At 45.1% G+C, this 60,948-nt stretch overlaps 1 protein-coding gene across 2 annotated transcripts; it reads right to left on the bottom strand.

Annotated features, from left to right (window-relative positions):
• Positions 1–40,465: 40,465 nt before the first annotated feature.
• Positions 40,466–60,414, bottom strand: TAF8 (TATA-box binding protein associated factor 8). Of its 2 annotated transcripts, none has more exons than XM_073666706.1 (8): positions 60,294–60,414; positions 59,666–59,819; positions 58,920–59,018; positions 58,777–58,839; positions 57,061–57,185; positions 56,695–56,842; positions 54,049–54,191; positions 40,466–40,948 (listed from the first exon to the last, which is right to left on the bottom strand). In XM_073666706.1, exons 1-8 carry the CDS (start codon positions 60,339–60,341, stop codon positions 40,820–40,822), a joined length of 909 nt encoding a protein of 302 aa, XP_073522807.1. In that variant the 5' UTR covers positions 60,342–60,414; the 3' UTR covers positions 40,466–40,819. The 2 variants fall into 2 exon arrangements, with proteins under 2 accessions (XP_073522807.1, XP_073522806.1); XM_073666705.1 differs by lacking the exon at positions 60,294–60,414 and adding an exon at positions 60,009–60,148.
• Positions 60,415–60,948: the final 534 nt, after the last annotated feature.

Below are 60,948 nucleotides of genomic sequence, written 5' to 3' on the forward strand. Positions count from 1 at the left end.
GGATCACTTATGATGGGCACACTTTTAGACAGTGACCTGGGAGTCAGAGATGCTTCCAGGGGTCTTCTCCATGCTGTTCCCTTGTCTTTTCAGCACTTTATGCATGTGTCACACAGCACATGGCCAGATAAGGTTGTAAAATGTTAAAATGACATTTCACGGTGAATGCATTTGTCATAGTTGAAAGCAATACAAAAGTGCAAAAACGCATAAAAAATGCTACTTGTGAACATAGCCGAAGGTGTGGAGGAGTATTTTTGTTTTTGGTCATTTATTTTAACTTATACACAAGTCTTTACCCTGGAAAGGATGTTCCTTAACATATTTCACAGGAAAAAAGTTTCACTTTTGTTTTTGAACGTTTTATTGTGAGCCTGTAAAAGTGGCCTAATACCTCTGACCACGTTGTTGACAGCAGTGACCTGGGGGTCATAAATGCTTCCTGGGGCGATCCCCATGCTGTCCCCATGTCATTTGAGCACTGTCACTATCGTTTTGGGCACTTGTTAGGCTTTTAAAAGACTGCCGGGGGTGCCACTGCAAAAATGCTCGAGTCTCCCATAGACTAACATTGGGCTCGTTGCTCGGGTCGAGCACCCGAGTATCACGGTGAGCTCCGCCCGAGCTTCGAGCACCCGAGCATTTTAGTGCTCGCTCAACACTATTTATTATGTAAACATGGGGTTATATAGTATTCTACTCCTAGGTGGGATTCATTGCTCTTTCTGATAACTTGGCACGCTGCAATTTGCTCATCCATGTATCTCTTGGCCTCAGTAATGCCTTAGGAATTCTGATGGGAGGGGTGAAGTCGTCTCTCAGTGCCATCTTTGCCAACTCGACATGAATTTCTCTGTTATCAGCCATGCACATGCATACGTCATTCCCAGGAAATCATTTAGCTGTTCACGCCTACAATAAGAACAGAACTGTTAGCTATATATTCATTAACTATTAACATAATCCATGTGCATATACACATTTTCATACATACACATAGATTATTCCATCATCTCTATATTAATTCACACTGATTAGGTAATCTATTAAAAGAAACTAACTGATTTTCTATAATATATATATTTTACCTTGACAATGGGACTCACCACCAGCATGCTCAGGCACATGACAGCAAAGCACCTGACTAGCTGGGCTGAAAACCAAGGTCCAGAAACAGTGTCTGCGGGAGACACCACTGCCTCTTCTGCTGTTGTGCGTGCACGCCAATCCCCTGTCCATGGCGCATGTGTTGCCTCCCGCTCTGCACCTGTCATTGCAGACTTGTAACCATCACCGTATACATTCTTGTCCCTTTGCAGCATCCAGTTGTCCCTAACACAGTCCTTGGAATGCAAGTGCAAGTATGCAGCCAGCCATACAGGCCGCTATTCTAAACTGTCACATTTCTGGACTGCTTGCACTTGAAATGTTGCCTTTTAGGTACATGGAGGCGGAAGCTTTCCAAAACCTCATGGTGGCGGTGGCCAGATGTCCATACTCGGTCCCCAGCCGCCACTATTTCTCCTGGTTTCATCTCTGCCTTCCACAAGCGGGGGTACCACAACATTAACCGTGCCCTCCCCAGTGCACTTTCTGGGAAGGACCGCCAAACCACAAACACGTGGACAGGTGAATGTGGCCAGGGACGGTACGGAGCCAGTCCACAGTAAAACAACAGCCATAGAGTATCCGGGAACCTTCCCACACACTTTTCTTAGCCAGGGCTGCTTCTCGGCAGGGTTGGACGGGCCCACCAGAGAACCGGAGACTCCTCTAGTTGGCCCAGGCTTCTCCATCAGGAGAGTTTATAGTGCCGAGGTGAGGTTGTGATGATGATAGAGGCCACCATCTCCTTAGCTTGCTGCTGGTACTTTTCTATGGGAATCAGCTTGGCTCTAAACAGCCTTGAATATTTCCATTGAACTATGGCACGATGCCATGGTATTAGTAGTGCCCCCAGTACCAGTAGCGAAGCCATCCACAATTTCCTTGTCAGGAATTTTTTTGGTAGACTGAGTGGTTGCTCAAATACATTAGTTTCTCACAAAGGAGCTGAATATACTGAGTGGCGGTAGGTGCAAGTTTCTCCAGTTTGTTAGATATCAGAGGGAGAACAGAGGGCAGCAAAGTAGCTCAGTGATTAGCACTGAAGCCTTGCAGCACTGGGGTCCTGGGTTCAAATCCCACCAAAGACAACATCTGCAAGGATTTTGTATGGTCTCCCCGTGTTTGCGTGGGTTTCCCCCTTAGTAAAAAAGCAGCCACAGAGTGTCCGGGAACCTTCCCACAGACTTTTCTTAGCCAGGGCTGCTTCTCGGCAGGGTTGGACGGGCCCACCAGAGAATCCTCGGGTGGGTGCTAACTACTCCAATGGGAGAGTTCATGAGAGCACAAACTTTACAGCTGCTATGGGGCTCTTGAGTGGGAGAGACAGGTGGGCCCTCAGAATCAAATCCTCTGGTGGGCCCAATGTTTTTCAGTCTGACACTTCTTCTCGGTGAGAGTTGTATTTCACCAGCACCATATTCTTCAGCTCAGTGAAAGGACTGGCATAGAGGGAAACCGTATCTACTCCAACTGTCATTTCTCCGCCACCAGGTTCCATCCATTATCATACACTACCATGCCTGGCTGTATGTTCAGTGGTGAGAGCCACAGATCTGCCTGCTGTGTTACAGCTTTGAACAACTCTGCAGCGGTGGGTGGTTTCTCACCTAACCATTAAGCATATTATCTTCAGCACAGCCTGTTGCCGCTTGGCCAAGGCAGTGCTGCAGTGCTTCCAGCGTGTGACTGATGTGGTCATTTTGGAGATGGAGGCCGAACAGGAGGAGGAGGTGCAGGAGCATGAACAATGTGATTACATTGAGGTCACATTGGCGAGTCTCGTTTTTATCCTAAAAAGATCCTATTGTGTTTTTATTTACTTTTTCTTTTTTTTTTACGCCTCTTCAAATGTGTATTGGAGTTCGTCCTAATTTTTGGCAGCCCTTGAAATTGCAGCATATGCAATAACAGTTTATGAGACACACTCCTTAATAACAGGAAGGACAATCCAAATAGATTCTTTATTCTAGAATATTAACTGTCTTATCTGAAATTCTTTTGTGGGTGAGGTATTGCAGTATGCATAGCATATTACATCAATCCAGCCAGGTATTATTGCCTTATACTGTGTGCTGCTGGTTCTGCCCAAAAAAATGTAAAATCTATTCTATTCCCTATCGATAACGCTGTTAAATGGATTTACAGTAGGGACAGGTGCTGCTAGGTGGTATCATCACCAGCTACAGATGAGTGTTCATTCTGATCGCATAAATGTCTTCCACAGTCCATAACTTTATTTTTTTTTTATTTCTTTGGCCTTATATACAAGTAATTACCCTGGAAAGAATGTTTCTTAACATGTTTTCCATTTTAGCTTGTTTTTTATATGTTTTTTTTTTTGTCAGTCTGTAAAAGTGACGTAATACCTTGACAACATTGTTCACAGATATGCTATTTGTCAGCAGCCAACTGTGAATAGGCTTGAACCCACAACTGCAATACTTTAAATGAAGTGTAATATTTGACACGCTCACAATAGTAACTGGATTATTAGGGCAGTCATATGGGATAACGTCTGATAGCCACGGTTTCAGGCAGTCAAATAGTAGTATGGTATTTGTCAGAGACCAAGTGTCAATTGTTTCAACAAAACACAAATGGCTGACTTTAAACCACGGTTTTAAATAGCGAGCCTGTAGTTTAATAATACTTTTCTTCACAGAGACCTAGTGTGAATAGCTTGAAAGACACACTGCAACGAAATGGAAATGGAAGGCAGAAATGGCTGATTATGGAATGCTGTTATACGTGATACGTCTGACAGAGAACAACGGTTTTAAATAGCAAGCTTGTAGTTTACTAATACTATTCTTCACAGAGATCTAGTGTGAATAGCTTGATCGACACACTGCAACGAAATGGAAATGGAAGGCAGAAATGGCAGAATTTGGAACGCTGTTATATGTGATACATCTGAGAGAACAACGGTTTTAAATGGCGGGCCTGTAGTTTACTCATACTATTTTTCACAGAGACCTAGTGTGAATAGCATGACTGACACACTGCAACGAAATGGAAATGGAAGGCAGAAATGGCTGATTATGGAACACTGTTATACGTGATACGTCTGACAGAGAACAACGGTTTTAAATAACAAGCCTGTAGTTTACTAATACTATTCTACACAGAGATCTAGTGTGAATAGCTTGATCGACACACTGCAACGAAATGGAAATGGAAAGCAGAAATGGCTGATTTTGGAAAGCTGTTATATGTGATACGTCTGACAGAGAACCACGGTTTTAAATAGCGGGCATGTAGTTTACTAATACTATTCTTCACAGAGACCTAGTGTGATAACGTGACCGACAAACTGCAACAAATGAGAAAAGGAGGCCAATATTTTCCACGTTCAGTTCAAATTTCTGTTTTTTTATCGCTGTAATATGGAAAAGATCTGCAGTGCTAACAAGCAAATGGAGCAGAAAAATGGTGCACTTTGGATTGCTTTTCAAGCAAATAACCAGGATTAAAATGAAAAAAAAAATTGCCCTGGCCCCTGATACCAGGGGCTATGTCTAAAAATATTTGTCACAGAAGGATCACTCAGAAGTTGAACATGCAATGGACCCTTTTGTGCTGTATCATGCACTGCAGTCTGTCACATACCCTGCCTTGGTTTTAAGCAAATAACCAGGATTAACATAAAAAAAAAATTCCCATGGCCCCTGATATATAGGGCTATGTTTACAAATATATGCAATAACAGCAGCAGACAGAACGTTCAATGGACCCTCTTGTGCTGTATCATTCACTGCAGTCTGCCACATACACTGCCTGTCTGCCTAACTTCTGCTCTCACCAATGAATATATGCAGCTGGATTAGTTTTCAGAAGGACACTCCGTTACATGATGACACAGAATAGTGACCGCAGCTCTGGAGGTGTCTGTCTCTTTGTACCCCAGCGCCTGTCTGTCTGTCTCTTGTGCCCCTCTCTCCCCCAGCGTCTGTGCCCCTCTCTCACCCTCCCCCCACCCATCTCTATAGCTCAATCATACAGCCGCTCAGCTCTCACACTACCTATCTCCTGCTCGGAGTCGGCAGCATGCTCACAAGGCAGCTTCCTGGTGGAGGAAAAGGCCCCGCCCACTGCTGTGACATCATCCAGGGGGAAACTGGAGCTCACAGCTAGAGATGAGCTGTGTTCGACTCGAACTGTTCGCCAATCTCAAATTCGAGCTGTTTTGGGCGGTGTTCAAGCCGTTCGGCGAACGCGAACGATTTGCAAAAAATTCGGCTGTTCGAAGATATGTTCGATAACTATTCGTGCACCAAAATTATAACTGGATTTTTTCTCAGTAATGCTGAAAATTAATGTTAATACGCAGTTTGAGTGTACAGCAGGGCGGGGGGAGGGGCAGGGGATGGATCTATGCAGAAATAATGAAGAACTCCATTTTTTTTTCTCTTCCCCGCATTTACAGTGGGGCGGTGCAGTCTGTCAGCCTATCAACAGCGCACACACGGAGCGAACTGCTATTTTTCACAAAAGCAAGGGCATGTGTCATTGGCAGTGTATGTCACATGTCCTTGCCCTATAAGACCCAGCCATTTTCCCAGTCGCCACCATTTTCTCACTGCTGCAGCTGCGTGTTAGACGGCACCGCTGTTGCTGTGTGCCCTACACTTTGTTAATTTCAAGCCAATTTTTGCACAAATCTACAGATAGCTTGGGAGTAGGGAAGAGTTGTGATTGCAGTCCTTTTAAGGACTAGGTTACATCATTTCCTACGACTTTTATCAGGCAGTTCTGTGCTCTTAAATAGATAGGTTGGGAGTAAAGACTAATTGTAATTGCAGTCCTTTTCAGGGCTAGGTTACATCAGTTCCTATCACTTTTTGCCAGGCAGGTATGTGCCAGTGCTGTGCAAGTTTTTTTCACAGCATTTGGCTAAATCTAGCAAAGCAAATCCTTTTTGGCCTATTGCAGAGTGTGTTAGTCAGTGGAGAAGCCTATCTGTGTTGCAAGCTATACCACCTGTGTATAGAATACAATTTTTTTTACTGCACCTAGTGAAGTAAAACCTTTTGGGCATAGCATCATTCTATTAGTCCATCTATACTAACCTCCACCAGGTTGCAAATTCAATATAATTTTTTTCTCCATCGAGCTCTGAAAAAATATTTAGGCTTCTAGCAGTGTGTGAGACTTGTTCTATTAGTCCATCTATACTGACCTCCATCAGGTTACAAATTTAATATAATTTTTTTCTGCATCGAGCTCTGAAAAAATATTTAGGCTTCTAGCAGTGTGTGGGACTTGTTCTATTAGTCCATCTATACTGATCTCCATCAGGTTGCAAATTCAATATAATTTTTTTCTGCATCTAGCTCTGAAAAAATATTTCAGCTTGTAGCAGTGTGTGGGACTTGTTCTATTAGTCCATCTATACTAACCCCCACCAGGTTGCAAATTCAATATAATTTTTTTCTGCGTCGAGCTCTGAAAAAATATTTAGGCTTCTAGCAGTGTGTGGGACTTGTTCTATTAGTCCATCTATACTGACCTCCATCAGGTTGCAAATTCAATATAATTTTTTTCTGCATCTAGCTCTGAAAAAATATTTTGGCTTCTAGCAGTGTGTGGGACTTGTTCTATTAGTCCATCTATACTGACCTCTATCAGGTTGCAAATTCAATATAATTTTTTTCTGCATCTAGCTCTGAAAAATTATTTCGGCTTCTAGCAGTGTGTGGGACTTGTTCTATTAGTCCATCTATACTGACCTCCATCAGGTTGCAAGTTCAATATAATTTTTTTCTGCATCTAGCTCAGCCAATACTTTTGGGCTAATACCACAGTTTGGCCACTCAGCTCTGCTCGGTTCCCATCCATTGTTTTTTGTGCAAACAACTCCAGAGTTGTGAATTAGTTAACCACCGAAATGAGTGGAAAAAGGCCTGCTGCTGGTGGAGAGGGGAATAGGCATGTTGGGAAGGGAAAAAAAGGTTTTGTCCGTGGGGTAGGTGTTAAAGTAACAGTAACATCTGCAGAAGAAAGACCATCTTCCAGCCAAACTAAGATGTCTACTTCTTTTAGCGGACAATGTGATAAGATCCCTTTCTTACGGCCACGCCAATCGCTACAAATTCCAGATGAGGCACAATAACAGCAGGTGCTTCAACGGATATCAAGTGCTCCTTTAAGTGGGCTCTCCTCCACCTCAACTTCAACATCACAAATACTCCAGTCCTCAGAGGTGTCACACCAATCGCACTTGCTTCCTCACAGCTCCCAAGTCTCCAGCTGCCCGTCTGAGTATGGGGTAGAACAGATGGTTGAGTCTGCAGAGCTGTTTACTCATACTATAGCCTGGGAATCAGAGGTCGGCTCCAGAGCTTCTGTGAATCCAGACGAGGAAATAATCTGCACTGATGCCCAGAATCTTTATGAGTCGGATCCAGGACCAGACACAGAAGGTTCTGGCCATAATGTAGACCCTCATTCCCAAACTGTAACTCCTGTTGGTGGAGACAATGAGGAAGACATTGATGAGACTCAAATACCTGATTGGAGCGACAACTTTAGTTTTTTGTCAGGGCAGGAACAGGTTGGCTCTGAGGACGACGGGTGTGATAACACACAGGGTGATGATGATGAGGTTGGAGATCCCACTTACTGTCAACCCACAGTCAGCCAAGAGATGAGGTCAGCAGAGGAGGTGGAGGAGGATGCTAGTGACGACGAGGTCAGGTTGCGCCTTCTTGGACAGAGACGTAGCACTGGAAGCACGTCAACAACTGCATCCTCAAACACAACTCTGCCTCTGACCACAAGTCGTGGTGGCTCTTCAGGTCGCATGGGTGCTAAGCCTTTCATAGCCTGGGCATTTTTTCAGATCGATAAAGATGACCCAACTCGTGTTATCTGTAACATTTGTCAGCAAAAGCAAAGTAGAGGCCAAAAAATACATAGTTTGAGTACTTCATGCATGAACCGGCACATGGACATGAAGCATAAGTTGCAGTGGGAAGCTCACTGTGTTACAATGCGGCCTAGCCGGCCGGGCCAACAACTGTCTGCCACATCTTGTGCATCCACGGCCTCTTCATCCTTTGTGACTGGGGGGACAGCAGTCACACCAGTTTTGGGACGCAGACCTGCCACCTCTTTACCCGCAACAGCCAGCGTGATTGGCAGGTCATCATTTTCTTTGGAGGTGGAAACACCAGCTGGTGTTCAGCGCTGTCCGACATCGATAGCACCACCTTTGGATCAAGGCAACCTAACATGTCCGCCTGCATCTTCCTCACAGACTGGCAGCTTGCAGGGGACACCCTTCTCAACCCCGTCTAAGCACAACAGCCAGCCCTCGGTCCCTCAGATGTGGACAAGTAAAAGACCATTTCCTCCTAGCCATGAGAAAGCTAAGAGGTTGAATTTCACCCTCTGCAAGCTCTTGGCTACATAAATGCTTCCTTTCCGCCTAGTGGACACAGAGGATTTTCGAGACCTTATGTCCGTCGCAGTGCCCCAGTACCAGATGCCCAGTCGGCACTACTTCTCAAAGAAAGGTGTGCCTGCGCTCCACCAGCATGTCGCACACAACATCACCGCTTCTTTGAGAAACTCTGTGTGTGACAGGGTGCATTTCACCACAGACACTTGGACGAGTAGGCATGGACAGGGGCGTTACATGTCGCTGACTGGGCACTGGGTAACTATGGTGACAGCAGGACAAGGGGCTGCTGTCCAAGTCTTGCCGTCCCCACGAGTTGTGCGTCAATCCTCTTTATCTCAAAGTTCCTCCACTGCTTCTGCCTCCTCAACCACCTCTCGGTCCTCCACCTGCACCCAAAGCCTGTCTGGTCATGCCACAAGCTTTCTAACTGCGCAGAAGGGATCCTGCACACCTCCTTACTATGCTGGCAGCAGGGCTCAACGTCATCAGGGGGTTTTTACTTTGAAATGTCTGGGAAATGTGAGTCACACAGCTGAGGAGTTGTGGTCAGCTCTGGAGAACCAGTTTCATGAATGGTTGTCTCCACTGGACCTGAAACCAGGGATGGCCGTGTACGACAATGCTGCAAACCTGGGTGCGGCCCTTTGTCGGGGCAATGTCACACATGTGCCTTGTATGGCTCACGTGTTGAACCTGGTTGTCCAGCAATTTTTAGCCCACTATCCCGGACTAGATGGCCTTCTGCAGAGGGCACGGTCGCTGTGTGCTCACTTCCGCCGTTCGCATCAAGCAGCTCAGCGACTTACATCTCTACAGAAGTCGTTGGGCCTGCAACTTCACCGGCTAAAATGCGATGTGCCTACCCGGTGGAATTCAACTCTGCACATGTTGCAGGGACTGTGGCAGCACCGACAAGCCCTGGTGCAATACGTTCTGACGTATAGCCTGGGCCAACGAGATCCAGAGGTGGGGCAAATCATGCTGGAGGAGTGGTCTCAGATCAGGGAGGCCACTGCACGGGTCCCACAGACGCTCTGCTTCATCTGCGAGCATGGCACAAGGTAATTCCCTCACTCTGTACCCTTTTTAGTTGGTCACTTATATGTATAGGGATCCAACATGACTGCACATTATGAGCTTGACTTATTGCCGGCATTTAATCCAGCTGTCATTTAAATTCTTAGTATACATAGGGTCTTGCCTTATTACCTTTCTTTATGCCTTGCTCTCGCTGGATGGGACCTTTCTGTGTCTCTAAAACCTCTTTAGTGTGATAGACCCTCTATCACCTTTTTCTACATCACCATAGCAGCACCTTTCTCTACTTCATACTTTTTAGATGAATTGTATTTATGTCATATATTGATATTATCTTGAATAAAGTTCACTTCTTTATAAAACTGACTCCACAGTTTGTTTGGATTCCCATTAGATTTTAATCTTTCTATGGTGCACTATTAGTGGATCATCTAGATCTGGGAATATTTTTCTTGGGTTTTTTTTGACTATTTTGGACGGATTTCACCTCTGAGTGATTTCCCTATAGGTTTATACGTTCTGATGTATAGCCTGGGCCAACGAGATCCAGAGGTGGGGCAAATAATGCTGGATGAGTGGTCTCAGATCAGGGACCTATGCACCCTTCTGCACAGTTTTGAAATGGCGACGAAGATGTTTAGTGCTGACGATGCCATTATCTGCATGACTATTCCGGTGATTTACATGCTGGAGCACATGTAAAACAGAATTAGGAGTCAGGTGGTGGCACAAGAGGAGGTGGAGGAAGCAGAGGAGGAGGAGTTGTATGCCGAAGGGCTAACATCTGCAAGGTCCAGACGGTCGGCAGCACCAAGGCGGCAGGCATGTGAGGGTGGGGGAGATGGTTTTACCAGGGTGCATGGTAGCAGCCAAACTAGTGAGGAAGGTGCAGGAGCCCAGGAAGAAGTGGAAGACGAACTGATGGAAGACTCATCAGATGAGGGAGACCTTGATCACATTTCTGTTGTGCGAGGTTGGGGGGAGAGGACAGAGGAAGGAAACATGGTTGTTACCTCGCCACCAACACAACAGGGACTTGGTGCTCCTGGATGCACAAGACACATGAGTGCCTTCTTGCTGCACTACCTGCAACATGACCCTCGAATTGTGAGAATTAGAAATAATCCTGACTACTGGGTTGCCAGATCCCCAGTACAAAAGTAAATTTGCAGAAATTATTCCTGCCATAGAAAGGGATGCACGCATGCAGGAATATCAGCAGAGACTGTTGCAGAATCTTACATGTGCTTTTCCACAAAACACCAGTGGTGCACGTAGTGAATCTCACAGTTTCAACTTGCCAACCGTGGGACCGTCGAGTGTTCAGCACTCAAACCGTAACAGAAACACAGTATCTGCTGGTAACATCAATTTTGCAGAATAATTTCACCACTTTTTTAGCCCATCCGTTGCAAGGCCACAGGAGACAAGAAGTCTGACACATAGTCAACGCCTAGAGACGATGGTACAGGAGTATCTCCAAGTAAACATTGAAGACATGACTGTGTCACTGGACCCTTGCTCTTTTTGGGCTTCCAATCTGGATAAATGGCCGGAGCTCGCCACTTACGCCTTGGAGATCTTGTCATGCCCTGCAGCCAGCGTTCTGTATGAACGTGTGTTCAGCGCTGCTGGTGGTGTGCTGACAGATAAGCGCACGCGGCTCTCCACTGATAATGTAGACAGACTCACGTTCATAAAGATGAACAAATCATGGATCCGAAACGACTTTTCTACCCCTGTGTCATCCTGGGGAGAGTAAAAGCTTGATGATTGGTTAAAATCACCCTACCAACCGTTTTAAGCTTTCAAATTACTAATCATGTTTATCTGTATCTTGGCTGGAAAATAATTTGGGCCTTGTAGCAGTGTGCAGTACTGATTCTATTAGGCCATCTATACTAAGCTCCACCAGATTTAAAATTACTAATCATGTTTATCTGTATCTTGGCTGGAAAATAATTTGGGCCTTGTAGCAGTGTGCAGTACTGATTCTATTAGGCCATCTATACTAAACTCCACCAGATTTAAAATTACTAATCATGTTTATCTGTATCTTGGCTGGAAAATAATTTGGGCTTTGCAGCAGTTTGCAGTACTGATTCTATTAGGCCATCTATACTAAGCTCCACCAGATTTAAAATTACTAATCAAGTTTATCTGTATCTTGGCTGGAAAATAAATTGGGCAATGTAGCAGTTTGCAGTACTGATTATTTTAGGCCATCTATACTAAGCTCCACCAGCTTTCAAATTAATAATAATTTTTAGCTGCATCTAGCCCGGAAAATAATTTTGGTTCTCCTAGATGCGCAAGACACATGAGTGCCTTCTTGCTGCACTACCTGCAACATGACCCTCAGATTGTCAGAATTCGAAGTAATCCTGACTACCGGGTTGCCACACTCTTAGATCCCCCACACTCTTCGATCAACCTTTTCATTTTAATAAAGAACAAAAAAATGGTAATTTTTGAAATTATAAGCATTAGCAGGTTATTAGAAACTGAAATCAAACAGTTTTCAACTCAAAACTTTATTCTAGGTGATGTTACATTTGCACATAGGACCCCTTGTTCGAAAGGAGCTTCTGAACTCTCTCGTCCATTGAATTTGTCAGGTTTTGGATGGTTTCTGCTTCAATTGTTTTGCATGAGGACAGAATACCCTCCCAGAGCTGTTGCTTAGATGTGAGCTGCCTCCCGCCATCATACACACTCCTTTTGATGATGCTCCAGAGGTTCTGAATGGGGTTGAGGTCAGGGGAGCATGGGGGTCACACCATAAGTTTGTCCTCTTTTATGCCCATATCAGCCAGAGATGCAGATGTGTTATGTGCAGCATGAGACGGTGCATTATCATGCATGAAAATGATCTTGCTGCGGAATACACGGTTCTTCTTCTTGAACCATGGCAGGAAGTGCTGTTTGAGAAACTCCACATACATTATGGAGTTCATCTTTACAATCTCTCTCCCCATGATTCCAGCCCAAAACATTACTCCATCTCCTCCTTGTTGGCGCTGTAGCCATGTTTGCGTGGGGTGTCCATCAACCAGTCATCCTCCACTCCATCCATCTGGACCATCGAGCATTGCACGGCACTCATCGGTGAACAAAACAGTTTTGAAGTCAGTCTTCATGTATTGTTTGGCCCACTGGAGCCGTTTCTGCTTGTGTGCAGTGGATAGAGGAGGTCGACAGGATGGCTTACGCACAGCTGCAAACCTCTGAAAGACTCTGCATCTTGTTGTTTGGGGGACATTGGAGGCACCAGCAGCTTCAAAAACTTGTCTGCTGCTATGACAAGGCTTTTTTGCCGCTGCTCTTTTAACCTGACGTAATTGCCTGTAGGAAAGAGTCCTCAATTTTCCCTTATCAGCACGCACACGTGTGTACTGTGAATCAGCTACATACTTCTTGATTGTGCGATGATCAGGATGAAGTGTCTTGGCAATGTTGATTGTAGTCATGCCTTGACCTAAACACTCCACAATTTGTTGCTTCTCAGCAGCCGACACATCCTTTTTCTTTCCCATTTTGGCAGAAAATGTAGGCTGCTTAATAATGTGGGACAGCCTTCTTAAGTAGTTTTGCCTTTCATTGGACACACCTGCCAAACTAATTAGCACAGGTGTCTGCATTTGCTTACAGTGATATAAAGAGCCCTGACACACATCACCATCAATGAGTTTAACTGACAAACAAACAAATTCTTCCCTTATCACTCCTAAACACTTTTTGCATAATAATTTGGAACACAGTGTACATGTGCTTTTCCACAAAACACCAGTGGTTCACGTAGTGAATCTTACAGTTCTAACTTGCCAAATGTGGTCTGTATGGAGTTGTTCAATAAAGGGCCCAAAATTAAGATAACATAGACGGGAGAAGTCTCTATGAATAGGAATTTCTAAGTATTTGATACCCTGTAAGGGCCAGGCAAAGGGAAAGTTGGACTGGATGGAATCCTGTATGGATTTGGGGAGGGAGACATCGAGGGCCTCAGACTTCGCTGCATTGATTTTAAAATTTGACCATGTAACAAAGTGATCTATTTCAGCCATAACAGCAGGGATGGATATATGTGATTGAGTGATATATACTAGGACATCATCAGCAAATGCAGAGCACTTGTACTCGGTGCCTCCCACCTCAATCCACCTAATATTGGGGTTATGGCGAATTGATGAGAGCAGGTGCTCCGTCACTAGGATGTATAAGAGAGGGGACAGAGGACCTCCCTGCTTTGTCCCATTGGTGATTATGAAAGGTGATGAAAATGTTCCATTTATCTTCAGCCTAGGTGACGTATTGCGATACAGGGCCGTGATTTTGCCTATAAAAGGGTCCCCTAGACCCCTACGCCAAGCTTTTTAAGGGAATAATATATGGCGTGCCAGGAGACTCCATGGGGTGCTTTCTCAGCATCCAACGAGAGAATCTAATTACAAATTTTTAACTGCATCTAGCCCAGGAAATACTTTGTGCCTAGTAGCAGTGTCTGCTAGTCAGCGGATTATCCCAGCTGTTAAGCAAGCTACACCACCTGTAGTTTGGACACTTAATTTTTTCAAAGGAAATGGTTCGGGCCCCCGGGACACTCAGTGAAGAGTATCGGGGAGATACCCCAAGGCATAGGGGCTGGGACTGGCGGTAGGACGCCTTGCGGTGGACCGCCGAGCTCGATCCTTATAAAAGCTTTTTAACTGCAGCAGCTTTAGTGGACGCTACTGGAGCTGGAATTACGCGGCTGCTGGCATGAGACTTGCCCTCCAATAGATCCTTGTAAAAGGATTTAAAGTGTATTCATTCAAATTAAAGAGACAATTTAAATTAAAAAGCTTAGAGCTGCCTCCACCACAGGGGGGCTCGCTCGACCCACCAGCGGACAGGCACCAGTATTGGGAGAGGGGGGCTGGCCATCAGGGTCCACAGCAGCTCTGGCACAAACCCGGCGACACGGAGGTCGCACGGGCAGGAAAGGACTGGCCGTGTCGGCTTCACACTCTTTTGGTTTTAGAAGGGCATGACATGCCTATATCTGTGTCTCCCCCTCCTTTTACTCCTCCACCTCTTTTCTTTTTGCATGACTATTTGTACTTGTCACTTTTCCATGTGTTAGTTGTGTCTTCTGAGCAGTTTGTCAGCTTTTGGACACCTTTGAAGGTGTTTTCTATGTATTTCTATGTGTTTTTGTTTGCCTGCCATTGGTTTTAACGGTGTTCGAAGGTGTTCGACGAACAGTTCGACGATCAGTTCGGCGAACATACGGGTGTTCGACGAACCGAACCGAACTCGAACACTACGGGGGTGGCTCAACCCTACTCACAGCATAGCTGTGGGCTTCAGAAAGATGGCACCGATCTCCTCCCATAGGTGTGATCTGGAGAGCCCAGTGGGTGTGCCCAGGTCACAGATAAAGCTGTTTCAATGCAGTATATACAGTCGGAGGCCGACTGCAGAGTCCTATGTACAGGGGCTGCCGTATTTGAGGTGTGTAACTGCTGTTACACAACAGCAAATGCAAATGGCAGCTCCCAGCTGTTGACTAAAATAATAATAATAAAAAAACGGTTCAAACAGTGAATTTAATTTTGTATTAAAAATAACTGTTTATATAATCAATAATTATTAATACAAAAAAAAGAACTGCGGCACCTTCCCTTTAATGAGAAAAAAAATGAACTTTTTAGAATTTACCAAACGGCTGCAATGAAATAAAGAGTGAAAAATTTAAAGGGGTCTGAATACTTTCCGTACCCACTGTATAATGTGTGGAATACCTATACTAACTATAAACAAGCAAATCTCTCCCTGACTCAGCAGCAGCTCTCCACGCTCTGCCTGGTTCCGGGATAGACTGTGACGAGCATAGCAGCGCCAGGTCTTATGTAGACCTGATGACGCTGTGCGGCCAGTCAATCACTGTAATGCCCACAACCAACATGGCTACGGCATTAGAGTGCGTGGCAAGCAATCCCTGCATGTTCATTGGCTCTCTAACAAGTGCCAAACATGCAAAGTGGAGACCCGAGTTCCTGCCCGAGCAAGCCGGAAATACTCGCCGAACTTTTTGAACACCGTGATGCTTGGGTGAGTACCGAGCAGTGGCGAACACATTCGCTCATCACTACCTAGCACCTGTCCGTATTGTAAATGCATCTAACAGCATTATAAATAAGGAATAGAATAGATTTTTTTTTTTTTTCTGCAGCACCAGCAGCACGCAGTATAAGGCAATAATACCAGGCTGGATCGGTGTAATACGCTATCCATACCGCAATACTTCATCCGTAAATGAATTTCAGATAAGACAGGTAATATTCTAGAATATAGAATCTATTTGAATTGTCCTTCCCATTATTAAAGAGTGGATCTCCTATACTGTTATTCCGTATATGAAGCAAGTAGAAGGGCTGGCAAAAATTAGGATGCACTCCAATAGGCATTTGAAGAGACGCAAAAAACAAAAAAATATATATAAAAACACAGCAGGATCTTTAGTATAAAAACCAGACTCGCCAATGTAACCTCAATGTAATCATACTGAACAGCTCCTGCACCTCCTCTTCAGCCTCCAACTCTGAAATGACCACATCAGTCACAAGCTGGAAGCACTGCACCACTGCCTCGTCCAAGCGGCAACAGGCTGTGCTATAGATAATATGTTCATGATTAGGTGATAAACTGCTGCAGAGTTGTTGAAAGCTGTAACACAGCAGGCAGATGTGTGGCTCTCACTGCTGAACATACAGCCAGGCATGGTCATGTGTGACAATGTCCGGTACCTGGTGATGGAGAAATGACAGCCGGAGTAGATACAGTTTCCCTCTATGCCAGTCCTTTCACCGAGCTAAAGAATATGCCTGTGGTGAAACACAACTCTCACCAAAAAGCAGTGTCAGACTGAAGAACATTGGGCCCACCAGAGGATTTGATCCTGAGGGCCCACCTTTCCCCCCCGCTCAAGAGCCCCATAGCAGCTGCAAGGTTTGCGCTATGAACTCTCCTGAAGGAGAAGCCAGAGCTAACCCGAGGATTCTCTGGTTCTCTGGTGGGCCCGTCCAACCCTGGCTAAGAAAAGTCTGTGTGAAGGTTCCCGGAAACTCTATGGCTGCTTTTTTTACTGAGGGGGAGACCCACGTAAACATGAGGAGAACATACAAAATCCTTGCAAATATTGTCCTTGGTGGGATTTGAACTCAGGACCCCAGCGCTGCAAGGCTGCAGTGTTAACCACTGAGCTGCCCTCACTGTTCTCCCTCTGATATCTAACATTCTGGAGAAACTTGCACCTACTGTCACTCAGTATCTTCAGCTGCTTTGTGAGAAACTAATGTTTGGGCAGCCACTCAGTCTACTAAATAAAATTCCTGAGAAGGAAATTGTGGATGGCTTCGCTTCTGGTACTGGGTCCACTGCTAATACCATGGCGTGCCATAATTCACTGGAAATATTCCTGGCTGGTTGGAGACAAGCTTATTCCCACAGAAAAGTACCAGAAAGCTAAGGAGATGGATGGCCTCTATCATCATGAATAATTTGCTCGTTGTCTAGGAGACTGACCACTGCTGCTGTCTACCTTGTGAACATTACCAAACTACTGTAAATATTCCAGGCTGGTTGGAGCCAAGCTGATTCCCAGCAGCAAGCTAAAGAGATGGTGGTCTCTATCTTCATCACGACCTGCAAGGTTTGCACTATGAACTCTCCTGAAGGAGAAGCCAGGAGGACCCACCGGAGGAGTCTCCAGTTCACTGGTGGGCCCATCCAATCCTGCCGAGAAGCAGCCCTGGCTAAGAAAAGTCTGTGGGAAGGTTCCCAGACACTCTATGGCGGCTTTTTACTGTGGACTGGCTCCAGCAATTAATAAGATCGCAATCTATAAGATTCCTTCAATGCCCGGCGTATACAGTTCAAACTACTAACACAGGCCTATAAAGCCATCCATAACCTTTCTCCTCCTTACATCTCTGAACTAATCTCCTGATATATTCCCTTACATAATCTCCAGTCTAACATGCTGGAGAAACTTGCTAACTAGTGATGAGCGATGGGAGAGCACCAAGCATCTCACATCTCGCCGAGTATTTCCGGGGTTGCTCGGCGGGAGCTCGGGTCCCCTCCCTGCATGTTTGGTGCTCTTTACAGAGCCAATGAACATGCAGGGATTGTCTGCCACTCACTGTAATGCTGCAACCATGTTGGTTGTGGCATTACAGTGATTGGCTTGCCGCGCAGTGTCATCGGGTCTATATCAGACCTGGCACCGCCGTGCACATCACAGTCACTCGGGAATCAGACAGTATAGGGAGAGGTGCTGCTGAGCTAGGGAGAAATTTGCTTGTTTCTAGTTAGTATAGGTATACCAAACTATATTAGAGACACATATCCATCTCAACAAACAGTCCTTCTGAGGACTAATCCATCTGCAGAGATATCATGCAGACAGTGTATATAGGCAGGCAGGCAGGGCATATAGCAGAGTGCTGTGCATATAGCACAAGAGGCTCTATTCCAGTTTTGTCTGCTGCTGCTGTTAGATATTTCTAGAAATAGGCACGGGTCTCAGGGGACAGGAATAATTTTTTTTTTTAATCTTAATCATCATTATTTGCTTAAAAAAAATCCACAGAACAACGTTTTTCTGCGCCATTTGCTTGTTGGCACTGCAGATAACAGCCAGGTCCTTTCCATATTACAATGCTAAAAATCCAGCTATTTAAAACTGTGGTTTGTCCGTCACACGGATCACATATAATTGCGTTGAAAATACTGCCATTTCTGGCCTCCATTAAAAATTTGTTTCAGTGTCTCAGTGAAGCTATTGACAGCAGTTTGCTGTTCAAAATATTTACCTACAGGCCAGGTATTTAAAGCTGTGTTTTCTCCATCACACGTATCACATAAACGTTTTCAGAAAATACTACCATTTCTGGCCTCCATTAAAAATTTGTTTCAGTGTGTCAGTGAAGCTACTGACACCAGTTTGCTGTTCAAAATAGTTACCTACAGGCCAGCTATTTAAAACCGTGTTTTCTCCGTCACACGGATCACATATACGTTTTCAGAAAATACATATACGTTTTCAGAAAATACTGCCATTTCTGGCCTCCATTAAAAATTAGTTTCTGTGTGTTAGTGAAGCTATTGACAAAAGTTTGATGTTCAAAATAGTTACCTACAGGCCAGGTATTTAATAGTGTTTTCTCCATCCCACGGATCACATATACATTTTCAGAAAATACTGCCATTTCTGGCCTCCATTAAACATTTGTTTCAGTGTGTCAGTGAAACTATTGACACCAGTTTGCTGTTCAAAATGGTTACCTACAGGCCAGCTATTTAAAACTGTGTTTTCTCCGTCACACGGATCACATACACGTTTTCAGAAAATACTCCATTTCTGGCCTCTATTAAAAATTTGTTTTACTGTGTTAGTGAAGCTATTGACACCAGTTTGCTGTTTAAAATAGTTACCTACAGGCCAGGTATTTAATATTGTGTTTTCTACGTCACACGGATCATATATATGTTTTCAGAAAATACTGCCATTTCTGGCCTCCATTAAACATTTGTTTCAGTGTATCAGTGAAACTATTGACATAAGTTTGCTGTTCAAAATAGTTACCTACAGGCCAGGTATGTAAAACTGTGTTTTCTTCATCACATAGATCACATATACGTTTTTGGAAAATACTGCCATTTCTGACCTCCATTAAACATTTGTTTCAGTGTGTCAGTGAAGCTACAGACACCAGTTTGCTGTTCAAAATAGTTATCTACAGGCCAGGTATTTAATATTGTGTTTTCTCCGTCACACGGATCACATATACGTTTTCAGGAAAAACTGCCATTTCTGGCCTCCATTAAACATTTGTTTCAGTGTGTCAGTGAAGCTATTGACACCAGTTTGCTGTTCAAATAGTTACCTACAGGCCAGTTATTTAAAACTGTGTTTTCTCCGTCACACAGATCATATATAGGTTTTCAGAAAATACTGCAATTTCTGGCCTCCATTAAAAAAAATTTTGCTGTGTCAGTGAAGCTATTGACACCAGTTTTCTGCTCAAAATAGTTACCTACAGGCCAGCTGTTTAAAACTCTGGTTGTCGGTCACACGGATCACATATAAGTTCGCTCCAAATTCAGCCATTTGTAGTGAGCGTGGAAGATATTGTCCTCCATTTAAAATGGGCAAGGCACGTGGCAAAGGACGGGGAACTGGACGTCATGGTGATGGTCCATGCAAAGGTCAAGGCAGTGGGCAAGCTGAAATTGTGCCACAACAAACACCCACATTTTCTCGCTCGACCTTCCTGTCCCAATTAATAGGGGACCACAGAACACCACTATTGAACACAGAGCAGTGTGAAAAGGTTATTGGTTGGATAGCAGATAATGCTTCCAGCTACTTAGCCACCACCACCACCACCCTGTCTTCCAAATGGTCAAGTCTCAGTAGCCGTGAGCCTGGACCGCATATTCCTCACCCTGAACCTCCTTCCCTCCACCATGCCGAGTGCCCAGAGACAACTTATCCCACACTTGGACACTCCGAAGAGCTGTTCACTTTTCCATTTATAGATTCGGGCCTCTCACCCGGTCCACTTGAAGGGGGGCAAGAGGAGATCGCATGTAGCGACGCCCAAATATTTGAGCAGCTACGGTCACACAACAGTGGGAAAGTGTCACAAGAGGTGGACGATGATGAGACACAAATGCCAGAAAGTCAGGAGGAGGACCAGGGTGCGGAAGTGGAAGACGAGGTGGTGGATGATATAGTAACTGACCCAACCTGGCAGGAGGACATGCAGAGCAAGGAGAGCAGCACACAGGGGGAGGGAGGCAGAGCACCCCAACAGGCAGGAAGAAGCAGTGTGGTGACTGCAGACTGAAGGCAGGCGACCGTTCCCTGTAACACCAACACAAAGGAAGTTGCCAGTAGAACTGTTAGGTCTTCCCAAGTCTGGTTGTTTTTTAAAGACTCTGCCGATAACCCCAAAAAGGCCATTTGCACCACCTGCCAGGCCAGCATCAGCAGGGGTGGCAAAACTACCAGAGTGACCACCACCAGCATGATCAGACACATGGCAGCAAAGCACCCGACTTTGAGGGCCGAACCCCAGGGTCCAGGAACAGTGTCTGCGGGTGGCACCACTGCTTCTTACGCTGATGTGCATGCAAGCCAATCCCCTGTCCATGGTGCATGCGAAGATGCCTCCTGTCCTGCACCTGTCATTGCACACTCTCAACTAGCAGCATCACGAAGCACGTCCCTGTTCTAGCGCAACATTTAGTTGTCCACACCCCAGTCCTTGGAACGCAAGCGCAAATACACAGCCAATGCCCCACAGGCCACACTAATAAATTCCCACATTTTGCGACTGCTTGCGCTCGAAATGTTGCCTTTTAGGCTGGTGGAGACGGAAGCATTCTGCAACCTGATGGCGGCGGCCATCCCTCGGTACTCAGTCCCCAGCCACCACTATTTCTCCCGGTGTGCCGTCCCCGCATTACACAAGCATGTGTCCCAAAACATTAGCCGTGCCCTCAACAACGCAGTTACCGGAAAAGTCCACCTAACCACGGACACGTGGACAAGTGCTTGTGGGCAGGAACGGTACATCTCACTGATGGCACACTGGGTTAACGTAATATCCCTGGCGGCGTGCTGGCATGGCTTACCACCTTCCACTGTGCAAGACCGCCATCTTACCTATCAGTCCTGGCTGCACACTTTGCTCTAGTACCTGATGTGTGCATGTCTCTTGTCTGATTGCTTAGGGCGGTGGCGCGGTTACTGTCTGATTCTTATAGTTACTGTGTGCGCACTCCTAATGCGTCCCCAGCCTATTGTTGTGAGTCACTGGATACTTAAACCCCCTCCACCCAGAAGGAGGTGCCTGAGCAACACTTTCTTTCAGTGTGTTCTATGCAACTTAGTTGCCAGGTCCTGTCCTGTATCTTGTCTGTTTCCGCCACCCTGGGGGCTGAGTACCCAGGCCTGTTACCTGTATCTATGACTTCTAGTCTGTTTCCGTCACCCTGGGGGCTGAGTTCCCAGGCTCGGTCCTGTATCTTGCTCCTGGTTCAGTTCCTGTGTGAACAGTGTCCTAGCCCATAACTTGTTTGTCTCTATGTTAAAATCATAGAATGGTAGAGTTGGAAGGGACCTCCTGGGTCATCTGGTCCAACCCCCTGCTCAAAGAAGGATGCACTAGATCATCTCAGACAGATGTCTGTCCAGCCTCTGTTTGAAGACGTCCATTGAAGGGGAACTCACCACCTCTCGTGGCAGCCTGTTCCACTCATTAATCACCCTAACTGTCAAAAAGTTTTTTCTAATATCTAATCTGTGTCTCCTCCCATTTAGTTTCATCCCATTGCTTCTAGTCTTTCCTTGTGCAAATGAGAATAAAGATGATCCTTCTACAATGTGACAGCCCTTGACATATTTGTAGACAGCTATTAAGTCTCCTCTCAGTCTTCTTTTTTGCAAGCTAAACATTCCCAAATCCTGCAACCGTTCCTCATAGGACATGGTTTGCAGACCAGTCACCATTCTGGTGGCTCTTCTCTGAACTTGCTCCAGTTTGTCTATGTCTTTTTTAAAATGTGGTGCCCAAAACTGTACACAGTATTCCAGATGAGGTCTGACCAAAGAGGAGTACAGACCGATAATGACTTCACGTGATCTAGACTGTATGCTTCTGTTAATACATCCCAGAATTGTATTTGCCTTTTTTGCTGCTGCATCACACTGTTGACTCATGTTCAGTCTATGATCTATTAGTATACCTAAGTCTTTTTCACATGTACTGTTGCTTAGCTCTATTCCTCCCATTCTGTATATGCTTTTTTCATTTTTATTGCCCAGATGTAGTACTTTGCATTTTTCCCTGTTAAAAACCATTCTGTTGGTTGCTGCCCACTGCTCCAGTTTATTTAGGTCTGTTTGAATCCTCTCTCTCTCTTCTCTCGTATTAGCTATCCCTTCTAGCTTTGTGTCATCAGCAAATTTAATCAGTTTACCCTCAATTCCTTCATCTAAATCATTGATAAAGATGTTGAACAATACAGGTCCCAGGACGGAGCCCTGTGGTACACCACTTGAGACATTCATCCAGCTGGATGTGAAGCCATTTACAACCACCCTTTGAGTCCGATCACTAAGCCAGTTATGAATTCACCTAACAGTTGCCTGGTCCATTGCATACTTGGTCATTTTTTCAATAAGGATGGTGTGAGATACTTTGTCAAATGCTTTGCTGAAGTCAAGATATACTATATCTACAGCATTTCCCTGATCCACCCAGTCAGTGATTCTGTCATAGAAGGAAATTAAGTTAGTCTGACATGACTTGTTAGTTACAAACCCATGCTGACTCTGGTTAATCACTTCATTCTTATCCATGTACTTACATACATGTTGTTTAATAATTTGTTCAAAGATCTTTCCTGGTATAGAAGTCAGACTCACCGGCCTATAGTTCCCTGGGTCCACCTTCTTCCCCTTTTTGAAGATAGGAACAACATTTGCTCTTCTCCAGTCTTCTGGGACTTCTCCTGTTCTCCAAGAATTTTCAAAGATTATGGAGAGTGGTTCTAAAATTTCTTCTACGATCTCCTTCAGTACTCTGGGGTGTAATTCATCTGGACCTAGAGACTTGAACTCATTTATGTTAGCTAAATATTCCCTCAAAATCTTTCTGTTTACAGATAACTTGGATTCCTCTATTCCTTTAAAATGACAGTGAAGATCAGTTGATGTTACATTTTCTTTCTGAGAGAAAACAGATGCAAAATAGGAATTAAAAAGTTCGGCCTTCTCAACATCCTCTCTTACCATTTCTCCATTTTCATCCTGTAAAAATCCTATAGCATCTTTGACTTTTCTTTTACTTTTGACATACCCCCAAAATCCTTTTTTATTGCTTTTGACATCTCTTGCAAGCCTTAATTCATTGTCAGCTTTAGCTAACCTGATACGTGCCCTGCAGGATCTGCAGACTGCATTATAATCTTCTTTAGATATGCCTCCCTCTTTCCATTTAATAAACATTTCTTTCTTTCTTTTTAGCATGTGTTTAAGTTCTGTGTTCATCCATCCTGGTTTCCTTAAATGCTTCCCATGCTTCCTACTTTTCGGGATTGTTAACGATTGTGCTTTGAGAATCTCATTTTTAAAAATTTCCCATCCTTCCTGGACATTTTTGTCCTTAAGGACATCCAGCCATTGGATCCCTCCTATTCTCTTTCTGAGTCTCTTAAAATCTGCCTTTCTAAAATCTAACCTTGAAGTTTGAGTCTTCACATGTCTTCCTCCTCTAGTTATCCAAAATTCTATAATAGCATGATCGCTGCCTCCTAGGGTCCCAGCCACCTTTACCTCCTCAACCATTTCCTCCCTATTTATAAGGATTAGATCCAAAGTAGCAGATCCCCTTGTTTTCTCCCCTACCTTTTGGAAGATAAAGTTGTCAGCAAGAGGATAAGAATTTGCTTGACCTGTTAGTTTTACTTGAGAGAGATTCCCAACAAATGTCTGGATAGTTGAAATCTCCCATGACCACTACGTCATATTTTTTGGAGAACTTGGTCATTTGATACATAAAGAGTTCATCCATATCTTCAGCTTGCCCAGGTGGCCTGTAGTAAATGCCTACAATGGTGTCCTTTCCGTTGTTCTCTCCTTGTATTCTTACCCAAACAGTTTCCACAGAACTCCCAGTCTCTGAAGCTTCAATCTCTGTGCAGATATACGCTTTTCTAACATACAATGCAACACCTCCTCCTCGTTTATCAAGTCTGTTTCTTGCAAATAAGTTGTATCCTTTTAGCCTTTTATTCCAATCATGTGTATCGTCCCACCAAGTTTCAGTGATTCCAATGACATCATATTCCTTTTCCTGCATTAGTAGTTCCAATTCTCCTTGTTTGTTGCCCATGCTTTGTGCATTTGTATAAAAACATTTTAGTTTTTGATTGGTTTCTCTTCCTCCCATATTTTTATTATTTAAATTGTTTTGTCTTTGTTCTTCCTTTCCACTTCCAGTAGCAAAGATCTCAATAGTATTTGTCAGCTGTATGGCTTTTTCTGGCCTTTTGCTTCCCTTCCCACATTGTTCTAGTTTAAAGCTCTTCTGATGAGTGTAGCAAGGCGACTTCCAAATACATGTTTTCCAGTCTTCGTAAGGTGCACCCCATCTCTAGCAAGTAGTCCATCGTATAGGTAATTCATTCCGTGATCCAGAAATCCAAATCCTTGTTGACGGCACCATCGACGTAGCCAGTTGTTCACCTGTAGAATCTTATTCCACCTCATTGTTCCATGGCCATCCACTGGGAGGATGGATGAGAAGACCACCTGCGCTCCCAATTCTTTCACTTTCTTGCCTAAGTCTTCAAAGTCTCTGCAGATGGTTTCCAGGTCCTTTCTTGCGGTGTCATTTGTCCCCACATGTATTAACAGGAATGGGTAGTGATCTGTAGGTCTGAAGAGTCTTGATATCCTGTCAGACACATCTTTAATTTTTGCTCCTGGAAGACAGCACATTTCTCTTGAGGTTATGTCTGGTCTGCAGATAGCGGCCTCTGTTCCTCTTAACAGGGAATCCCCCATGACCACCACTCTCTGTTTTTTCTTCACAACATTCTTCTTTCTCCATCCAGGAGGATTCTGAGGGCTTACAAGGTTATTCATTGCTGGCAAAGTCTTATTTTGCTGTATTTCTTCATGGTTCTCCTGCGTGAGAGCCTGGTACTGGTTCCTGAGCAGTATGGGTGCTGACTGCCTCTCGATCCTCCTGCTTCTGTGGGTCACATGCTTCCATTCCTCTGTTTCGTCAGGTGCAGTTCGAATTTCTTCTCTTTCTGAATCATGAAGAGATAATTCTGCTCTAAGAACTCTTCACCTTCCTTAATGATTTTCAAGGTAGTTAACCTCTCTTCTAGATTTCGCAACTTTTCCTCCAACAGGGACACAAGCTTGCATTTCTGGCATGTGAAGTTTGGCTTTTCCACTGGCAAGTCTGTGAACATGTAGCAGGATATGCAGCTCACCAAATGGCTCCTGGACTCTTCCATGTTCTTATTGTTAATGTTCTGAAAACAGTGAAAAAAGCTTAAAAAAAAAGCTTAAAACCAATGTCCTCTTTTCAGCTCCAACAGCCAAAATCCAGTGTTCTTTGAGCTCGCGGAGACTCTTCACTTACCCCAAAATGCAGTGGGAATATGCAAATTATCTCCTCAGGACTCCTCCCCTGGTTTACCGATGTCCTCTTTTCAGCTCCAACAGCCAAAATCCAGTGTTCTTTGAGCTCGCGGAGACTCTTCACTTACCCCAAAATGCAGTGGGAATATGCAAATTATCTCCTCAGGACTCCTCCCCTGGTTTACCGATGTCCTCTTTTCAGCTCCAACAGCCAAAATCCAGTGTTCTTTGAGCTCGCGGAGACTCTTCACTTACCCCAAAATGCAGTGGGAATATGCAAATTATCTCCTCAGGACTCCTCCCCTGGTTTACCGATGTCCTCTTTTCAGCTCCAACAGCCAAAATCCAGTGTTCTTTGAGCTCGCGGAGACTCTTCACTTACCCCAAAATGCAGTGGGAATATGCAAATTATCTCCTCAGGACTCCTCCCTGGTTTACCGATGTCCTCTTTTCAGCTCCAACAGCCAAAATCCAGTGTTCTTTGAGCTCGCGGAGACTCTTCACTTACCCCAAAATGCAGTGGGAATATGCAAATTATCTCCTCAGGACTCCTCCCCTGGTTTACCGATGTCCTCTTTTCAGCTCCAACAGCCAAAATCCAGTGTTCTTTGAGCTCGCGGAGACTCTTCACTTACCCCAAAATGCAGTGGGAATATGCAAATTATCTCCTCAGGACTCCTGCCCTGGTTTACCGATGTCCTCTTTTCAGCTCCAACAGCCAAAATCCAGTGTTCTTTGAGCTCGCGGAGACTCTTCACTTACCCCAAAATGCAGTGGGAATATGCAAATTATCTCCTCAGGACTCCTCCCCTGGTTTACCGATGTCCTCTTTTCAGCTCCAACAGCCAAAATCCAGTGTTCTTTGAGCTCGCGGAGACTCTTCACTTACCCCAAAATGCAGTGGGAATATGCAAATTATCTCCTCAGGACTCCTCCCCTGGTTTACCGATGTCCTCTTTTCAGCTCCAACAGCCAAAATCCAGTGTTCTTTGAGCTCGCGGAGACTCTTCACTTACCCCAAAATGCAGTGGGAATATGCAAATTATCTCCTCAGGACTCCTCCCCTGGTTTACCGATGTCCTCTTTTCAGCTCCAACAGCCAAAATCCAGTGTTCTTTGAGCTCGCGGAGACTCTTCACTTACCCCAAAATGCAGTGGGAATATGCAAATTATCTCCTCAGGACTCCTCCCCTGGTTTACCGATGTCCTCTTTTCAGCTCCAACAGCCAAAATCCAGTGTTCTTTGAGCTCGCGGAGACTCTTCACTTACCCCAAAATGCAGTGGGAATATACAAATTATCTCCTCAGGACTCCTCCCCTGGTTTACCGATGTCCTCTTTTCAGCTCCAACAGCCAAAATCCAGTGTTCTTTGAGCTCGCGGAGACTCTTCACTTACCCCAAAATGCAGTGGGAATATGCAAATTATCTCCTCAGGACTCCTCCCCTGGTTCATTTCTTCCCTTTTCCTGCAGCGTCTGAACCTGCACCTAACCCCAATTCGTTGTCTCTGTACTTCTGTTTGTGAGTTTAGTGTCCACTCACTACTTCATTGTAAGTACCTTGTGTGTATGTGCTTTGCTTGTCTACCGCACCTGTGGATTTTGCTCTGCTCTGCATGTCTACCGCACCTGCGGTTTTCCTCTGCTCTGCTGGTCTACCGCATCTGCGGTTTTGCTCTGCTCTGCTTGTCTACCGCACCTGGGGGTTTTGCTCTGCTTTGCTTGTTTACCGCACCTGCGGATTTTGCTCTGCTCTGCTTGTCTACCGCACCTGCGGGTTTTGCTCTGCTCTGCTGGTCTACCGCGCCTGCGGTTTTGCTCTGCTCTGCTTGTCTACCACACCTGCGGGTTTTGCTCTGCTCTGCTTGTCTACCCCGCCTGTGGGTTTTGCTCTGCTCTGCTTGTCTACCGCACCTGCGGGTTTTGCTCTGCTCTGCTTGTCTACCGCACTTGTAGGTTTTGCTCTGCTCTGCTTGTCTACCGCACCTGCGGGTTTTGCTCTGCTCTGCTTGTCTACCACACCTGCAGGTTTTGCTCTGCTCTGCTTGTCTACCGCACCTGCGGGTTTTGCTCTGCTCTGCATGTCTACCGCACCTGCGGGTTTTTCTCTGCTTTGCTTGTCTACCGCACCTGCGGTTTTGCTCTGCTCGTCTACCGCACTTGCGGGTTTTGCTCTGCTCTGCTTGTCTACCGCACCTGCGGGTTTTGCTCTGCTCTGCTTGTCTACCGCACTGGCGGGTTTTGCTCTGCTCGGCTTGTCTACCGCACCTGCAGTTTTTGCTCTGCTCTGCTTGTCTACCGCACCTGCGGGTTTTGCTCTGCTCTGCTTGTCTACCGCTCCTGTGGGTTTTGCTCTGCTCAGCTCGTTTACTGCACCTGCGGGTTTTGCTCTGCTCTCCTTGTCTGCCGCACTTGCGGCTCTGTACCTGTATTCCAGTCTGTACTGGTCCCTATCCTGCCTGCGTTCCCACCTGCCAGTACCCACCTGTCTGCATACCAGTCGTGAATGCCAGTACCCACCTGTCTGCATACCAGCTGTGCCTGCCAGTACCCACCTGTCAGTATGCCAGCCTAATCTGCCAGTTCCTGCATTCCCCAGTGTGGGTCAACAGCTGTGACCAGGGTCTGACCTTGAGTAGCACCTGGTCCCTCTGCTCGGTTCCTCCCTGGTTCACGGAGTTGACTGAGCCGCCGTGTGACCTTGGTCGGACCGAGTTGATACTTAGTCACGCCCCTCCAGGCACTCCTCAGTTCATGGTCCAGTGGGATCACTAACCACGCTCACGCCAGTCAGTCCGGGCGTGTGCGTAACAGTTAACATAGTGGAAGCCGAGTCCCAGTCAGACCTTGGGACGAAACACGTCCTCCCGACGCCAAGGATTGCGGGCCCTATGTCAATCAGGGTTGCCCCCACAGTCTACAGCTTCTGAACCTCATCCTCCTCAGCCTCCTCTTCCTCTTCAGCCTCCATCTCCGAAAGGACCACATCAGTCACAAGCTGGAAGCACTGCAGCACTGCCTCGGCCAAGCGGCAATAAGCGGTGCGGAAGCTAATATGCTTAGGTGACAAACCGCACAATGCTGAAGAGTTGTGGACAGCTCTGAAAGAGCAGGCAGATCTGTGGCTCACACCACTGAACCTACAGCCAGGCATGGTCATGTGTGACAATGGCCGGAACCTGGTGGCGTCTCTGAGGCGAGGCGAGCTCACACACGTACCATACCTGGCCCATGTGCTTAACCTTGTGGTTCAGCGGTTTCTCAAATCCTACCCGGAGCTGCCGGATCTGCTTGTTAAAGTATACCGCCTGTGAGCCCATTTTAGAAAGTCACCAACAGCTTCCGCCGCCCTTGCAGTCTTACAGCACCATTTGCAGCTTCCAGCTCACAGACTGGTGTGTGATGTCCCCACGTGTTAGAACTCTACACTGCAGATGTTGGGAAGGATTTGTGAGCAGAAGAGGGCAGTTGTTGAGTACCAGCATCAACAAGGCCATTGGTATTCAGTTCAGACTACACACATAAGACCTCAGGAGTGGACATGGATGTCAGACATATGTACCATCCTCCAAAACTTTGAGGACTCCGCCAAGATGGTGAGCGGCGATGACACCATAATTAGCATCACCATCCCGCTTCTCTGTCTTTTGAAACGCTCTCTGCTCACAATCAAAGCGTAATCCAAAAAAATTTTTTTAGCCCAAAAATTTCAAGAGCACTTCCATATAAAGCATTATAAACCTGTAAACGACTATTTGCAAGATTAGAGCGAGTATAATAAAACATGGAGTTTTTATTGACATATACTTAAAATACAACATAAAATACATAAAAAGTGGGAAGGAAACTAGAACAGAAAGAACTACACAAGCCAGTTATAACATGATATATCCACCATATAGAGCAAGTGCTCAAAATCACAAAAATTACTGAACCATAATTATGTTGATTAAATATGTCAAATTATAAGAATTGAGAAATGTATCAAAATCTAATCACATAATGTTATGTTCTGCTACCAAAGCTAAGGAAAGAGAGGAGATCTGTCCCTACTATAGGACTCAGCTGAATCCCTACGATGTAACAGGGAACCTGATCCTGCGATCAGACCTGCTAAAGTCCTAATCTAGTCTGTACGGAGACCTATAGATGTGGGGAGGGAATCCCTACAAGTACTAAGGACTGGGAGGAATATGGGACACCTCCTAACAGAAATAGTAGCAGACAGACGAACAAACAAAATAGATAGAACATAGAGGTCCGTAGACCAAGCAAACTAACAGAGCTAGATACAGAGCACAGGCTAGCTAGAAAGTAGATATACAATGAAGTCCAGCAAAGCCAGAAGGGCGGAGCAGGATTAAATAGGCCAACAAGGTCATGTGACCAGCAAAGGAAAAAAAAACTAACAGCAAGGTTCTAACACATAAAGTGCCATTAGCTATAGTGCAGATCAGCTACCATTTAAATAAAGTGCAAATTAATAGTGCAAAGAAAATAAGCACCACCTTGAGGCTACAAATACTGCAAGTGTAGAAAAAATCACATAAAATGCAAATGGGCAACTGTGAAAACAAGCTACAATTATAACGTGCAATTGATAGTGCAAGTAATGCAAGCACCTTCTCAAGCCAACAGATATTGCAAGTGCAAAATATACTTCATTCACAGTGCATATGAACCAGTGTGCAAATAAGCTGCCATATATATAAAGTGCAATCAATGAAATCACAAAATGCAAATTAATAGTGCAAAGAGAATAAGCACCACCTTAAGGCCACAAATACTGCAAGTGCAGAAAAAATCACATAAAATGCATATGGGCAACTGTGCAAACAAGTTGCAATTATAAGGTGCAATTGATAGTGCAAGTAATGCAAGCACCTTTTCAAGGCCACAGATATTGCAAGTGCAAAATATACATTATACACAGTGCATATGAACCAGTGTACAAATAAGCTGCCATATAAATAAAGTGCAATCAATGAAATCATAAAATGCTAGCACTTCCATAGGACCATGGAATAAGGTAAAAAACAATAGCAGAGATCAAAAAATGGTGGTAGAATAATAAAGTTAATCATTAATAAGAAATCATTATATGACCTGGCTGATGAAAAGACCCAGACACGCACGTTTCGCGGCTTGCTTCTTCTTAGGGGGATGAGTATAGAAATATATATATAACACAATCAAACAGGATGCAATGCAGGCAGAGCACGATGAGATGGAGCAAGGAACCATACAGGGTCATTACACACAGCCCAGTCTCATCTCATCCCAACGTGGATTGGGTGACAATGAGGAAGAGGAGGAGGAAGAACAGGAGCTAGTTTCATGCGCTATAGACGGTAGTACCGGCACAACTGTCATACCGTCTGTTCAGGGTGGATGGCCTGAGGACAGAGAGGAGGAGGAGGAGGAGAGCATGGTCACTCGTCCTCTTGGTGAGGACACGGAAGTCTGGCCTGTTAGAAGTCTGGCACGCATGGCTGAGTTTATGTCCCATGACCCTCGCGTTCTCAAAATTTTGGGTGACAGTCATTTCTTGTTGGTGACACTTCTAGACCCACGCTACAAGGAGAACTTTATATCTCTTATTCCTAACGTGGAGTGGTCTACAAAAATGGGGCAGCACCAGAAGGCTCTTGTTGCGGAACTATCAAAAAAATTCCCATCTGAAAACGCTGGCGGCAGAGGTCATAGTTCGTTGGACAACCAAGGACTACAGGTGAGAAAGACACAACTCCAATCCAGCAGAGGCAGAGGAACACTATCAAAGTTCTGGGAGAATTTTCTCAGCCCCTCCCATCGCACAGGCCCTGAGGTGCGGGGTACTCTCACAAGGAGTGCAAAGTTTGGGAAGATGCTGCGGGAGTACCTTGCCGACCGTACCAACATCCTCCGTGATTCCTATGTGCCTTATACTTATTGGGTATCCAAACTGGATATGTGGAATGAACTGACTCTCTACATCTTGGAGGTCCTGGCTTGCCCTGCCGCTAGCGTTTTATCAGAGCGGGTTTTTAATGCCGCTGGTGGAATTACAACTGATAAGCGCATCCGCCTGTCAACTGAAAATGCTAACAGGCTGACTCTTATAAAAATGAACAAGGGCTGGATTGGGCCAGACTTCTCAACCGAATAATAGCAGCATAACATAAACTTAAATCCAGTGTCTTTTTTTGGGAGGTGTATTCCCATGCACCTTTTCACACCCAGACATGGGTATATGCTTCCTGATTTTGGCTATTTGCTCTTGTCCTCCTCCTTCTCCTCATCCTCATCCTCCACCATCATATCACCAGGGTGACCGTGACACCCACATAATTTTTTTAAAGTGACTTTATGACGCCCGTAAAAAAAAATTATACAGTATGTTCATGTATGCCCACCAGGGGTAAATGTTTGTCAGCCCATACACTTAGTGCAGGGGCATTACAATATATAGGAGACCTGCTCCTTTCTAATGGGAACATTTTTTATGAGGCCCTCCTCCACATCTCTTTCAAAGGGCATTGGAGTGCCTCCCAATTTTTGGCAGAACCTAGCATTCACTGCATAGGCCAACACTATGGGAGACCCACTTGCTAATAATGGGAACATTTTTTCATGAGACCCTCTATGTCTCTTCCAAGGGGCATTGGAGTGCCTCCCAATTTTTGGCAGCTTTTGCATTCATTGCATAGGCCAACACTATGGGAGACCCACTTCCTAATAATGAGAACATTGTTTTTAGGAGGCTCACCGACCTCTATGTCTCTTCCAAGGGGAATTGGGGCGCCTCCAAATTTTTGGCAGCTTATGCATTCACTGCATAGGCAAACACTATGGGAGACCCACTTCCTAATAATGGGAACATTGTTTTTAGGAGGTTCTCTGACTTCTATGTCTCTTGCAAGGAGTTCCTCCAAATTCTTGGAAGCCGTTGCTTCACTGCATAGGCAAACAGTATGAGAGACCCTTTCCTTTATAATGGGAATTTGTCATTACTGTGGTCCTGCTCTGTCTTTAAATTTTTAGTGTTTTTTTTTCCACATTTTGGCAGCCCTTGCAGTCACAGCATGAGCATTACCACTATAAGAGACCTGCTCCTTTATAATGGGAACTTTTTTTTACTGAGACCCTCCACTATGTCTCTTCAAAGGGGTAATGGGTTGCGTCCGAATTTTTGGCAGTCCTTGCAGTCACTGCATACGCAATAACAGTATAGGAGACCCACTCATTAATAATGGGAACAACAAAGCATAGCCAGTTGATGGCTCTCTAACAATAGCGAGGGCTGACTGCTGGCCCTTTAAGAATAGTAAGACCTGATGGCCCTATAAAAAAAAGCTTTGTGACTTTCAGAGTCCCTCCATCATAAATGAAACAGGATGTGTCTGATGATGTGTCACACCACATGGCCAGATAAGGTTGCAAAATGTTAAAATGACATTTCCCGGTAAATGCATTGGTCTTAAAAAATAACGTTAAAAAAAAAAAAAAAAATACAGTAGGATATTTCTTTAGCATCTAAAACAGAGTCGCCAATGTAACCTCAATGTGATCACATTGTTCAGCTCCTGCACCTCCTCCTACATCTCCGAAATGACCACATCAGTCACAAGCTGAAAGCACTGCAGCCCTGCCTTGGCCAAGCGGCAACAGGCTGTGCTGAAGATAACATGCTTAATGCTTAGGTGACAAACCTCCCAGCGCTGCAGAGTTGTTGAAAGCTGTAACACAGCAGCTGTAACACAGCAGCCTGATCTGTGGCTCTCACCGCTGAACATACAGCCAGGCATGGTCGTGTGTGACAATGGGCAGAACCTGGTGATGGACAAATGACAGCCGGAGTAGATACGGTTTCCCTCTATGCCAGTCCTTTCAACGAGCTAAAGAATATGGCTGTGGTGAAATACAACTCCCACTGAGAAGCTGTTTCAGATTGAAAAACATTGGGCCTACCAGAGGATTTGATTCTGAGGGCTCACCTTTCTCCCCCGCTCAAGAGCCCCATAGCAGCTGCAAAGTTTGCGCTATCATAAACTCTTCTGATGTAGAAGCCAGGGCACACCAGAGGATTCTCTGGTGGGACCGTCCAACCCTGCCGAGAAGCAGTCCTGGCTAAGAAAAGTGTGTGGGAAGGTTCCCGGACACTATATGGCTGCTTTTTTACTGAGGTGGAAACCCACGCGAACATGGGGAGAACATACAAAATCCTTGCAGATGTTGTCCTCGCTGGGATTTGAACCCAGGATTACTGCGCTGCAAGGCTTCAGTGCTAACCACTGATCCAATGTGCTGCCGTTCACCTTCTGATATCTAACAGGCTGGAGAAACTTGCATCTACTGCCACTCTATCTTCAGCTCCTTTATGAGAAACTGATGTATTTGGGCAGCCACTCAGTCTCCCAAATAAAATTCCTGAGAAGGAAATTGGGGATGGCTTCGCTACTGGTACTGGGTCAGTGCTAATACCATGGCATCGTACCATAGTTTACTGGAAATATTTCAGGCTGGTAGGAGGCAAGCAGATTCCCACAGAAAAGTACCAGCAGTAACGTTCAGGGACCTGCACTTGTAGAATGCGGAGATAATACCGGGAGAAATAGTGGCGGCTGGGGACCGAGTATGGACACCCGGCCATCGCCGCCATGAGATTGCGGACAGCTTTCACCTCCACAAGCCTAAAAGACCACATTTCAAGTGCAAGCAGCTGCCCAGAAATCTGGCAGTTTAGTATTGCGGCCTGTGGGTGGGTGGCTGGCTGTATACTTCCCCTTGCATTCCAAGTAACAGAAAGCTAGGCTGATGGTGGCCTCTATCATCATCATGGCCTCACCTCGGCACTATGATCTTTCCTGAAGGAGAAGCCAGGGCCCACAGGAGGAGTCTCCGGTTCTCTGGTGGGCCCGTCCAACCCTGCTGAGAAGCAGCCCTGGCTAAGAAAAGTGTGTGGGAAGGTTCCCGGATACTCTATGGCTGCTTTTTTAATGTGGATTGGACGTGCTTATGCATGTTATTTCTCAAACAGCAGTGCAGATCAGGCCAGTGCACAACTTTGTAGTCATGAAATTAAAGGTACAAAGAAAGTTGTGTGTCGAAGCATCACCGACAAGTGCGAGCTGATGTTGGACGGGCTGCCATTGCCTCTGCAACAAGCTGCATGAGAGAACTTCCTGGGAGAAATGACACCCAGAGTAGATACGGTTTCCCTCTATGCCAGTCCTTTCACCGAGCTAAAGAATATGGCTGTGGTGAAATACAACTCTCACTGAGAAGCAGTGTCAGACTGCAAAACATTGGGCCCACCAGAGGATTTGATTCTGAGGGCCCACCTTTCTCCCCCGCTCAAGAGCCCCATAGCAGCTGCAAAGTTTGCGCCTATCATGAACTCTCCTGATGGAGAAGCCAGGGTCCACCCGAGGATTCTCTGGTGGGCCCATCCAACCCTGCTGAGAAGCAGCCCTGGCTAAGAAAAGTGTGTGGGAAGGTTGCCGGAAACTCTATGGCTGCATTTTTAATGTGGACTGGCTCCGTACCATCCCTGACCACATTCACCTGTCCACGTGTTTGTGGCTAGGCGGTCTTTCAGAGTAAGTACACTGGGGAGGGCAAGGGTAATGTTGTGGGACCCGTGCTTGAGGAAGGCGGAGACGATACCGGGAGAAATAGTGGCGGCTGGGGACCGAGTATGGACACTCGGCCGCCGCCGGCATGAGATTGCGAAAAGCTTCCGCCTCCACGAGCCTAAAAGGCCACATTTCAAGTGCAAGCAGCTTTAGAGGACTTCCTGGGAGAAATGACAGCTGGAGTAGATACGGTTTCCCAAGTGCTTTCACCAAGCTAAAGAATTTGGCTGTGGTGAAATACAACTCACCGACAAGCTGGCTCCGTACTTTCCCTGGCCACACTCGCGGTCCTTCCCAGTAAGTGAACAGGAGAGAGCACGGGTAATGTTGTAGGACCCGTGCTTGTGGAAGGCAGAGACGACACCGAGACAAATAGTGGCGGCTGGGGACCGAGTATGGATACCTGGTCGCCGCCGCCATAAGGTTGTGGACAGCTTCCGCCTCCACGAGACTAAAAGGTCACATTTCAAGTACAAGCAGCTGTCAAAAATTTGGCAGTATAGTATTGCAGCCTGTGGGTGGGTGGGTGGCTGGCTGCATACTTGTGCTTGCATTCCAAGGAATGGGGTAGGGACAGCTGAACGCTGCATTGGGACAAGGACATGGACGGTGATTGTTGCAAGTCTGCAATGACAGGTGCATGGCGGGAAGCATCTTCGCATGCGCCAAGGATCACTTATGATGGGCACACTTTTAGGCAGTGACCTGGGAGTCAGAGATGCTTCCAGGGGTCTTCTCCATGTTGTTCCCATGTCTTTTCAGCACTGTATGCATGTGTCTGATAATGTGTCACACACCACATGGCCAAATAAGGTTGTAAAATGTTAAAATTACATTTCCCAGTGAATGCATTGGTCTTGGTTGAAAGCAATGCAAACGTGCAAAAACGCATCAAAAATGCTACGTGTGAACATAGCCCAAGGTGTGGAGGAGCATTTTTGTTTTTGTATATTTATTTTGCCTTATATACAAGTCATTACCCTGGAAAGGATTTTCCTTAACATATTTCCCAGGAAAATCCATTTTGTGTTCGTTTTTGTATGTTTTATTGTGAGTCTGTAAAAGTGGCGTAATACCTCTGACAACGTTGTTGACAGCAGTGACCTGGGAGTCAGAAATGCTTCCAGGGGTCTTTCCCATGCTGCTATGCTGTTCCCATGTCATTTGAGCACTGTTCCCATCGATTTGGGCAATTTTTAGACCCTCTGCAGAACGCCGGGGGGAGCTGCCGGAAAAATGCTCGCGTTTCCCATAGACTTACATTGGGCTCGTTGCTCGGGTCGAGCACCCAAGTATTCCAATGTGCTTGACCCGAGCATCAAGCACCAGAGCATTTTAGTGGTCGCCCATCACTATTGCTAACCACTGAGCCACTGTGCAACCCTCTCTGTTCTCCCTCTGATATCTAACATGCTGGAGAAACTTGTACCTACTGCCACTCAGCATCTTCAGCTGCTTTGTGAGAAACTAATGTTTGGGCAGCCACTCATTCTACCAAAAAAAATTCCTGAGAAGGAAATTGTGGATGGCTTCGCTTCTGGTACTGGGTCCACTGCTAATACCATGGCGTGCCATAATTCACTGGAAATATTCCTGGCTGGTTGGAGACAAGCTTATTCCCACAGAAAAGTACCAGAAAGCTAAGGAGATGGATGGCCTCTATCATCATGAATAATTTGCTCGTTGTCTAGGAGACCGACCACTGCTGCTGTCTACCTTGTGAACATTGCGTTGAAGCATGATTGCCCAGGGCCCGCAATCCTATGCGTCGGGAAGACGTGTTCCGTCCCAGGGTCCGACTGGGTCCCGGCTTCCACAATATTAACCCAGCGATGCGTCAGTGAGATGTACTGTCCATGGTCACAAGCACGTGTCCACGTGTCTGTGGTTAGGTGGTCCTAATGTTCTGGGACCCGTGCTTGTATAAGGCGGGGACGACATCAGGAGAAATAATGGTGGCTGGGGACCAAGTACCAAAGGCCAACCGCCGCCTTGGGGTTACGGAAAGCTTCCACCTCCATGAGCCTTAAAGGCTAAATTTCTAGCGCAAGCAGTCGAGAAATGTGTCAGTTTAGTATTGTGGCCTTTTGGGTGGTGGCTGCATATTTGCGCTTGCATTCCAAGGACTGGGGTAAGGACAACTGAACGCTGTGCTGGAACAAGAACGTGGATGGTGACGGTACCTAGTGTGCAACGACAGGTGCAGGTCGGGAGGCATTTTCGCATGCGCCATGGACAGGGGATTGGTATGCACGCACAACAGCGGAACAGGCAGTGGTGTCACCCCCAGACACTGTTTCTGGACACTGACGTTTGGCCAAACTAGTCAGGTGCTTTGCTGTCATGTGCCTGAGCATGCTGGTGGTGGTCAGGCTGGTTGTTTTGCTGCCCCTGCTGATGCTGGCATGGCAGATATTGCAAATGGCCTTTTTGGGGTTAACTGGACAGTCTTTAAATAAGAGCCAGACTCTTATCTTAACAGTTCGACTGGCAACTTCACTGGTATTGGTGTTTTGGGGAACAGTTGCTCGCCTTGTGTCTGTGGCCACCCCACTGCTTGTTCCTGTCTGTTGAGGTGCTATGCCTCCCTCCACCTCTGCGCTGCTGTCCTCGCTATGCATGTCACCTTGCCAGGTTGGGTCAGTGACTTCATCGTCCACCACCTTGTCTTACACTTCCGCACCCTGGTCCTTCTCTTGATTCTGTCCATTGTGTCTCATCATCATCCACCTCTTGAGACAGTAATTGCACTTTCCCACCGTCACCTTCACCTGACCATGCAATCTTCTGTTGCCCCGGTTGAGCGTAACGAGCAAGAGGCCAGAATCTATGAATGAAAAGATGAACAAAACACCTCTTCGGAATGTCCAAGTGTGGGATCAGTTGTCTCAGGGCACTCGGAATAGTGGGAGGAAGGCGGATCAGGGTGAGCAATATGCTGACTCCAAGTAAAAAATATCTTCCAAATCAGCACATTCCTCAAACAAGAAAGCCATCCACAACCTGTCTCCTCCATACATCTGTGACCTAGTCTCCCGATACTTACCTGAACGCAACCTCCGATCCTCACAAGATCTTCTTCACTCCCCTCTTATCTCCTCTTCCCACAATTGCATACTCCTGTGCACCCACCCTACTCTGGAACTCTGTACCCCAACATATCAGACTCTCGCCTACTGTTGAAACCTTCAAAGGGAACCTGAAGACCCACCTCTTCCGACACGCATACAACCTACAGTAACCCTCGCTCCACCATACTGCTGCACGACCAGCTCTACCCTCACCTACTGTATCCTCACCCATCCCTTGTTGACTGTGAGCACTCGCAGGCAGGGTCCTCTCCTGTACTGTAATTGTTTTTGCCATGTATACCCCTTTTTCACATGTAAAGCACCATGGAATAAATGGTGCTAAAGTAATATTATATTTTATTATTATTAAGATGATCCAGACACACGGCTACTGAGATTGGAACATGTGGAAGACAGGGTGGTGGTGGTTTACACTGCTCTGGCTTCAATAGTTGTGTTCCACGGCCCCCTAGAAATTGGGACAGGAAGGTAGTTCTGACATGATGTATTTGTTGTGCTCCCTAAGCAGGCACAGTTTCATCTTGCCCATGGCCTCAGTCTCTGAATGCGCCATCACCATTACATCCACTTCCCTGTCCCTAACCACGAGCCTTGCCCACTTTAAATAGAGTTTAACATTTGTCACGTTGCCAAAAAGTCTGTATTATTACCGCAGTAATAAAGGATCACGTCTGATGACCACGGTTTTAGGCAGTGACCTGGGAATCAAATGCTTCCGGGGGTCTTCCCCATGCAGTTCCCATGTCTTTTCAGTACTGTATGGATGTGTCTGATCATATCTCACATGACATGGCCAGATAAGGTAGTAAATGTTAAAATGACATTTACCGGTGAATGTATTTTTCACAGTTGAAAGCAATGCAAAAGTGCAAAAACGCTACATGTGAACATATCCTCCACACCTTGGGCTAATTTTTGTTTTTAGTTATTTATTTTGCGTTATATACAAGTCATTACCCTGGAAAGGATGTTCCTTATCATTTTTCCCAAGAAAATCCATTTGGGTTTCGTTTTTATATGTTTTATTGTGAGCCCATAAAAGTGGCGTAATACTCTGACAACATTGTTCACAGCAGTGACCTGGCAGTAATATTTTTCCAGGGGTCTTCCCCATACTGTTCCCATGTCATTTCAGCACTGTTCCCATCGATTTTGGCAACTTTCAGGCCACCTGCAGACCTTCGGTGGGGGAGAGGGATGGACGCCGGAAAAATGCTCAAGTTTCCCATAGACTTACACTGGGCTCGTTGCTCGGGTCGAACACCCGAGCATTCCAATTTGCTCGACCCAAACAACGAGCGCTCGAGCATTTTAGTGCTACTACTATGTAGTTCTGCTCTACAACTGAGCATATTTGGCCACAACCGGCACAAGGAACAGCGAATTGGCAAGAGTGTGGCCGGTGTTACACCTCAACAGATAAGATATTGATGACCCATCATAAGGATAGGCCGTTAATATAAGTCCCAGAGAACCCCTTTAAAATGGAACCGGTTATGTCCCCAAATGTTATTAACCTGCAGATATACAGTTAATCTGCCTAATAACAGTATTCCAATATTTTCCAGCTGCCTTAATGAAAGCATGGCTATTGGGAGAAAATTTACATTATTCCTCCAAGTAGCCGTAGACCTTCAGTGATAGAGGCATGCAACACTTAGCGGTGGTTGGAAGCACCCACTGCCACTTTGACACTCGCTCAAAGAGGAAGTGGGTGCTTCGAGGGGCCGCTCACAGTATAGTGAGCGATGCTGCAAGTGGTGACTGTAGCTGCATGCCTTTATGACCGAAAGCAGGAGATTTCCAGGAGGAATATCGTGCATTTTTTCCCGGTAGCCATGCTGTCATTAAAAGTGGGTGGACAGCAAAATGCTATTAACCTGCAGATTAACATTTTTTGGGGAATATGACAAGTTCCTTTTAAGATGTCCAGTCTCTTTCCTTCCTGGGCAGTCTTGTGTACAAAAAGATTTGGCTAAATACAGGGATGTAATTTTTCTTGTTTTATTATGAAATTCAGTACAATGAATATTGTGCCCGAAACTTGGCACACATATATATTGATATAAAAAAAATAACGAAATAAGCAAAACACCATTGCTCATCTCCAAAGAAGCACATCTTCCTTAACCACAGTGGTAAAGGACCTGTCCCACTTTTTATTAAAAATATTCTTGCCTTCTTATTGACAGGATCTCATTCCTCAAACAAATACAGTTCAGCCATTGCTTAAACATCCAAATAAATGAGAACTGCATGTGGTGGGGTAGTGAGAGTAGCATCACACACTCTTTGAAACTTTGTGTGTGTCCACAGAAATCTTCTTTTTTCATGAGTAATGCCATTACTTTTTACGTCTCAATTTAGGCTTTTTCACAGGTCGCAGGTAAGGATTATCTATCAGTGTCTCCTCGCTGCCCTTCATTGAATTCTGCTGCAAAACTGAGTTTTCTTTTTCCGCACCCGAATCATCCTACCAGGTAAAATAAAAATACAAATATTACTACAGTTATTAATGAGTCACTAACCGAAAATGCTCAACGCCGTTTCTAATACTTATGTTACACAGGTGTTCACACTGGATCTAGAGAAATGTCTAGATCCAGAGCAATTGCAATTACAGCAAATTGTTACGGAAACAATCTGCAGACCTTAGAACAGAATATTGACAAAACCATTTTCAAACTTATTGCATTGTGAAATTCCCCGTAAAACAAATTAAAAATCGGTCGTTTGGGCATAGGTATTTGCTGAACTATCTATAGCACAGGTAATTAATAGCAGATCAGTGGGGATTTGACACCCGAGGAGTCCAAGGATCAGCTGGTTTTAGCTCTGAAGGTGGCCAGATGTAAACACTTTGGGACAGATTCAAGACCGGCGTTGTTCAGGGGACTTGCTGGAGTCAGACACTCCTGATTCATGAAGAGGTGTATGCGTCTTCATGAATCTGGAGAGCCTGACGAGTGACTTGCATCTCCATGCGTCACACCAGAAATCCCACTCCAGTCAGTTACTGGAGTGAGATTTCTTGTGTAGGAAATGTCGCAGCTCATCATGAAATAGACTAGCTGTGGCATCCATTTCTCTCTGCAACCCCATCGGGCTCCAGCTTTGCCCATTTTTTTGGAGCAGAGATACATTTTTGCTACTTTTCAATGCTTTTTCACAAATTTTGTCATGAAAGCCTTGATGAATTGTGGCATTTGATCAGTGTTATTGAGCTCAATTCCATTTAAAGTATAACAGCCTTTTCTGGCTACTGCAGTACAGCGTCTATTCAAAAGAACAAAAGCTGGGCTGCAGTAGTAGGCACTGGGCTACACTTTAAACTGAGCTGCTGAGTGCAGCGCCATTTAAAGTGGCTACATTCGGACGCCGCCAGAGAAACGAAAGGTAAAAAAAAAAAAAAAAAAAAAGGATCTATCTTTCTATCTTGTATATGGGTCATCAAATATCTACACCCGGACGATACCTCTAATATATTCTTCTGGCACATGTATGAAAATAAATGAGGACTTGGTAAATTAGAATGCTAAAATTTCAAGAAAATTCATAGATTTCTTTAAACCTTTTAGGCTGTTTAATTATTCACTTTACTGGAGAATGATGAAGCAAATGGTTGGAAAACTGTAAGAAAACTAATTTTTTCAAAGGGTAAAAACACCCTTTAAGTCTTGACTGTCATGGCCACCTTCATGCATTTTTGACTCAAAAGCGTTAATGGAAACCCGATAGTTTCCCCAGGTCATTCAAACCGCCACCATGTATAAACTGATCCCTTTATATCCTCCCTAACGAGCCCTTTTAGGAGCTTATTAATAACTGCAGATTCTTAAAATCAATTTTATAACTGTGATATGCTAATTAGTGGGTCACTAGTTGCAGGGGCATTGTTTAACCTAAACTTATCACCCCACCAATCATTAGCACCCTCCGATGAGCATGAGTGGCCTGATTTGCAAGTAACAGCTGGAGGAGTGCTGTGTTACCACTGCCTCCCTGGCATGCGCCCAGGCTGATGAAGCTGGGGTGTGTACACTCAGCATACAGAGTATTGCCAAAGATTGGCAGAGCACCAGAAGTGACGCTGCACTTGCAAATCATGTTACTCACACCCACAGGGGTGGGATAATATTAGTGGGAGGAGTAGTCTGGGGAAAACAATGCCCCCACAACTAGTCACTGACTGATTAGAATAACAGCACCACAGTAATAAAATAGATTTTAGCCATATGCAGCAATCAATAAGCCTCTAAAAGGCGCTATTTTGGAAGGCTATAGAAGGTAGTAATACATAAAAACTAATCTCTATTTCTATAGTACCAACATATTCTGATGCACTTTACAATTCATAAGAGACCTACTTGTACAAACAATATCGGGCATTATAGAATAACACATAGTTCAGCAATTTCCAAGAGGAGTGCAGACCCTACTTGCCAGCTTACAATCCACCAGGAAATATGGGGGACAAAGGAGGTAACAAGTGGTTGTCATGTCCAGCCATCAATATAATAAATGGGGGTATTCACATAACGCTGCATGAGCCGGCCACCAGTCAGTCTCTGTAGAAGTATAACTGTGTGCATGGAGGGAGTGGAAACAGGTGATAGGAGAGACCAGATTCTGAAGAAAATTTAGGAAGGTAGAACAGGGAATACTTAGACTGCCCTATTAATAATCTGTCTAAAGATGTGTTTTTAGAGCATGCTCGAAAGTGGGACACTGAGAATTAACCAGATTTTCTGGGATAGTCTGTTCCAGTGAACTGGGGCAGCTCGAGAGAAGTCTTAGAGACAGTAGTGTAAGGTCCGGATTATAGAGGAAGTTAGTCTTAGATCATTAGCAGAACTGAGGCGCCGGCTAGTTTAGTAGACAGAAATGAGAGAGGAAATGTAGAGTGGTGCTAAACTGTGGAGTACTTGGGTCAGAGAAGTTAAATTTTGGAAAGATTCAGTTTTAGATACAGGGAAGACAATGTTCGAGACAGAAAACAGACAATTACTCGTATTTTGTAGTAATGAGGGCATGATAATAATAATGATGATATCAGTAGATGTGCATAATTAGGTGTCATCAACATATAGATGATAGAGAAACCCAAATCTGCTGATGGTTTGCCCAATTGGGGCAGTGTATAAAGAAACGAGGAAGGGACTTAGGTCTGAACCCTGAGGTATCCCAACAGTAAGGAGAAGAAGAGCCAGCAAAAGATTGACCATTAGGCTGTGTGCCCACGATGCGTTTTTGGTGCGTATTTGCAGCGCGTAAACGCTCCAGAAACGCATTGCATACCTTATCCCATGACTTCCTATGACATTCTGTAAGTTCTGTGCACATGGTCCGAATTTTTTCTGTGCAGATTTTACTCGCAGAAAAAATACGGACATGACCAATTCTTGTGCGTTTCTGCATGCGTATTTGCCTATACAATGCATTGGAAAAACGCATGGCAAATACGCGTCAAATACGCATGTAAAAAAAGCATGCATTTTTCTGCCAAGGAGATGCAGAAATGCTCAGGAAAATTTCTGCTTCATTTCTGCCTCGTGGGCACTTAGCCTTAGTGTGAGAGGTAGGAGAAAAAACAGGAGAACGTCATCTGTGAGGCCAACAGAGTGGAGCATAATGATGAGGACCTGGTGGTCCACAGTGTCAAATGCACCAGTGACCTCCAGGAGAATCAGCAAGTTGTAGTGACCATTAGATTTGGCTGTTGACTTTAGTGAGGGCAGTTCTGTAGAGTGTAAATAGCGGAAACCAGATTGTAAAGGGTCAAGAAGAGCGTTATCTGAGAGATGGTGGATTAGAGAAGAGTCAAAGGGCTACAGGAGGTTAGTGATGAAGGGAACATTAGAGACCAGTCTGCTAGTAGCAGAGCATATAGTAACATAGTAACGTAGGTTGAAGACCTAGGTCCATCAAATTCAACCTCCCTCCCCCAACTGTACTCCCTACAATAACTTACTAACTAACTTGGGACTAGGCCTCACAAATGTATTATTATTGCTGCACTATTACAATTAAAAATGTACCTGTTTATAAGTTCTGGTCAAGGGATGTTTGTTTTATTTTTTTTTTTAAATAATTAAAAGGGAGCCATGATGACCTGGAAGGAGGAGGGAAAGATATGGGAAGAAAGAGGTTAAATATTTTAGCTAGGTCGGCAGTGAAAGGCGGGGAGAGGGAATAATGTCATGGAAGCAGCGTGAAAAGAAGTGAGAAGCCTGATAACTTCTTTCGTGACCAGTTCAAAAAGATAGAAAGTGAACTTGATGAAACGCAGGAGAGAAGGTGATCTGTACCATGAGGGGATTGGAAGAAAAATTCCTACAATACAAATTTCCTATAAATACAGGATGGTGGTGTTCTGGGGAAGCTGACCGGTTACCTTTAAAGTGGTTGGCCACTTTATCTTTATTTTAAAGAATGTATTGCGAGATATTTTTGTGGCACGTACTGATATAGAAGCATTACCGGCTCTCTTCCTGTACTTGTTACTGCAGTTCATACAATCTGCACTGCTCTCCTTTCCACAAAATGGCTGCTGGAGGAGGAATATGCGACCACCACTATTTTCCAATTGGAGGAGACTGACTGGTCTGGACACATGCTCTTCCACCAGAACAGTTTTGTGGACCAGAGAGCTGTGCAGTCTGTGAGAAACGCAGCAATAACAAGTACAGCAGGGCCTGTAATACTATTATAAAGTATGTATATATCATGTCCCCAACACATTTGTTCCAGTAAATATAATATGGCTAATCCCTTTAGTTAACAAGTACATGCAAATTCAGGTTTGCAGCTAAAGGCCTAACCCAAGCACAGCAAAGATCATAGATAAAACTTGTATGTCTACAAGCATACTGTTACCTTCACATATAAGAACTTGATAAACAAAATAATCCTGCAATCCAAATGCTAGGAAACACCCGAGTCTTATTAGGCCCAAAGGGTGATTAGATGTGCAGTATTCATCTGCTAAATCAGTGCTGCAAAAGATGCTGTTTAATTTATTACAAACTTACAGGTGCATCTCACTAAATTAGAATATCAAAAACTTAATTTATTTCAGTTCTTCAATACAAAACGTGAAACTCATATTATATAGAGTCATTACAAACAGAGTGATCTATTTCAAGTGTTTATTTCTGTTAATGTTGATGATTATGGCTTACAGCCAATGAAAACACAAAAATCATTATCTCAGTAAATTAGAATACTTTATAACAACTTGAAAAATTATTTTAAAATCCGAAATGTTGGCCTACTGAAATAGAAACCTAATTACCGGTAAGATTAATTCTAAGACCCTCCACGACAGCACCACCTGAAGGTTGCCTCCCCATCCTAATTAGGGACAGGAAACACAAGAGGTTAAATAGCCCCTCTCCTATACTATCCCCAGAGTTTTCAAAGGACCACACAAGATGAATGCTTCAATAATATTTTATTAACACTAAGGAGTTTCTCTCATAAATCAAGAAAGGGCAGGAATTACCCGTGCTGTCGTGGAGGGTCTTAGAAACCGAATTACCGGTAAGACCAATTCTATTTTCTCCAATCCCCTCCACGACAGCACCACCTGGAGCAAAACCAAAGAATGAATTTTAGGGAGGGACAACCGCCTGAAGGACTTTCCTTTCAAATGCTAGGTCTCTATTTGACATTACATCCAATCTATAATGTTTAGCAAAGGTATGGACAGATGACCATGTAGCTGCCCTGCAAATCTGCTCGACGGATGCACTAGTCTTTTCAGCCCAGGAGACAGACATAGCTCTGGTGGAATGAGCTTTCAAGGATTCTGGCGGAAGTAAATCTTGATGTTTGTATGCCTCACAAATTGCTTTTTTAACCCAATTTGCCAGCGTGTTTTTGGAGATTTTCTTCCCTTTGTTGGGGCCTCCATATTGCACAAATAGGCTCTGATCCTTTCTAAAGGACTCAGTCTGACTTAAGTAGAAGATGATAGCCCCTCTAACATCCAGCGAGAGGAACTCCTCTTCCCTATTTGATGGATTCTGACAAAAGGATGGAAGGATTATAGGCCGAGACATATGGAATTCAGATGAGACTTTAGGAAGAAATGAAGGCTCCAACTGGAGGATGATTCTGTCTTCCAAAACACTAAAGTAAGGCTCTCTGATGGAAAGTGCTTGGATTTCCCGCACTCTCCTAGCTGTAGTCAGGGCTACCAACAATGCTGCTTTCCATGACAGCTTGTCTATTTGAGATTCAGATATTGGCTCGAAAGGTTGCATGGTAAGACCCGAATTGAGATCCCAAAGCGGAACATTTCTAGCTCTCGCCGGGTTCATTCGTGATGCAGTCGTCATGAATCTCCTAATCCATCTGTTTTGGGCCAAGTCAGTATCAAAATAGGAGCTTAGGGCCGAGATCTGGACCTTAAGAGTGCTTGGTCTTAATCCTTTAGACAGACCGTTTTGCAAAAAAATCCAGAATCTTAGCTATATTCGGCTGAAAGGGATCTAGTGTATGAGGGTCATACCACAGTTTGAAGGTCCTCCAGATCTTTCCATAAATGGAGTTCGTGACCTGCTTCCTGCTTTTCTGCAGTGTATGGATCACCTCCTCTGAAAAGCCTCTGGCTTTCAGGATGGTGGCTTCAGAAGCCAGGCTGCTATGGAGAGATGTTCAGGGGTCGGATGGTAGATTGGACCCTGATGCAACAGATCGTGTATCTGAGGAAGAATCAACAGGTCTGCCACCTTTAAACTGTTCAATATTCCGAACCATGCTCTTTTTTGGGCCACATCGGAGCTATGAGGATTGTTTTTACCCTTTCGGCCCTGATTTTTTGTAAAGTCCTTGGTAACAACGGAATTGGGGGAAACGCATATGCGAGTCTGACATTCCAAGGATGAGCAAACGAGTCTATCCCGGCTGCTGGATCCTTGGGGTCCAGGGAGAAAAAGGTTTTTACTTTCACGTTCTCGTGGTTTGCGAACAGATCCACTTCTGGATTTCCCCATTTCTGTACAACCATGTGGAATATCTTCCAGTTCAGACTCCATTCCCCAGGATGAATTTCCCTTCTGCCTGATAATTGTCGGAGCCCTTCAGGTGCAGAGCCGACAGGGATAGGAGATGAAGCTCTGCCCAGTGAAAGATCCTTGCTGTGATAAACTGCAGGTTATTGTGCCTTGTGCTTCCCTGATGTCTCAAGTGGGCTACCGTTGTCATATTGTCCTGAGTATATTCTGAAATGCGACCCTTGGAGTAGGTACTCGGCTGCCAGAAGGGTCTCTTCCACCGCTTTCAAATCTCTTAAGGTCGAGGACTGATCCGCAATTTCTTGCGACCAAATTCCCTGAAAGGCCAGCTGGGAGACTACGGCTCCCCATCCCCTCTTGCTGGCGTCTGTCTCGACTGACACAAATGGATGCTGAAACCATACTGTTCCCTTTTCCAGATTTCTTGGACAAAGCCACCATCTTAAAGATACTTTCACCTGCTCTGGTAGATTAATCCTGCTGGTGAGGTAACTTAGAGATATGTCCCAGTGGGAAAAGATGAAGCTCTGGAGAACCCTTGTATGTGCTTGAGCCCAAGGTACTGCTTGAATAGAAGAGGTCATGGTCCCCCGGACGGACATGGCGAATCTTATTGAAATATTGTTCTGGTTCATTAGTGCACGGACTTTCGACCTCAACTGAATTTGCTTTTGCCTTGGCAAAAACAAGGCCTGCTGCTGGGAATCTAGAAGAATCCCCAAAAAGATCTTCTTGGTAGAGGGAAGTAGATCTGACTTGTCGCGATTTATCAGCCATCCCAATGATTCCAGAGTATGAACAGTCATCTGGAGGTGCTCCTTCAATATTGGGACTGAGGGACCCATTAATAAAAAAAAATTGTCCAAATATGGAACGATACTGATATCCTGTCTTCTTACAAAGGCCAACACTTACGCTATGAGGTTCGTGAACAAGCGGGGAGCCGACGAAATCCCTTCTCATGGAATTGGATAGTACTGCCGATCTTGATGCAATTCTAACAGACTCTGCAGAGGCATCCGCTAAGAATCCTGTGGCTTCCTGCAGTAGAAGGAAGAGATGCAAGAAGGTCCTCCCTAGGAGTACCTTTCCAGAGATGATCCTCTAATTTCTGTAACCAGAGGAACATGGATCGTGCTACACAAGTCGAGGCGATATTTGTCCTCAGGGAAGCTGCAGATGTTTCCCGTGTCTTCCTCAACAGACTGTCCATCTTCCTCACCATTGGATCCTTTAGTTGAGAGGAATCTTCGAATGGAAGGGTCGTCTTTTTCGCCACCCTTGCAACTTGAACATCTACTTTTGGAATCTCTGACAATGCCTTAGTCATACTCTCATCTAGCGGGAATCTCGCTTTCATTTCTCCAGCAATATTTCATCTTTTTTCCCGAAACTCCCATTCATCCATGATGAGACTACGGATATTGTCGTGCACCGTGAACACTAGCTTTTTCTTCGACTTCAAGCCCCCAAACATCTCATCCTCGATTGTACGGGTTTTCTTCTCTTCCTCCACCTGCATAGTGTCCCTCACTTACTATAACAACTCTTCGAAAAATAGTACTTTTTGTCCTCCTCACTTCCCTGATCTGCACTCAGGTCACCCTCTTCAAGCTCTTCCATAGAAATATTTTCCTCTGAGTCTGAAGTATCCCTGACTGGATACTTCCTCTTTTCAGCCGGGGGAGGACCCTCAGCCCTCGCTTGCTGGAAGGACTGTGAGAAGGAAGCTAGTGAGGACTGTATTTCCTGCCGGACCATTCCCCTAACTTCTTCCATAAGGGGCGGCTGTTCCTCTTTCACAATATTCTCCGTACATCTCTGGCACAGGGGTTTCTTATGGCTTGAGGTAAGCTTTTTTCTACAAATTGCACTTTTGCGTATTGTAATACTTTCACCCACTTTCGGTGAATGATCCTTGTCTCCCTAAAATTAGAAGGTGAGATTAATTTAAACTTTTTGGATCTTGCTCAAGAGAGTGGGGAATAACCTATCCCAGGAGTACTTACTGGGGCTGGGTTCGCGACGGGATCTACAGATGCAGGCTTTGAGACAACACCTTCCATAGATAGATATTTTCTGTCCTACCTTATCGGTGTCTTCTCATCTGGGCCTCTTCTAGAAGGAACCGAGATTCAGCGCCGACTCCCACCAATCAAGTGAAAGTTTTCCTCCATTTTAGGGAAAAAACGCGGTTTCAAATTTCCAGCGGCGGGCCCATGAGTTCCACTGTGGAACGCAAACCGGAAGTGACGTCGCCGACCGAACACCACGTACTTCGGGTGCGTCCTGCATGCGCGCCGGACGCTGCCATGGAGGACGGCGGACAATCCACAGGCTGGGGAGCTACAGGAGGCCCCCAGCCCACCACCCACTCAGCTTTACCCGAAGGCGCAGGAGAGTGAGGAGGTCCCGCTCTGGAGGGAACGGGAGCCAACAGGGGAGGAAGGCCAGAAGAGCTCAATCCCTGCAGCCCGGCTCAGGTATGTTAATAGGGCACTGCTCGCCGGCCACAGCTACCCAAGGAATCTCTTCATCCCATAGGGACAGGAAAACGCTGGGGATAGTGTAGGGGAGGGGCTATTTAACCTCTTGTGTTTCCTGTCCCTAATTAGGATGGGGAGGCAATCTCCAGGTGGTGCTGTCATGGAGGGGATTGGAGAAATGTATGTTCAGTAAATGCACTCAATACTTGGTCAGTTCTCCTTTTGCATCAATTACTGCATCAATGTGGCGTGGTATGGAGGCGGCCAGTCTGTGGCACCACTGAGGTGTTATGGAAGCCCAGGTTGCTTTGATAGCAGCCTTCTGCTCGTCTGCATTGTTGGATTTGGTGTCTCTCATCTTCCTCTTAACAATACCCCATAGATTCTCTATGGGGTTAAGGTCAGGCAAGTTTGCTGGCCAATCAAGCACAGTGATATTGTTGTTTTTAAACCAGGTATTGGTACTTTTGGCAGTGTGGAAAACTTGTCGGCAAAGGGAAGCATGAAGTGCTCTAAAATGTTCTGGTAGACGGCTGCGCTGACTTTGGTCTTGATAAAACACAGTGGACCTACACCAGCAGATGACATGGCTCCCCAAACCATCACTGATTGTGGAAACTTCACACAAGACCTCAAGCAGCTTGGATTGTGTGCCTCACCACTCTTCTTCCAGACTCTGGGACCTTGATTTCCAAATGAAAATTGGAACTCTGGGACCTTGTGGAGTGTGTCAATGACTGCCTTCTAGACATCTGTCAAGTCAGCAGTCTTCCCCATGATTGTGGAGCCTACTGAAACAGACTAAGGGACCTTTTTAAACGCTCTCTGCAGGTGTTTTTTGTTAATTATTCTAGCTTTCCGAGATAATGACTTGTGTGTTTTCATTGGCTGTAAGCCATAATCATCAACATTAACAGAAATAAAACACTTGAAATAGATCACTCTGACTACATAATATATGAGTTTGTTTTTGTATTGAACAACAGAAATACATTAACTTTTTGATGATATTCTAATTTTGTGAGATGCACCTGTATATCCCTGGCAATAAAGGGCCAATATTGGTTATATAGTAACAGAATAAGTTGTACAGTACGAACATGAAATCCAATGAGAGCTGTCTGAAATACGATAAATGAATAAAGCAGAAAAAAAAATACATATAATATATATATATATATATATATATTTGGATATCAGCTTCTGGGCTAAATTTTAACTGATGACAACCCATTTGTGTCTAATCAGTGCTTCCAGTTTATCACAAGTACTGTGTTTTGTTTGTCCACCCACTTTTTTGAGGATTGACCACAGGTTCTCAATGAGATGGAGATCTTTGGAGTTACCTGGCAATGGTTCTAGAATTTAAATGGTTTGTTCACCAAGCCACTTAGTTATCAGTTTTGCCCTGTCACATGGTATTCCATCATAATGAAAAAAAAAGCAATGGTCATCACCAAATTTCTCATGGTTGTTTGGGAAAAGTTGCTCTTGAAGATGTTTAGATACCATTCTTTATTCATATCAGTGTTCTTAAAGGGAACCTGTTATGTCAAAAAGCACCAGTCAGTACCGGGGACGTGGTTAGGAGTAAAGTTCATTCCCTCCCAGCAGCCGGGCTCTCAGTGCGGTGGCCTTAAGGTTTTAGAACACTATTAGTCTGCAGATTAACATAGCAGAAGAAGCAATAGTATTTACCAGCCCAGGTCACAGAAACCAATGCTCTACAGGGTGCAGCAGACCCCCTTGATAAATGCAGGAGCAGCACATGTGCAAAATACCAATGAAACAACCACTCACAACATAAAAATTCACGGAAGGGGGCAATTGCGTAGTTATGAAAATTACACATGGACAAGGCTTGTATAAGCCACCAGTCACACAGTAGCACATAGTGTCTGGCTTACAGCCTATTGGTGACACCTATACTATTAGAGTAGTTGGGATGCCCCCAGCACTGTATAAGTGCACTGCACAGGGACAGGCACCTTAGTTCACAGTGCCAAAAATGATGGGCTTGGCCACATCCAGAAAAAAATAAACATAATTTGAAGAAAATATGACATATTGGTCAATATTTTGGCCAAATACACAAGCTCGCAACCCACGTCAGTAGTCAATATCTTGCAAGATCCTATATTAAAATTAAGAGGAAATCCACAAAAAAAAAAAAGTCAAATAACATTACACAAGAGGCAACAGTACTTACCAGCGCAGGACACAGAAACGAATGCACTAACAAGATTGCACACAAATAAGGCAGACACTCTCCATTACATGTGTGGGACTGGTGGTCTATTGTGTCATCAGTATCTTGCACCCGTGTAGCCTCTGCCTTTATCAAGGGGGCAGCTGAATCCTGTAAGTGCATTAGTTTGTAACCTGGGTTGGTAAATACTGTTGCCTCTTCTACTATATTTTATGTTTTTGGAATTTTAATTCCTTTTTCTGTGGCTTAGCTTTTAATTGTATTCTGCAGATTACTCCAATATCTGCAAGTTATTAGCATTTTGGGACATGACAGGTTCCCTTTAAGCGAAATTATGAGTGATGCCCCACAGTCTGAAGGGGAGTTCGGAGAAAATAACTTTACCCTAGTCCTTTGCAGTCCAATCCCAAGTAAATTTCCTAGTTTTACCTAACACTGCCATGAATGAAAAATAGCATCTAAATATCTTCAAAGAGCAACTTCTCCCAACGACCCAAGAACAATTTGGTGATGAACAATGTATTTTTTCATCATTATGGGGTACCGAGCTACGGGCAAAAGTGATAACCAAGTGGTTCAGTGAACGAAACACTGACATTTTGAGTGCATGGCCAAGAAACTCCCCAAATCTAAATCCCAGTGATAACCTGTGGTCAGCCCTGAAAAGGAGGACAAAAACAGAAATTGTGATCAACTCTTGGCACTAATGAGATAAGAATGGGTTTCCATCAGTCAGGATTTGGCCCAGAAGCTGGTATCCAACATGCCAGGGCAAATTGCAGAAGTCTTGAGCAATAAGGGACAGAACTGTAAATATTGAATCTTTACATAAACTTGATGTATTGGTTAATAAAAGTGAAAACATTTACGAAATGCTTCTAAAGCTATGTGCCCACGATGTAGAAATGCTCATCTCCCTGGCAGAAAAAAATGCATGAGGATTGTACATGCGTTTTCCTGCCAGGGACAAGCGGAAGTGAAGCGTTCTTCACTTGCATTTCCACATGCGGATTGACAAGCGCTTTCCAAGAGATTTTAGCATCACTTGGAAAGTGCTTGTCAACTTGGTCACACTATATAAATCCATGCAAACAGCATGGATTTATATAGTATGACCGAAAGAATGGTAAAAAAATAAATCTATACTTACCCTTCGATAGCCCGCGCTGGCTTGCTTCACCGTCCCGGCAGCGGTGGATTGAAGGACCTGCCGACGTCAGCGTCACGTGACCCGTCACATGACTCTGACGTCAGCGCAGGTCCTTCATTCCATCGCGAAGTGCCGGGAAGCAAGGAGGAGCGCACCGCGGGCCGCCGGAAGGTAAGTATACATTTATTTTATTCTTTTTTTACAGCTTTTTTAATGGTACCTGGGTGTGGATGAGACTCTCCTCTCCTCTACACCCGGGTACCATCCGCACATTAGAACGCGCCAATTACGCAAGTACAGATGCAGTCTTGCGGAACTGGCACGTTCTAATGTAAGTCAATGGCGGCGAAAAAGCAGCGCTTCTGCAAAATAATTGGTAGTGCTGCGTTTTTTTCAGCAATGATAATCCGCAGCGGAAATTTCCGCAGCATGTACATAGCACATGTGGATTATCATTGGGGAACATTGCAGCCCTGCTACCATGCGTTTTTAATGCGTTTCCGCAGCAACAAAAACGCTACGGAAACGCATTAAAAACGCATCGTGGGCACACAGCCTAATTGTACTTCAGGAACCAAAGAGACATCCGACTAAAGAGCCAATAAGACTGAAGCATCAATCTTTGAAAACCAAAATCTGTGCCAGTGTCAATTTTTAGCAACAGCTGTAGGTATAAAGAAATAAAATGCACAATAAGAATCCGCATACCGCATGAAGGTGCATGGAGAGGTTCTCATTATCAGTCTGATCATCCTGCTCAGAGGAGTCTGTTTCCTCAATCTGCTGTAATTCCAGCTCCGATGGGAGGAGAGCATTCAAATATGGAATGGACATTGGACGAGAGGCAATCACTAGGTATGGCAGGAAGCAAACAAAGCAAGAGAATCAAGCACTTATAACAGGTGTTCAAGACATTAACATTTATTACCGTATTTTTCGGACTATAAGACGCATTTTTTTCCTCCAAAATTTTGGGAGGAAAATGGGGGGTGCGTCTTATAGTCCGAATGTTGGGGGAGGGTGTATATATATATATATGTGGAGTGTGGGGGGAGCGGTAGCGGTGGAGGAGAGGGGTACAGGAGGCAGCAGCCGCCCATTGCAGCCTACACTGTCCCCATGGGCGTGGGGAGCACTGAATATTCAAGCTCCTTAATAGCGGCACACAGTGTAGCCGTGCTGTTAAAGGGCATGAATATTCAACCTCTCTCCACGCCCATGGGCGTGGGGAGGGGGTGAATATTCATGCCCTTTAATAAGTGGGCACACGAGATAGCCAGCAGCAGCAGGAGCCGCAGCATGGCTACACTGTTTCCCGGCTATGAAGGAGCATGAAGTCACTGCTCCCCGCGCACACAGTCCCAGTGTGGGGAGCAGTGACTTCCGGCAGCTGATCTCTCCTTGTGAGCCACGCATGGCAGTGACGTCATGCGCGGCTCACATGGAGAGATCAGTGCAGGCAGACAGGACGCAGCGCTGGAGGAGAGAAGAAAGGTGAGTAGGAGTGTTTATTTTTTATTTATGTGCAGCATGACGGGGATGAGGGGTGCCATACATACCAGGACGGGGGATGAGGGGTGCCATGCATACCAGGACGGGGGATGAGGGGTGCCATGCATACCAGGACGGGGGATGAGGGGTGCCATGCATACCAGGACGGGGGATGAGGGGTGCCATGCATACCAGGACGGGGGATGAGGGGTGCCATGCATACCAGGATGGAGGGAAGCCAGGCATACCGGGATCGGGACCACGTATAAAAGGAAGGGGGGGGGGGCATATATACCAGGATGGGGGATATTGTCAGAATAGGGGGACATTACCCCTATACCAGTGTCAGCAGAAGACCCCCTCCCCCTTAAAAGTACATCATGACCATAGTTTTTGCTTACATTTTTTTTTTTTTTTCCCCCCACCTCTAAAACCTAGGTGCGTCTTATTGTTCGGTGCATCTTATAGTCCAAAAAATACGGTACTTATCCATTGGAGAGGGGATCCATATTAGACCCCGCTGGGACCCAGTGATCTCTAGAGACAAACTGTTGAGTGCTGCCATTTGGCAAGTCCTATAGGATAAATCAGGGGTCTCAAACTCGGCTGGGTATATGGGCAGCACATGGAAAAAGGAAAAAATTTGAATTTGGGGGGCCACATTCTTTGCAGGTCAAAGTGACACTTTTAGTGATACCAATTTGTTTTTGTATACACCGTCTGAACATTTTTGCTGTGTTTAGTTTATTTTTTTTATAGCTTGGGTCGTTACAGATGTGGCGATAATAAACATGCATTTTTTTGTGTTTACTTTAGTTTATATATATATAAAACAGCATTTTTAGTGGTAAAATATTTTTTCATGCTTTTTTTTTTTTTTTACAATTTTGTTTCCTCCAATTGGCTGCATAGCTTAATATTGTTTTACAAGTAGCACCATATAGTAATGGCAAACATCTAGTAATATGCCCCATCCTGGTGGTCCCAATCTTGTAGTAATATGCCCCATCCTGGTGGTCCCCATCTTGCAGTATTATGCCCCATTCTGGTGGTCCCCATCTTGCAGTAATGTGCCCCATCCTGGTCCTCGTCTTGGAGTAATGTCCCCCATCCGGTAGTAAAGCCCCATCCAGGTCCCCATCTGGTAGACTTGTCCCCTGCGCCAAAAAAAAAAAAAAAAGAAGAAGATTCTCACCTGTCCTCCGGTCCCTCGGCATCCTTTGTACACATGCAGCCTGCAGGCACAGACTCCTCGACGATCCAGACCTGGTCCAGGAAGAGCCGTCGACAGCAGCGCTGCATTGCCACGCCGAGACCGGCTCTCTGCACAGCATTTCCAATGCCAGCCGCCGAACCTATCAGAGGCCAGCAGCTGACATCTGCGTATGGCAATGACATCATACGCCGCTACGCTGGGACGCAGATATCAGCTGCTGGCCTCTGATAGGCCGGAGGCTAGCACTGGAAATGCTGTACAGAGAGCCGGTCTCTGAGCGGCAATGCAGCGCTGCTGTCGACGGCTCCTCCCAGACCAGGTCGGGATCATTAAGGGGCCCGTGTGTTTGAGACCTCTGGGATAAATCCACACAGGACTTATCCACTGCAGATTTCTCGTGGAAGTGCTTCGGATTTACCTTTTGCAACGCAAATTAAGTAGCATAGTTTAACATGTTTATTTTAAATGTGCAGCAACGGTCAATTTTCGCTGCAAATTTTCTACACAGCGTTTGACCATTTAGTCGGCAGAGTAATTTTTCCAATTGGAAAAAATAAACAGAAAATCAACTGTGTGTCCCCCTCTCTGTGCACATATCCATTAGGTTGTACTGACAGTATGCATTAAACAAAAGAAAGTTATCTCACATGGAAAAGTGCTGGTATCATCTTTAAAAATACTCTGTGTCTCGCCTGTCTTAGCCATGAATCGAGTAAGTGCTCTCTCCACGTCTCTCCGCTGGGATGCTGCTTTTTCCCGTAAAACTTGGTAATCTGCAACTGGCTCACGACAAGTCTTAGAAACAATAGGAGAAACTAAATTAGCTTGCAGAGAATCTTAAAGGCAACGTGCACCGTAAATTATCTCCTCCTGACAGGTCACTCAGTTTCAATAAGGTTAGGAAAGTCTGACAGTTCTACGTCAAGCTCTCCTCATGCACACACGGCATACAGGCGCTTTCTCAGTTCAGAACCAGGACAATGGCAAATATTTTATTTTCCTACTCTTCTTACCGGAGTCTTAATGTAAGTGTGGGGATCTGGAAATTCTGGAAGATGACCTGGAATATGTGCGGGATGTGGCTTATTCTGCCCAGCAATCAATGCTTTTGGGACAACAGGATTATTTGTCACAGGGGCTAAAAGAAAAATAAAGCAAACAATCACAAGAGTCCCTTACAGTCACTTCTTAAAAATGGTGTCCCTCTGCTGGGATATATTACAAGTTCTAAAACAAATGCATTTTCGAAACTGCACCAGAGTCTTCATCAGGTATAGGTGCACATTTTGCTAATAGAAGGCTTGGAAGTATTGTACATATAGCTGGCTGTGGAAAAAAATTCACAATTCGTCCAACAATAAAAGCAAGCATAAGAACGTTGCAGTCATAAGCAGAATACATGAAAGCAAAAAGATAAGGAAAGATCAGAACTGATTTAACCCCTTCCTGACATATGATGGCTCCCTGACTTTGCTGCAGGCTCGCAAGCAGAGCCCGCATCTTTGCCGGCAGATGATGGCTGAATTATTCAGCTATCACCTATCCTTAACAGCCGCAGGAAGACCAAGTTTTAACCTATTAATGCGAGCCGGCAGGAGGGTGAGTCATTCTATGCGCCCATCGGCATGCCAGAGACGTGACCACAGGGCACCAGTGGATTGCCATGACAGTTGGGGGTCTGCTGAAGACCCCTGTGCATGTCATTACAGTACTTCAGTGAAAGTCAGTCTGTAGCATTGCTGTGTATAGTACAAGAGATGAAATGATGGCATGTACAGGTCCCTTAAGTGGACTAATGAACATACATTAGAAAGTGAAAAAAAAAAAAGAATATAAAGTTCAAATCACCTGTCTTTTGTGCCATTAAAAATAAAGCAAAAAAATCATATTTGGTATTGCTGCGTTAGCAAAAGTCAAAATATGAAAATTAATCCGGATTCGTAAACTGTAATAAGGTGGGGGGGAGGGGGGGAAATTACAGGGTCTTGATTGGGCCGCTGCAAGATAGCAATAAAATTCAATAAGTGAAAATCAAAACATCATATCTACCCCAAAATGGCATCAACCAAAAAGTCAGCTCAGAGCGCATAAAATAAGCCCTCACATAGCTCGTAACATTTTCAATTTTAGAGATTTGGGGCTTCGAAAGATTTACAATTTATCATTTTTTCACTAACTAAATAAATTAAAAAAAAATAAATAAACTATACGTTTGGTATATGCGTACTCGTACTGACCTGGATATTGCCAGGTAAGTTTTAGCATATAGTGCAAATGGGAAATATATTAAAAAAAACAACAACAAAAAAAACAATTGTGGAATTGCACTTTTTTTTGTTGCAATTTCAATGCACTTGGGGATTTTTTTTCCCGCTTTCCAGTGCATCACATGATAAAATGGATCGTGTCATTCAAAAGTACAACTCGTCCTAGAAAAAACAAGCCCTCATATGGCTGTGTGGACGGGAAAAAAAGCTATGGCTTTTGGAATAAGGAGAGGAAATAATGAAAACTGGCTGCAGCAGGAAGGGGTTAAGGGGCATTTACACTACCAGATTGTGAACAAGTGTTCCCATTTCACATCACCCTAACAACTGTTTCGTTTCAGTGACCAGCAATGTCCACCAGTTATTGCTTTGCTCCCACGTATTAACCCTATGTGCAGGGTCAACTAGAAACCTGGGAAAATGCAGAAATACAGCCATATAACCATCCACATGAAGACTTACGAGCAGTTATCACCATCCTCTGCGAGCGCTTGGCGTATGGGGGCAATGTGTCCACATTAAATCCTGCAAAAAATCAATATAATTAGTATCACTTAAATGTAGTGCCAAGATCAAACTTGTACCTTGCCAGCACAGGGACTCACCCATTTCTATCAGGGTAACCACAATGTCCGGAAGAGTGGGCTGTGTACGCGCGGTGTGCTCACAATAGGATTTTGCACTGCGACCGACTTCTGTAAGATCTGGGGATAACACACATCTGTATACTTTAGATCAGTGTTTCCCAAGCTCCAGGCCCCCAATAGGTCATGTATTCAGGATGTCCTTAGGCTTGTAACGTGGGGGGACGCTGATGCCTTGATAATAATTCCACCACCGTGTAATACTAAGGAAATCCTGAGAGCATGATCTCTAGGGGGTATCACTTTTAAGACCTTTAAATGACACAAATATTATTTACAAGGTGTCTGCAGCACTACCAGTATGTTGTTTTGTGGCACAACCCCTTTAAGTGCTCAGACTTCCACTGATCAAATGTTCCCATCATTGTCCCTTTCCAGAAAGCTTTGGGCCATAAGTTGCAATAGAAATTATTTGTCTGCTCACACGCCTTGTACTGTCTACACTTGCAAAGTCGCTGAGCTCAGTGACTGGCTGCAGCGCTGTCAACGTGACGTCAGCACTGCAGATGGAAATCAGGGCAGCAGCGGAGACTCAGTGCTGGACCTGGGGAGGGTAGGTAATAGTCTGGAGTTTTTTTTTTTTAATAAATAACGGGACACAAAGTGCAAACTGAAAGCTCTGTCCGTACATCCGGCTGCTCTCGGACTAGGTGACCACGACCGGTGACAGATTCCCTGGGTGCAATAAGAAGTATTCCAGCACTTACAGCTCTGCAGCATCTCCGTCAGCGTTTCCACTGCCGCTTTCTCCGCGCTGTCAAACCCGGCTTCTGTGAGGAGAGAGCTGACCACCACCTGCAGGGTCCTCCGACGTGCCAGGATGTAGTTATCCGCAGGGGTGGAGGAGCCGCGGCCAGAGCGCTTAGGAGAGAAAAGAGGGACAACGCTAACTAATTCCTTCATGGCCCCAAAGCAGACGACACAGCTGTGAGAGGGGGTCACGAAGACCTCTGGGAGGCGCTCCGGTCACTTCTGTGACTGGAGCACTGGCTGGGCGTCCTGCCCTGGGCAGTGCTATCAGGAGTGAAGGGTTATGGAGGAAGGACTGACCACACTGAAACTGCACCCCCTCCGCCGCAGCACATTCACATAAGCCGCCATTAGGGCACATCCTCTGTCCTAACACTGTTAACCCTCTACAGCCCAGCCTCTCACCCCACACGTCACACACGTGACTAGATTCGGCCTATCGCAGACTTCCGTGCACTGTGCTCTATGTAAACAGCTCAGGATCCCGAGGCTTAGGGCCGTCACTTCTACATCCACAGCTGCCACATGTTACTAGAAAACTGCGGCGCCCAACACAACGCCCATCTCTCACAGGTGTAACGTTACCGTGCCGGAGCTCCCAGAACTCGCCACAGCCACCGAGCTCTCCGCCATCTTGGATACTACGTAACGACGTAAGGGCTGATGGGAAATGTAGTCTTTACTAGTGCACGCGTCAGTCAGCTGCTGAATGCTGTTCAGTACTGATAGCAGCAGCGCGGAGCAGAGTGTGCTGTGCTGGTGTGTGCAGTGATCGGCGCACTCTGCTGCATTACTGGAGTCCTGTCATTCCTAGAGATGAGTCACAAGGGAAAGTAAATCAATGTCTGAGCTTCACACCTGCAGACACTTCGCTGAAGCCGAACAATCTAGCATTATAGAGACTATTCAAGGTGCTGGAGGGAATGTTTCATCTTGGTGAAGGAGCTCTATTTGATAAGGACTGTTCTCTGTAGATTTGTGGAGCCAGCATGGGATGAAGAGTTGCACGATTCCAAGGGGTCCTATATTTGGCTTGGTGGGAGAAAAATAACCATATTTACTATCAGAGTGGGACCTTGGGACGTCTTTTGCCAGGTGTAGTCGCATTGCATAGACAGCCTCCTGTTCATGACGTTTGTTCTGATGCAGCAGTTTCTTATTCGCAAATTTTTATTTTTTTTTTTGCAGGTTTAATACGAAATTATCACAATAATAAAATACAATGCAGCAAGGTGCCCAG

Source organism: Phyllobates terribilis, unplaced genomic scaffold (assembly GCF_046119375.1).
Source record: "Phyllobates terribilis strain yellow unplaced genomic scaffold, ASM4611937v1 Scaffold_2__4_contigs__length_985480577, whole genome shotgun sequence".
Classification (NCBI taxonomy): domain Eukaryota; kingdom Metazoa; phylum Chordata; class Amphibia; order Anura; family Dendrobatidae; genus Phyllobates; species Phyllobates terribilis.

Excerpts from the sequence above, each read along its gene's own strand:
- TAF8 (XM_073666705.1), bottom strand. The coding sequence starts at position 60,059 with ATGGCGGCTTATGTGAATGTGCTGCGGCGGAGGGGGTGCAGTTTCAGT. Across the intron at positions 59,019-59,665 it reads GACGGAGATGCTGCAGAGCT|ATCTTACAGAAGTCGGTCGC; the intron begins GTAAGTGCTGGA and ends TGTTATCCCCAG. Across the intron at positions 56,843-57,060 it reads ACACTTACATTAAGACTCCG|ACTTGTCGTGAGCCAGTTGC; the intron begins GTAAGAAGAGTA and ends ATTGTTTCTAAG.